This window comes from Mytilus edulis, chromosome 14 (genome assembly GCF_963676685.1).
Source record: "Mytilus edulis chromosome 14, xbMytEdul2.2, whole genome shotgun sequence".
Lineage (NCBI taxonomy): Eukaryota > Metazoa > Mollusca > Bivalvia > Mytilida > Mytilidae > Mytilus > Mytilus edulis.
This window is the reverse complement of record NC_092357.1, coordinates 30,832,253-30,904,341: the sequence shown is the minus strand read 5'-3', so window position 1 is coordinate 30,904,341 and position 72,089 is coordinate 30,832,253. Positions and strand designations below refer to the sequence as shown.

Genomic DNA, 72,089 nt, shown 5'->3' with positions numbered 1-72,089 from the left:
ATGTGGTACGAATCCTTATAGATGCATTTGCTCGATAGGGTACGAAATGGTAATTTTATGTATGAAATGGCGGAGGTACCAAACGGCTATGGGTTGCAGTCTTGTAATTGACTGCTCCATAGGCTTACATGCAAAACAGCTGCACCCTTATGGAAATATAAGCCCTCTGGCACATAGTTGCGGTAGCAGTATGGATATGCTGCGGCTTTGTTGCTGCAAACTGTTGCGGCTTCGATGCAGCGATAGCATATTTCGTATGCAAATTAGTTTTCTGGCACCATAATTGCGGCTATATTCTGGCACCGTTGCGGCAATATTCTGGCATCATGTTGCGGCACTGATGCGGCTATAGCGTATTTCGTATGCAAATTAGTTTTCTGGCATTATGATTGTGGCGCTGTTGCGGCACTAATACGGCTATATTCTTGCATCATTTTAGTGACAAAACATGCGAATAGGCCGTGCTTTGTATAAAATGTATTGTGCCGGCAAAAACAAGTTGTCAATGCATATATATGACATGCATTCATGCATTATAAATTTGTATGCACAGGCACATAAAATAAATGTCAGCGGTAAGGAATTAGTGTCGCAATGATGCCAGAACAATGCCGCTAGCAGCAGCATCCGGCACTACTCCGGCAACAATCCTCTGGCAACCTGATTAGGTTGCAGCTTTAAAGCCGCAATGCTGCGGCAATGCTGCAGCAACATTTTAAATTTCATAAGGGTGATCTTTGAAAATAAAAAAATAAAAAATGCTACATAGAATTTTTTTTTCATGTTCATATTATGTATGTACTAATGTGAAATTGTGATTTAATCGAAAATAAAGAGGGTCATGCCACGAAGAATAAAAAGTTACGTAATCCTGAAGTCAAAACATTTTTTTTCTACTTTCTGTTTGCTGCTTTTACTAGGCCGCACCACTTCCAGTAAACATGATATCCTTCCACTTTCCTGGATTGATATCCTCCAAAAGATGCAAGATTGGTACCTAGAGTATGAAATTACTTTCTACCAGTGGTGCTCCTGTCAGAGGCGGAACTTGCCGATTAAACAATGAATATGTACAAAGAATACTAACGTTATAGTCTCATTCCCTCGACTTATATTTAGACCGAGTAAGTTACTATTTTTCTTATTTTTACAAACCGGAGTGAAAATAAAAGTATTGGTACACTTAAGTTGATATAATGTTTATAACATGAAAACGAAAAAGCTAGAATCCACTTTTACACATTTTCTAAATCCGAGACATTATGTTATTTTATATGTCTCTGGCTAAATTAAAACTGCATGTGATATGTTACGTAAACTGTCTAATGTAAAGTTCTATCTACCAAAGAAAGTTTAAATGAAGTAGATGTTAATATATCATAAACGAATTATAGTTATTCGTTTGAACTTCAACTATGAGAAAAACCTTTGACTCGTCAATACACAGCACAAATATTCAGACACCCCACTACATGCACTAGTCCAAATAATTATGACGCTGCGTACGTCCCAGAAATAAAATGTAACAATTAATCATTTCCAGATATCAAAATCATTTGGACTAACACCCCACTAGTCCAACGCTCCATTAGTTTTAACACCTTACTGGTCTGACAGCTCGGTAGTCCACCCCTATCTGACTGTCCTTTTCCAGACTTTTTTCCTTTGTGATTGAAGATCTTGATTTGATATGTTTATGTAGTTTACAACACGACAAGTTATAGATCAAGTTATAGAAGTTCGTTCAATTACAAAATGAATAAATTGTTTTACCGTTAATGCAATACTTACTTATATTTATGCTTGTTATGAATTAGAAGATGTGGTTGTATGAATGTAAATGAGACAACTTTCCATCATATGATTTGAATCATCTTCTTTCTCTTCTTTAAGTCTTCCAGTTTTCCATCTGAATAAAGATGATTAATAACTGGTACATGTGGTACATGTAGTACTATCTACTAGTATTTAAAACTAGTTAATATTTTAGTTATATATAAAACGGTACAGAGAACAGATGTATAGTGATTAAACTATGAAATAAAATCATCTAATAACATTATGTTCCTTATGAATGAAGAAAACGTGAGGTATACATTAATGTATGGAATTGAGTAATCCAAACAAGCAGATCCATATGATACATGCAGAGAATGTCCAAATGAATACTATGACGCAACGCCAAATATTGCTATAAGTTAAATGGTTCGCTACTGACCCCATACGGATCCATAGAGGGTTAGTAAAATCCATAGGGGGTGAGGCCGGAGGCCGAGTCTCCTATGCATTTTGTTCACCCTCTATGGATCCGTAGGGGTCAGTAGTTAACCGTATAACGAATTTATCGGACGCTGGACTTTTTCTGCGGCGTTTTGTTGAAAAATAAACAACAACATTACTGGATGACGTCGCCATTAACGCGTCATCAACCCCATATGAAACTTACTAACCCCATACGGTCTCATAGGGGGTCACCACGTGACGGCGTTTAACCAATCACAACGTGATAATTCATCTGTGGTCCGATAATACTAGTTAGTGTAACAGAAAAATGACGTTAAAAAGGAAACTCGCACTATTTAATTTATTCTGTTATCATTGTTGGGTATTAAAATGCAAAGTAATACACATAAGTATAAATGCCGTGTGATTCCAATTCAATATGATTTTATAATTTACAAAGAATATTAGATTTTACGGTCAATAATTTTGTGGTGTTGGGGGAATATTTTTGAATATATATTCAACCCACATCCGAATATAATTTTAATCTATCGGTGGTACAAGAGACAACAAATATTGTAATGATACTGAAGTTTTCTTACTTTTACTTTGATAGTCTTGTATGTGTGGATTCTTTTTAATATGCGCATTATTTCGTTTTGATGAATGCAGGACACTTACAGTACTTAGAGTTAGTGACCGTCACCCGCGAATGCAATTCATGTTATATACCTGTCATAAAACGCTTGTGGCGGCGTCAAATAACGTTAACACACAACTTTGCAAGACATTTTCATTAATCCGTATTTTTTATAAATAGCATTCCTTCAATCTAAATACAATTTTGTTGTTTCAATTTCCACTTTTAAAGTACTTTTTATGGTATAGTATTCAGGGTCGAAAATAATCATCACAAAATAAACTCTTTGTTATTTGGCCTTAAAAGTTTTGTGAAGGCATGAAAGTTTACTTCGGACATTTCCGCAAAACATTGCAAACCTATTGGTTTTAACTGGATATGCAGCTCAATGTATTAGATAATTTGACATTTTGGAGTTTGTACTTAGTACAAAACGGTCGTGCTAACAATTTAATAAATTATCTGTCAAAAGTTTAAATTTTCAATTGAAATTAATCGAATTTCCAAACTAAAATTTCCCGGGGACATTTCATTCATCATATTCTTTTCAAAATATCTATGCAGAATTGAGATGGGGGCAGCCATGGAAACCACTATTGAAATATATCATGTCATAGAATGTACATGCAAAATTTCTGCGAGTTGCGTGAACATTTTGCGAATTTTTCGTGTTTTATGTTTCAGCGAGTTTGTTGCACGGGACAACACTTAGTCTAAGCAAACGTTTGTTTTCTGATAATCTGTCTTCTGATGTCTATACACATATAAATTTTATTTTTGTCTCTATCATAATGTGAAAATTTGAGAAACATTCTTTATTTCCATATATTTTTTGACATATTTATTTCTACATTTCGAAGAATTTTTTCCTGGCAAATATGTACTAAGCGCTATATTACGTGGCAGTAGCAATATATAGAGATTAATACATGGCCTTTTCCATATCAGCCTGGGTATCATCGCGAGACCCCCATATCAGCACCTCGACTCCGTCTCGGGCTGATATGGGGGTCTCGGGATGATACCCAGGCTGATATGGAAAAGGCCATATATTAATCGCTTTATCATATACTTCCGACAATAGTTTTGTGTAAGGCAAATAAACATTCAAATGCAATGACTAAAACAGTCAAAAACTTTATAAAGAAGTTAAATTATGAATCAAATAAACTAAACTTGTCCAAAAACAGCATCACTACCTCCATATATATGTATGGTAACATTTCCTATAGAGGAATTTTGAAACATTGAAAATTTGGAAGAGTTTATGATCAGTATTACTCCATGTTTGTTGTACTATAAAATGATTCACAATTGTCAATGGCATTTGTTAGCAAGTACTAAACTGTCCCCACAAACGTTCCCGTAAATTTTGACGTCGTCATAAAAAATATATGACGTCACAATGGAAAAGTAAACAACCGATACCGGAAACACCGGAAGTTACTTGCACGAGAGGCACTATTATGGGTTTTGTGCACGAGATGCACCTGATATGGGTTATCAGCCCGGGTGGGAAATTATGGCTTGTGTACTTCCGCTCATTACACATATGCAAAAGCTATCATATCAATGCAAAAGCTATCATATCAATGCTTGTACAGTAGTTGTCGTTTGTTTATGTAATTAACACTGGACACTTTTAATTTGCAAAACACTCATTTGCAAATCCGCCGCCGCCTCAAACAAGAGCTACAATATTATGTATATAACCAAAATGTGCAGAATTACATGGGATTCAATAATTTCATTGGTTTTCTACAGTTACTTTCATATTTATTTTGCAATTTGAATTATAAAAACATGGGATTTTCAATATCCCATGGGACAGGGCAAAATCCCATGGGATTTACCATTATCCCATGGGATTTTGGTTAAATCCCATGGGATTTTTTTTGTCCCATGGGATTATTGTAGTCCCATGGGATATTTGTTGTCCCATGGGACAAAAAAAATCCCATGGGATTTTTATTATCCCATGGGATTTTTAATATCCCATGGGACAAATTAAAATCCTATGGGATTCTAATTGTAAATATATAGATATAAATAAACAGTAATGTGTATGTTACAATGTATTCTATTTGGTAGTAAATTATTATAAGATGAATCTTTTTAATTGAATATCTTTTTTTCTTGGGAAATGTTAATTTAGCATATTGTTCTTTAACTGTTCAAAACTAAACTTTTAAACAACAAAGCAGATAATGTAAGTATCAATATATGTTTATTCATGAATTATAGAATACTTTCTTGAAACACAATTATTTGCCATTTGAAATCAATAAAAACTCTATTGTTAGGCTTAACATACTAGTAGCTATTTAAGTAAATCTATTTTTTTCACAATATCCCTCAACACAAAACATTAATAGTTTCTTATCATCCAGCATTGTTTGATGGTATAGTCCACTTTTTGGACATTCAGCACAGAACTTTGATATTATTGTGGTTTCAATATTTTTTTGAATTTATAAGAACTTCAAATCATTGACTGAGTGATGAAAATAATAACTGATCCAACTTTTTTCTTTGAATTTATTCTGGTCTTGTTTCTATGTTTTCTCCATTTATTTTAGGTGGTGAATTTCAATCCTTCTGAAAAAGAACCAATAAAATCTAAAGTAATGGATTATACAAAATTGTTTTCATACATGTAGCAATAATATGATTTTCAATAAAAATAGCTATGCGGTATGGATTTTACTGATTGTTAAAGGTTGTCCAGTGTCATCAGTTGCTAACGGCCTACATCCTTTGGTCTCTGATGGAGGGTTGTCAAATTAGCAATATACCACATCTTCCTATTCTAATACCATATAACAATCAATTAATTTATTCTTCTTTATAAAATTTGGGTATTTTCCCAAGTTATATACATAATATATATATATACTGTAAATTCGGAATTAATGCAAGTTTTTTTTTATTGCGAAAAATGCAACGGAGTTGTAAACGCAATAATTTAAACTCGTATTATGAAATATTTTATATGGATTAAACAGGATTTTTCAAAATCGTAAAATTTAAAATCGCATTTAAGTCTAAAATGACAGAATCGCAATAATAAATGCACGCAATAATTTATGAATTTTACAGTATAAAGATCAATGTTAAAAGTTAAAACTTTAGACAACTATAATAACATTCCATTATTCACAAGAATTTGCAATATATTATACAAAATGCAGACAACAGGAACAATATTTCTTTAAGCTTTTGAAGTTCAGACAGATTTCAATTTGTGTTTTATTTCAATGAAAAAATACCATGAACATATTGGAAATTATAACATTGATACAAACAAAATATGTATGTTTTATCCTTTTTTTTTGTGTTGTTGGCTTGCTGTCTCATTTTAATATACATTTTAACATACATCAATAATCTTCTTCTTTATTAAAAGTAAAAATGGGATATTTTTGATTTTGATATCCCAACACATTATAGTTCTATCACATAACTTATTACCAAGTTCAAAAACACCAATGTGTTTGATATTAATTTTAAGACATGTATAAATGTTCCAGACCATATCAGTATTCGGATCTTACTTTTATGGTCCAGAACTTACAGTCCCACCATATGTGTACAGTCAGACCATTTAAGTATACTTGTACTGTCTGGTACCAGCTCAACCAAACCTGTGTTTTTATTTTAACTGCAATTAAACTTTTTGTATTAATCTATTAAAGATTTCAGTTATGTTGATCTGTACTGTACATTTGTTTGTAATAAACTTGACCAACTTCTTAAAATTGGGCAGACTGTATGCGTACAGTCCAAATACTTGTTTGTTCTGGAACATAAACATGATTAACAAGCATTTGGCAGGATGTCATGCTAAAATCCCAATAATATTAGTACTAAATTTTGAGTATATACATGTAAATCCACAAGTTACTTACTGAAATTCATGGTGAACACTCACCAAAAACTTACAATTTAGAGGAAAGACTGGAAAGATGAATGCACTAACACTATCAAAACAGAGCATAAAACTTACCGAAAAACAAGATGTTTTACATTTATCCAGGAGCAGGATAATTGAAAAGTTGTTTTTTTCTTTCTTTGCTGTCCATCATATAACCTTTGAATTCATTCATGCAAAATATGAAAATCTGCAAAGGTAAGACCTAGAACCTCAACTTATCCACATTTTGAATTTTGAACTGCATACTTGTCCTTTTCATCTTGCTGACAACCTAAACATAAAAAAATGATAAAAACATAATTCTAGATTGAATTTGTGTTTTTATTTTTGTTGGTACATGTACAAACAATTTTCCCAACTTTAAAACGAAAACATCATCACCAAAGAGGAGGTCATACTAACCTCCGAAATATTTAAACAAACCGAAATTATTACTTGATTAAGATCTTGTCGTAAATTAATGGCATAGATACTCTTATTTTTGAAAACTTGATGTCTATTGCATACTTATATTCCTTTTTACGAGAGTATGCATATTAAGATGGACTCCATGGACTTTAATGTAAGCATGATTAATTTTACAGTCACTGACAGTTTTTCAGCTCTATGTGTACATTTTGAGAGAATCTTGCAATACTGTATATTCTGATATTCAGAACTTATTGTGAGGTTTTTATTAATACAACTGAAAGCTGTATCTCGTTTTCATTTCTGATACATATTTATGAGCTGAAGACCAGTGCCGAATTTTTCTCACTGCATTGAAGACCCATAGGTGACCTTCGGCCGTTGTCTGCTCTTTGATTGGGTTGTTGTCTCTTTGTCAAATTCCCAGTTTCCACTTCCCATTTTATATCATGTATGCTGATTTTTCTTAAATTACAATATTCAATCATGCAATTTTGTCTATTATTGAAAATACGATAAGCAAAAATAAATGCACAAAAAATTTAACATTGTTATATATATGTAAAAGACTTTTTTTTAAATTCAAAACAGTTGCCTACACTGTTAATTTCCTTGTTTGATTTCATATTTTTAAAGCCTTTATAGCTAGCTAGATGGTATGCCGGGGCGGATCCAGCCATTTTAAAAAGGGGGGTTCCCAACCCAAGACAAAGGGGATGATCCTATATTCATTTGATTTGTTTTATTGTCTCATACAAGAATATATATGGTTTGACGGTGGGGATCAGGAATCCTGAAATTTGTTCACCTAACCACTGGATGACAGGGGATCTCAACCATTTAAAAGTTTCTCAAACATGTGGGGGTGGGGGTGAACCCCATGGACTCTCCCTATATTTCCTTTGATTTGTTTTATTGTTCTATACAAGAATATATAAATATGGTTTAGGGGTGGGGATCTTGACCGTTTACAAGTTTTCAAACTAGAGGGGGTGGGACTTCACTTTTATTTTATTTCATTATTAATTTTATTGTCCCCGACAAGAATATATATGGTTGAGGGGTGGGGATCTGGATCGTTCACAAGATAATAGCACATTCTCAAATTGAACAGAGTGGGGTAACCCCCAAAGACCTCCTTTTAATTTCATTTGATTTGTTTTATCGTCCCATTCAAGAATATATATGGTTTAGGGATGGGGATCTGGACCGTTTACAAGATAATAGCATATTCTCAAATTGAAAGGGGTGGGGATTACCTCCCATGGACTCACCCTCCCTTCTTTCTTCCCCCCGAAATACCTTTTAATAAGCCCCAATGCACAGATAGTTCACAGTATTTTCCCTTGATTTACACTAAAGAATATACACTATACAGGTGTAATTTTTTTTTTAAAAGATAATACAACTGAAGACCACCATGACCACAGTGGTGGATCCAGAATTTTTCATAAGTGGGGCCCACCGACTGCCTAAGAGGGGCCTGCTCCTGCCATGACTCAGTGATTCCATATATAATCAACCAATTCTTTTCCCAAACAGGGGGCCCTGAACTCCTGATTCCCCCTTTTTTTTCCTCATTTCAATCACCCTGATATAAATTTAGTTTTATCACTTACAATAGGAATGGTTTGAATTCCCCAATAATGCTTATATACCATTAATATCAACATATTTCATTTTTGATAAATGAAGGGCAAAAGTTTTCTATGGGTAGAAATGGATAGTGGGAAGCTTTCAGATTCACACCATGCCGGTGGCTGTGTTCAAAGTGCTGGGTTTTTATGACCCTCGTTGTTTGCGGACTAACTATTTAGGCCAGTGGTGGATAATAGTGTGCGTGCATTAATCTTCTATAGCTTCTTAATCAATATATTCAAATACTGACGGCAAGTGTTGTAATGATGTATCAATGTCTTTTTGAAATCACCGTGCTATTTACATGTGGGATCGAGAATGCAGGGGAAGGAAACTTGTCAATTATGTTTATTTCTAAGCCAAAATAAAATGAGCCGCCGTAAAATTAACCTTGGGTAATAACAGTGCATGTAAGGCTCGTCTCGGAGGGGTGTCTTTTTTTCTGTCTTCTTTTTATGCCCCACCTACGATAGCAAAGGGGCATTATGTTTTCTGGTCTGTGCCTCCGTTCGTTCGTCCGTTCGTTCGTCCTGTTTCAGGTTAAAGTTTTTGGTCGAGGTAGTTTTTGATGAAGTTGAAGTCCAATCAACCTGAAACTTAGTATATATGTTCCTTATGGTATGATCTTTCTAATTTTAATGTCAAATTAGAGTTCTTACCACATTTTCACGGTCCACTGAACATAGAAAATGATAGTGCGAGTGGGGCATCCGTGTACTGGGGACACATTCTTGTTTTAGTTATATTTTTAATAACTTACACTTTTTTCCATTATTCTCTTTCTTTCACTATTCTTTATTTCTTTTTTTTCTTTGTCCTTTGTTCTCTATTCTGTTAATTCACACCCATACCCTCTTATGTGTATGTGGACTTACTGTAGTTTATTTTTTAGTTCTGGCAGAGATATTAGATACAATATATATGTCTCTGGTTCTGGTATTATGCGATAAGTCAATTTCTTTTTCATGCAGTGTCATGAAATATAATGGTTTTATGCATATCAGCCAAGATTGTGCGCAACATTTTAATAAACAATTCAACACGTTTCATATATGTGAATTTTATTAAAATCGATGAAGAACATGAATTTGGCAGCTAGTGCCCCTTAAACAGGTAAAGTTCAATTAACAAATTCTGATCTACTGGCATTCAACACCAAATTACTTACTTGCTGTATATTGATAAATGTGATTGTATATTGTCAATACCTCAACATCGAGAATACGTCATGTGAGGTGTTGGTCGCTACGTTTGATACGGGGTCAAAGGTTGCGGCTTCGAGACAGAGAAAAACGTCCAGCTAGGTAAAAAGTGTAGAATTTTGTTTTTGAAAATTTGAGTTGTAAATTTTCCTAAAAAGTACTTAATTCCGTTCATCAAATTGTAAATTTTCCTAAAAAAGTACTTATTTCCGTTCATCTATAATGGGTATAAACTAAACTGAACAAGAAAAGTATTAGTAAACAGACAGAAAGTCCGACGTTGAATTAATTATTTTACAATTGATTGTTTAAATATATGAGAGAATGTTTTAGGCGAATTTTCTTTAATTACAGATAAATGTATTTTAGGTTCAGGAAATGATTTATTCTTCGGGTACGTCTAAACAACCGCTCAGGACCTCCTGAGTGCACTCAGGACATACAAAGTGCACTCAGGACCCATTACCGTAATCATATCTGCACACATGATGGATGTTTATATTCGTTATACGCTTCTTATTTTAGAGTTAAATTTTGGTAATAGTTGAAATCGCAGGGGCGGATCCAGCCATTTTAAAAAGGGGGGTCCTAACCCAGGGCAAAAAAAGGGGGGGTTCAACTACATGTCCCCATTCAAATGCATTGATCGGCCTAAAAAAAGGGGGGTTCCAACCCCCCCCCCCCCCCCCCGGAACCCCCCTCCCCCCTCTGGATCCGCGCCTGAATCGAACTTAGATAGATATGTTAATTCTTATAAAATAATGAGGGCACGTGTCACTGATTACACAACTACTGAGCCATAAATTATCCAATCAACAAAATTGATTGGATTATCTTTATTGTTTTTTAGGAATTGTATTGTTTAGTTCAGTTTTACCTTTAACATGAATTTGCATATAGAAAAAATAAAACATATATCTCATTCGATGTGCTTTTTCAGTTTATTTTTCATGATGACGGGTAAATTAATTTGTTGTGTTTTGCAGTTCACGAATAAAGAAAATTATTTTATAGTTGCGTTTTTTTCTGTAACAAGTTCGATTTTTGTTTTTCAGTGTGATTCTTTTCTCTATCTCTCTCTCTAAATCAAGTTTTTAAACAAACACAATGTTGACTGAATATCAAATTTTATTACATTTGTATATCTTTATTCTCAACAAACCATTATACAAGAGAAGACAATTATGTACAATATTCAGTTTAACCTTAACGGAAATCTGTGCACGAAGACTTAGTCGTGGTTTGAACGGATTTCGTGTCAATAAACTGTCTTCGAAATAGTCTTTCTTTGTTAATGTTTGTGTCATTTTGGTCTTTTGTGGATAGTTGTCTCATTAGCAATCATACCACATCTTCTTTTTTAAAATTTCTCGATAATACAATCTAACTTACATATTTTTTAGAAATAATTATACCCAAAATATCATAATTTTCAAAAAACGGAGACGAAAACGGAGACAAGTTCATTTTCAGAATTTATTTTCGCATTGAAATTCGTTTCAGGCTTGTGAAACTGGACAAAACGACTTTAATTAGAGAAAAAAAACTTAATAGATTTCTTAAAATATTCGTATAACTCAAAAATAAAATTCCTGGACAAGTTCGATAAAAATGAGAAATAACATCTAACTACATGTATATGAGTTTGATTGTTTGAAAAGTACCGCTTTTACCGTTTAGAACGGATTCCATATACAAAACTTTAATTAATATAAATTCTTTTAAAGTATGAACATTTATAATTATTTCCCTTTTCAAACTCGTGCAAAGAATTAATTACTGGTCCAGGACATGATAATAAAATTAAGAATAAAACTTAAAAATTTATGGAACGAAATTTTAATAAAAGACGAAAATCTTAAAACATCGTGATATTCATTCTAGACGTCACAATATTACTTCCCGCATGGTCACACTGTACTAACAACACAATGTATAAAACAACAATAAAGATAATCCAATTAATTTTGTTGATTGGATAATTCATGGCTCAGTAGTTGTGTAATCAGTGACACGTGCCCTTATTATTTTCTAAGAATTACAAATTCTACCAAATTTAACTCTAAAATAAGAAGCGTATAAAGAATATATGCATCCATCCTGTGTGCGATGACTATAAAGGGCCCTGAGTGCACTTCGTATGTCATGAGTGCAATCAGGAGGTCCTTCAAGCGGTGTTTAGACGTACCGTTATTCTTCTGGAAGCTTCAATTTTTTCTTATCAATAACTTTTACACAAGGAGACATTTTTTTTTTGACAGCATGAACCCCAGTTAATGAGCAAACACAAATTAAGAACGAAAATCGTTTACAATTAAATTTTATAGAAGGAAAAAAAGGGGGGGGGGGTAATAAACAAATTTTATTTACGCTCACATACTTTTAAACAGATTTGCATATGTAAGCTCTCTATAGTTAATGTTAAATTATTTCAGGAGTTTTGAAAAAAAGAATATTATATACAGTTTAATTTCGACTAAAATAGTGATTCTTTTTATAGATTTGGTACCCCAGTTTCGACTCAACATTTCATTTTGAATTGTTAGATGGCAAACTCTTTAGGCGAATATTGTATCTGTTCTTTATTTAATTATGGTGATATTGGCGATAATATTCATTATAACAAGGCCTTGTACAAATCCTTGATTATAGAATGTTTGGTAATATAAAAAGACGAAAGTAGACAAACCCTAATTATGCAGGGTTTCACAAGTTGATCTCCAAGCGGCCCACATTTAACATATAATAAGATCTATATTTTTCAACGTTTTCAAAATGAAATAACTTGAATTGAAAATTTCCCAACTGTGAAAATTTGTTATTTCTAAACGTCTTTAATTATTATTTCGGAAAAAAAAATTATTTAGCATATTCATATATTTTCATAATTTTTTCCGAGGAAACCTTTTTTTTTGCAAAGTTTACTTCTATATGTTTTTAACCATCACCAGCGACTTATTCTCTGCCATCACCAATTAGTCCTAATTATTAAAGATCAATTGCCCAAATTCAAATGATGATTGGTATATCGTATTGAATATGACCATCGGTCATCCGTGACGTATCCCAAATAGCGACGCATGCCGATAGATAGATCATAGTTTATTAATTAGCGTCTCGCAATTTAAATTTCATCAAGGGGACTTAATTAAACCAGTTACTATATAAATCTTGAAAAAACGATGTACATGTACTTTTTAATATTTTTAAAACAAATTACGAAAATGTTTAGTGTAAAAATCACCGAATATAAATGTTTCTTTCTGCCTAAAATATATTTGCAGGTTTTGGCATTTGTAAATAACATTAACGTTTTGGAATTCTAATGCAAAAGACAGTCGATTCAAACTGAAATAACTTCTTTAAAGATGGTTTGATTTTTTCAGAGACACATGTATTATATATGTCTCAATACATGTATTATATGTCTCTGATTTTATCAAAACAAAAATTACAAAATTATAAAATATGTTAGTTATCGAATGTATACCCTGAACTCTTACTATTATATATACATGTATATTTTAAATTTTAGTTTCTTGTGTATAATTCGGAGTTTAGTATGACGTCCATTATCACTGTACTATTATGCATATTTTAGGGGCCAGCTGAAGGACACCTACGGGTGCGGGAATTCTCGCTACATTGAAGACCCATTGGTTGCCTTCGGCTGTTGTTTGCTCTATGGTCGGGTGGTTGTCGCTTTGACATATTCACCATTTCCTTTCTCAATTTTATGTCCTAAGTTACTTAATGTCCTGTGTGCAACCAGGAGATCCTGAACGGTTTTTAAACGTACCATTATTTTATATGCATATATTCAAAGCTGTTCTTAATTATATGCATACTAGGTATCAGTGGCGGATCCAGGGGGAGGGTTTCGGGGGTTGGAACCACCCCTCAGACCTGCCAACTATCCCGATTTTCGCGGTATCATCCCGATTTCCATCCCTCAACCCGAATCCCGATATCGGGATCGTAAAACAAGTCAAAAACCCGATTTTCACAAAATATACCCGAAAAAAATTATTGGTTACCGATTTTGAAGTTTTTCTGATCAATTTTTAAAAAATCTATAATTTTACCTGGGGACATATTATGACAAGTTTATATTAACCCTGTGCTAATCAACGGTCACAACAGGTGTCATAATTTGTTGTTGCAAATAATCGGATTACCTGATGGGTCATTACAAATTTCCTCAAAATTAGTTAATATTTGTAAACAGAAATTCAGTCAGACGGCCTTTGATTTTTAACCAATTTATCATATAAGCTCAATTTGCAACGTTTACCGTAGTTCAATGACAAAATCATATTAACTAAAAGATGAGAACAGTGTAATGAACTCTTAAGAAAACATCGTTTATCTTGAAATCCATTTAATTTTTGAAATCAGACATGAGTTTGCCATTTTGTATACACTTCTACTGTATATAAGCCTCCGCCGGTAAGAGCACCTCTGAACACAAAGAAAGATAACTTAAATTTTATCCATTTTCTCATTAATACTGGCAGACTTAATAAAAATCTGAATTTATTTTTCTAACTTTAGGACTTATAGGTTCATGTCTTTTGAGTCGTGGTCTAAAGACAAGCAGGTCTTTGGAGGGGGGAAAGGGGGTCTTCATTTCAAATCCTTCATTTTTTATTGTCATTTTTTTCTTTTCTTAAATTGTTTTGTCAATTTTAAAATAAGTACAAGAATCATGCAAATAAAAGAAATCAAGGTTTATAAGCTTATCATCAGTATACCAAAAGAAAAAAGATGAGATATGAGACTATTTTAAGAGTAAAAAACAGTGCACGCAGAAATGCCGCAAAAACTGTAACCCTTAAAAATATGGTAGCGCACTAAATCCCCCATGGGGATTTTCAAAAGTTGGCAGGTCTGACCCCTTTTTTGAACGATCAATGTATTTGAATGGGGACATATGGTTGGAACCACCCCCTCCCCCTTTTGTCCTGGGTTGAGACCCCCTTCTTTCCAAATGGCTGGCTCCGCCGCAGAGGTATATTTATATATATATGTGTGTACCAGCCCCCTTCTAAATCTTGGGAAACAAATGGTAGATTATATAGGGAATCACGGAAGCATGACTGGACGTGACCCCTCTAATAGTGTGAAATAATGCCAATAGGTCTTTTAAAACACATCTTTATTCATACATGTATATATACGTTTTCTCACGGATTTGTTCATGCAATATTGGAATTATGTTTACTCAATGCGCAATAACTGAAGTTTATATTTGCTACTTTTCTTCTTAATTTCATATAATTTTTTATTTTGATTTTTTTTCTTCGAAAAATTAGTGGTGTTGAAATAGGGAATGGACACAGATACCTTATCACATTTAACCAAAGAAATGTTGTATAATGTCATCAATCTGTATTACACGTAGACAGGATGTTCTCTAGAAAACTATACGTTATACACACCCGCGAGAATACACGCACTGTCGTAATGGAAAATTACTGTATGTTATAGTTACCTGTAATCAGCTTTGCAACACCATGTCATGACAGTTCAAAAAGATTTTCTTCAAATCAAATTGGAATATTCATTTTTTCTGTAAAATTTAAAACTTTAAAAAGTAGACTTTGACAAAATTATGAAATAGAAAGAATTGAACAATTTAAAATCGTATTTTAACAAAGATTTAGATATAATTTTACAACGATCCTTAAAAAATAACCAAACAAACGTTGAATCAAACGATATGAACCTACGCAGTTTTATATTAAAATACTGACACACACCAGTTTGCCATCTCAGTATGCAAGGCAAGGGTGCTTGGTGAGGTGCTGGAACTTGATGTACATGTATCATTAAGTTAATACAGTTCTGTTAGTATTGACTGCCTTTTTACAGAGACTTTCTATTCTTACTGTTATCAGTTAGTATAGACGGTTCCTGGCTTAGAATGATTCTCTGCTCAGCAAATGGTGCGTAATTAGCATTTGAATCAAATTTCTTGTAGAAGTAAAAAACACAAATTAATGTATTTGACAACTTTATTCAGGAGCACAGTCTATATTATCCGGCGTAAATAACTTCGAGATTTATGTGGAAGTTTACTCTGCTGCTCGATCTATGCTAATCGATGTTCCAGTATATTTCATATTTATATTTATTCGTGAGGCCTCGTCATCGTTTATATTCACTAAAAGCACAGTCGCCTAAATATTTTATATGGCGAAAAAATTGCGAAAATTGGGGGAAATAATATATTTTTAGTAGCATTATTATTTTAGAATCTTAAGAGGTTGCTTGCAAATTTAACTCTAAAATGAGAAGTGTATGACGATCTATAACGAATATATACATCAATCATGTGTGCAGATACGACGGCGACTATATAGGGTCTGCCATGAGTGCACTTTGTATGCCCTGCATGTGTGCACCCAGGAGGTCCTCCTGAGCGGTGTTTAGACGTACCGGGAAAATCTTATCTGATTCAGGATCAATTCATCGGTTACACTCCCCTGTCACCAGTGATTCTTTTTTGCTGACATTCTGAAAAAGTATTGTGTAGTCCCTGTGTAAGTGTTGACTCTCAACTTGCACATGTGATTTTTGAACACTCCCTGGACTTCTGCAAAAACAGAAAGTCACAGGACATTCCGACAAAAAGTCACAGGACAAAAAGTCAAACACATGTCAAACTCAGGCATAAAGTAACAAAGTTAATAGGACAAAAAGTCACAAACAATTTGTTGACAATTGATTGAATATAAATGAAAGAAGATTTTGAAATATCTTCTTTTTATTACATATATTCATTTTTAATTTTAGGAAATTGTTCATAATATAAAAAAGAAGATGTGGTATGATTGCCAATGAGACAACTGTCCACAAGAGACCAAAATGACACAGACATTAACAACTAGAGGTCTTTACGGCCTTCAACCATAAGCCAATATAAAGAAGGTATGGTATGATTGCCAATGAGACAACTGTCCACAAGAGACCAAAATGACACAGACATTAACAACCATAGGTCACCAAACAGCCTTCAACAATGAGCAAAGCCCGAGGTAAAGCCCATTCTGCATAGTCAGCTGTAAAAGGCAATCATACTATATCTTTTTTTTTATATTTACATGTTAAAAAATGCGTGCAAATGTAATCAAAAGCTGCACACAAACGTAATGATTTTTGTGCGCAAATGTAATGGTAATGTGCGCAAACCTAATGCACTGATTTATTTGTTTTTAATAAATTTTAATTTAAAGTTGCTATATCATGTTCATGTATAAAACTTCAAGAAAAATACAAAAAGAGTGTTTTCTTGTTCAAAGAAAAATAATCTCAAAACTAAATTGTGACTTTTTGTCCTGTGACAGTGTGTGACTTTTTGACTGTGACTTTCTGTCCTGCATTCAGATTGAATAGGGGTGTTTGGTTGACCCCGCCTCCCTCTATCTGAGACTACTATCTCAGTGATGAGCTTTATGTTTCATGTACAAATGTATTGTGCTTGTCATATATATGTATGTCGGATAAAAGCTCTACAGACCTTTAATATGTTGTATTGTTATATGTATAACCGACAATAAATAAATAGCCCCTAACAAGTAAGAATTAGGTTACTTCTTTTTGTTTTGACATCTTGCATGGGTTTTTATAGCCCCGTATTAAAATTATGCCCCCACTTTAAAAAAGGGGGGGGTATACTGTTTTACCCCTGTCTGTCCATCCATCCTTGCGTCAGTCAGTCCGTCCGATGAATATTTTTCGTCCCATTTTCCTTAGGAACTACAATAGAAGGATTTCTGAAATTTGGTTTCAGGGTTAAATAAGTCAGCTATACTGTGTGATGCATTTTCAGATTCATCACTCGACAACTTCCTGTTTTCCCAACACTTGTATGATTTTACACATGATAGCCAAGTTGAAAGTTGAAAACTAACAACCTAATTTATGTACAAAAAAATTGAAAAACAGATATGTTACACATAAACAAACGACAATCACTGAATTATCGGATCCTGACTTGGAACAGGCACAACCATAACAAATTGGCAGGGTATAAGGAACTTTGAAAATATTTAGTTTTTGTGGTTTGGTCAATTTTCCGGATACTGTAAGCAATAAGGCCCCTTTATTTAGTGAATGAAATAATTGTAAGATGCACTTAGCTGTCTGTCATATTTTATATGAACTTGACCTCATTTTCATGCATGGTTCATTGGTTTGTCAGTTTATCATATGTTTAAAGTTACAGGTAGATTATATTTGGTAGATATGAAACAATTGTAAGGTGTGCATGTCTGAATGGCAGATTCATATATAAACCATGACCGCATTTTATTGTTCTTTGGTCAATGAGAAGTTTTCTTGGTTTTGTCATTTTATCAGGCCACATTTAAAAGAATGTCTGTTTCCCCTCCCCGGGTCTACCCTTTGTAAACAGACCAGGAAGGCAGGTATTTTTTAGCTCACCTGACCTGAAAGGTCAAGTGAGCTTTTCTCATCACTTGGCGTTCGTTGTCTGTCGTCCTGCGTCCGTCGTCTGTAAACTTTTACAAAAATCTTCTCCTCTGAAGCTACTTGGCCAAATTCTACCAAACTTGGCCACAATCATCCTTGGGGTATCTAGTTTAAAAAATTTGTGGCGTGACCTGTCAAACCAACCAAGATGGCCGCCATGGCTAAAAATAGAACATAGGGGTAAAATGCAGTTTTTGGCTTATAACTCAAAAACCAAAGCATTTAGAGCAAATCTGACATGGGGTAAAATTGTTGATCAGGTCAAGATCTATCTGCCCTGAAATTTTCAGACGAATCAGACAACCTGTTGATGGGTTGCTGCCTGTGAAATGGTTATTTTAAGGAAATTTTGCAGTTTTTGGTTATTATCTTGAATACTATTATAGATAGAGATAAACTGTAAAAGCAATAATGTTCAGTAAAGTAAGACCTACAAATAAGTCAACATGATCAAAATTGTCAGTCGACCCCTTAAGGAGTTATTGCCCTTTATAGTCAATTTTTAACAACTTTTCATAATTTTTTGTAACTTTTTTAAAAATCTTCTTCTCTGAAACTACTTTGCCAAATTTAACCAAACTTGGCCACAATTATCATTGTGGTTTGTAGTTTAAAAAATGTGTCCGATGACTCAGCCTACCAAACAAAATGGCCGACATGGCTAAAATTAGAACATAGTGGTAAAATGCAGGTTTTGCTTTATATCTTTGAAACTAAGACATTTAGGGCAAATCTTTCAAGATTTAAATGTCCATCAGAATAAGATATATCCCCTCACAAATTTTCAGTTGAATTGGACAACCTGTTGTTGGATTGCTGCCCTAAAATTGGTGATTTTAAGGTAATTTTGCAGTTTTTGGTTATTATCTTGAATACTATTATAGATACAGATAAACTGTAGACAGCAATAATGTTCAGTAAAGTAAGATCTACAAATAAGTCAGCATGATCAAAATTGTTAGAGGACCCCTTAAGGAGTTATTGCCCTTTATAGTCAATATTGAACAACTTTTCGTCATTTTTGTAACTTGTATAAAAATCATTTCTAAAACTACTTGGCCAAATTTAACCAAACTTGGCCACAATCATAATACTAGGGTATCTATTTAAAAAAAAAGTGTCTAATGACCACGCCTACCAACGAAGATGGCCGACATCAGTAAACACATTAACAGGTGAGCGACACAGGCTCTTGAGAGCCTCTAGTTTTTTTTAACTGGATGTGATTGTCATAGCATGGTCACATGAATGGTTTGACTTGTCCAGTCCAGGCCACTTATCAGTTGTTTGTGCTCAATTTGAGTGTATTTATTTAGATTATCAATCCTTCTGCTTTCAAACACTTTCTAAAAATGGAAACAAATTATTTTCAGGAAAAAAATAATTTCGATTTTTTTGTGGAAAATAATTTTTTGACCCGGGCGCTTATTTTTGACCCGTGTGGGGGGGAGGTGAAACAAACATATTTTTAATTTTGGCCTTAGATTTTTTAAGCATAGGTCTACTTGTTGTATGGAATGACTACAAGGTATCATATAAAAAAAGATGTCTGCCTGCCAAGGTTAATTTTACTGTGACCTCATATTCATAGAATAATGATAATATTCATGATATTGAACAGCAAGAATGATGAGTAAGTTGATGTTATATACAAATAAGACAAAATTTTCAGTTGCCTACTAATATGTAATACATGTAGTAGTTATTTTTGTCATTAAATGATGTTTACCCTTTTATGTGTAGGGCAAGAACATGAAAGATAAAGGGGAAACTATAAACAGAAGAAATTATCAACAAAATAAGATTTACAGAGGTCAACAAAGCCTAAATGGTAAGTCCACTGTTATAAAAAATTTTGTCCTTGAATAATAATTAAATATTTATTAAAATAAGATGTGGTATGATGAAAGAGAAAACTATCCATCAGAGTTCAATTTAGTGGATGTAAGCATTGTAATTACTTATTAGAGGCCATTGATGACCTGTAAGTAATGAGAAAACCCATACCCTATACATGTTATAGTAATCTATAAAAGTCAACACTAACCAAATTTGAAACAGAGCATCAATTCAAACGTCAAATATACCAGACTAATTTATAAAAACAAAAAATTATGAAAAATAAAAATGACGGGTATGAACCAACATCAACCACTGAACTATGTACAAGCTCCTGATATTAGACAGGTATAATATGGCTGGGTTGATATAAAAATAAGAAACACTTAGCAGTCTGATTTCCAATGAGACATTTCTCCAATAGAGATCAAATGACATTTAAGGAGGCTCTAGGGTATAACAATTTCAGAAAAATGTTTTAATATTTTTTTTTCATAACTCAATTTATTTATATCTTTATCATATGGTACACCAAATCATTCAAAACAATCAATTCGGTTTGGCCCCAGATGACTTTTAAAATGCATATATCATTGAAAAAGCTCCAAATTATCTCCCTTTGGTGCAAAAAAGCCATTTTTTGGCATTAAAAATGTAATATCTTATTTAACTCATCGGTGGCCTATATTTTTTATTATAATTTTAAATAAGCTGTACTTTAACTAAACTATTATAAAATTTAAGGGATTTCTGTAATTTAGTACTTGAATATTTAAATGAAAGTTTATCATATTAATCATAAACATGATAAAATAGCCATTTTATTGATCTCTTCACTGATAATTTTTGAGTTTGTGTATTTGTAGGTCAGAAATCTGGATTTTCATGGTCATCATTCACAGATCAATACTGAACGGAAAACTTAAAGCTGATATTTTTCTCCATAGTGCAACTTTTTTATTAATTTGAAATGGAACATGTTTTTTCCTACATTTATTTGAAAGAGGAAATTTCAACATGATGACTATAAACAAAAAGGAGTCATATCATCACGATCATTGATGCACAAGAACTTGATCATATAAATACAACAATGTAATTATCAATTGAAAGATGGAACGAATGAACAAGATATTAGAATGTTGTTGTCCAAATAAACTTGCTTTGTCTTCTCATTTGAATCTCTCCATTCAATAAAGATGTACAGAGGAAGATCTTTGAAGAACAGATTGAAAAAATGTTTTGTCTAAGAATTGCAGGAATATTCTAGTGAATGAAATTATTTATTGACTTCACTCTTATATAGTGGACTGAATAATTGTACATAGCAAGCTGTGAATAAAGAAAGCAAAAACTTTAACAAAAAGTGTTTATATTATAAATTTGCAATTATAAGCATACTATTATGTACACCACAAAGTTATATATAATTCAAATTGTTTGCCTATACAAGTATTGCAATGAACCTATAACAAAGAAAATCTTACCTCATGAAAAGAGTGAACTATTCAGTCAGAATATGAAATATTTTTTCAGTTCTATTTTTCATAATAGAATAAACAAGACAAAGATTTCAAAACAATATTTTTTCATTTATTTAGAAATTTCATCATTTTGTTTCAGTGAAAGGACTTTATTCTTTGACTGTAAAATATTATTATTATACATTCCAAAATAAGAATAATATTTATTGTCATATAAACAAATAAAAAACATGTTTGTGACAAAATTTAAAAAAAATTATGTATATGTATATATAAAAAATATAAAAAAAACTCGTATACATTTAAAACATTTTACTACCAAACAGCATTCATTGTAACATACACATAACTTTATATTTATATATATATATTTATAATTTTAATCCCATAGGATTTTATTTTGTCCCATGGGATATTAAAAATCCCATGGGATAATTATAGTCCCATGGGATTTTTTTTGTCCCATGGGACAACAAATATCCCATGGGACTACAATAATCCCATGGGACCAAAAAAAATCCCATGGGATTTAACCAAAATCCCATGGGATAATGGTAAATCCCATGGGATTTTGCCCTGTCCCATGGGATATTGAAAATCCCATGTTTTTATAATTCAAATTGCAAAATAAATATGAAAGTAACAGTATAAAACCAATGAAATTATTGAATCCCATGTAATTCCGCACATTTTGGTTATATAAATGATATTGTAGCTCTTGTTTGAGGCGGCGGCGGATTTGCAAATGAGTGTTTTGCAAATTAAAAGTGTCCAGTGTTAATATATACGTGTTTCTCGTTTCTCGTTTTGTTTATATAGATTAGACCGTTGGTTTTCCCGTTTGAATGGTTTTACACTAGTAATTTTGGGGCCCTTTATAGCTTGTTGTTCGGTGTGAGCTAAGGCTCCGTGTTGAAGGCCGTACTTTAACCTATAATGGTTTACTTTTTAAATTGATATTTGTATGGAGAGTTGTCTCATTGGCACTCACACCACATCTTCCTATATCTATGTATATGATAAATAACGTTACGTCTTTATGTATCAATGTGTATAATTTTCATAAAAGTATCAAAAGGTTTATAATTGTTTATTGTCTTTATTTTATTATTTTGTTCCTTACAGAGTTGTACAGAGTTGTACTAACTAGATCATACATTTACATTAAAAAGAATGTATGAGGTAGAAGATTTCGTCACAATCAATGGTACACAACAGAGACACATAAAGACTTATCCCCGGCTTAGTATATATCTAGGATTTTGATTGGTTAACGCACGTCGTTACAAAACCCATAGCCCCTGGGTGTTGCTAACCCATATCCCCGGACGTTGCTAACCATTATCCCGGGGAACTTCACGCAAGTTTTCCTTAGTTCCATGATTGCTCCTTGTGAAATATTGAATTCTGTAGATTATCCATGATGTTTGTAATTAAATATTTAATTCATTAACGATTCTGTCCTATTATGCCGATCATTTACACTCATTTCATTAAATGCATAACTTGACTGCCACATTTTCAAGGAATGGGACTACTGACCTAGCTATGCAAATTACCCACGTTGATGTCACACCATCTATGGCGTAACGCTCACAACATTAAGCGCCAAATTTGACTCAATCCAGTTTCTCTGTCTTCGTATTAAAAACGTCTTATATTTGACTACCTGTAGGGTTCTACCAAAGGTAGTACCCTACACCCCGTAAAAAATATGTAAAATTTCAAAATTTCAATAAAACTTTTTTAGATAATGAAAAAAACGTTGTTTTCGCGTTACACTTTGTACCCGAATTTCCATAAAACTCGCCCGATTCGGACTAAGACCGGGGATAAATTCGTTATCTACGTTCATATCCGTAGATATGGATATTTTAACACCCTTCAGTACCCTGTACACCCTTCGACTACGCCTCATGGTGTACTGGGGTACTTCAGGGTGTTAAAATATCCATATCTACGGATATGAACGTAGATAACTTATAACAGACTGGCACATTTCATAAATATGATGTTTGTCCTAGAGAATTTAGTCAAAGTAGTCACTTGAAGAGACACGTGAAACCACATACTGGCACAATTCATAAATGTGACGTTTGTACTAGAGAATTTAGTCAAAGTAGTCACTTGAAGAGACACGTGAAAACACATATTGGCAAAAAACTTCATAAATGTGATGTTTGTGGTAGAGAATTTGACAAAGGTAGTCACTTGAAGAGACATGTGAAAACACATACTGGCACACATCATAAATGTTATGCTTGTGGTAGAAAATTTGGTCAAAGTAGTCACTTGAATAGACATATGAAAATACATACAGGTGCTAAACCTCATATCTGTGATGAATGTGGTAAAGGGTTTAGTCAGCGTGGTAATTTACAAAGACACATGAGAACACATACAGGTGAAAAAACTTATGACTGTGATGTATGTGGTAAAGGATTTAGTCAGCTTAGTAATTTACAAAGACACATAAGAATACACACAGGTGAGAAACCTCAACATGTTCATGATTGCGATGTATGTGGCAAAGAGTTTAGTCAGTTTAATGGTTTACAGAGACACATTACAATACATACAGGTGATAAACTTCATGACTGTGATGTATGTGGTAAAGGGTTTAGTCTGCCAGGTAGTTTACAGATTCACATGCGGTCACATACAGGTGATAAACCGCATTACTGTATTGTATGCGGTAAAAAGTTTGGTCATCTTACTAATTTAAAGAAACACACGAGAACACATACATGACAGGCGTTTAACCACATGAGTGTGATGAATGGGATAAACGGTTAGTCAGCTTGTAAGTTTACAAACTTACATGGGAACACATATAGGCGATAAACCTCATTACTGTGATGTATATATGTGATAAACGGTTAAGTCAGCATGCTAGTTTACAAATTCACATGAGAACACATACAGGCGATAAGCTACATTACTGTGATGTATGTGGTAAACTTTTTTAATCAGCTTGGTAATTTACAAATTCACATGAGAACACATACAGGCGATAAGCTACATTACTGTAATGTATGTCGTAACTTAGGTTTAGTCAGCTTTGTAATTTACAGAGACACATAAGAACACACACACATGTGATAAACCTCATAAATATGATGTATGTGGTAAAGATTTTAGATTGCTTGATCATTTAAGAAGACACATTAGAACACATACCGGTGACAAACCTCATGAAAGTGATGTATGTGGTAAACGGTTTACTCAGCTTCTTAGTTTACAAATTCACATGAGAACACATACATCCGATAAACCTCATTACTGTGATGTATGTGGTAAAGGGTTTAGCCAGCTTGGTAATTTACAAAAAACACATAAGAACACACACAGGTGAAAAGCTGCATGATTTTTGTGTTCGTGGTAATGTCAGTTAAAGAATAAACACAGTAAAAGGTTTTTAAGTCAAATTTGTAATTTACATCTAGACATGTGAAAATTTGTATAAATATTAGTTTCCTTCTATGCCTACTAATTTTTGATTTAACATATCCAGTCCAAGCTGGGTTATGCATTTGATCTACGTATGGGGGAAGACTTTATTATTGGCTGGCTATCTGATTATAATTCAGATCCAAATTAACTCCCGTATATGTACATGTAAGATATGAGATGCACAGTTTACATAGTTATGCATATGATGGTAAACCATAGATATAAAAAGATGTGGTATGAGTACCAATGAGACAACTCTCCACCCAAGACACAATTTAAAGTAAACCATTATAGGTCAAAGTACGGTTTTCAATATGGAGCCTCTCAGTTGGCTCACACCGAACAGCAAGCTATAAAGGGTCCCAAAAATCACTAGACTAAGTGTAAAACCATTCAAACGGAAAACCCAACGGTCTAATCTATATACATGTAAAAAAGAGAAACGAGGAACACTTATGATTCATAAGTTATGAACCACATTTATGTGATGTTAATAGAATGAAATTCAAAACAGTGTATAGCTGTGGCCATTGATTGACACATTAAAATCATCCATTGACTGGGACAATTTAGGTGAACGTTTGTATGTAACGACCAATGCTCACTATGTACTTTTTAAAGACACTTAAACTATGGGGTCACCAAAGGTTCTCAACACCTAAATAAAATAATTCGAAAAATTAATCAGAAATAACACGATATTTTGATTTATATCAATTATTTAACACATGGTATGGGTAAAATCTCTTTGTTCTTACTGTGCTATAATCTGGATAATGCACAGCAAAGGTGTGCATTAACTACCTCAGATATACTGCACAGTTCAAATCTATTTTTACCTTTAGGGGCGGTTCCTAGATTTTAAAAGGGGCGTTATTCTATCAAATTAAAAAAAATACATCACCGAGCGTAGCGAGACTAAAAACAATATTGACGATTTTAAAGCAAAACACGATAATTTGTCCAATCCTAGGGTGAACGACATGTTCGTCCCCACCCCCGAATCCGCCATCTGCCTTGAAATTACGACAAAACTGAACTTTGTACAAACATCGTAGTTTCAGAATAGGAAAAAAGAAAGGTTTCTCATTCCTTTTTTTCATCTTAGCTTGAACATAAAATGTTTCAGTATTATATTTTGCGTACAACATAAATCTTAAATCAGTGTTTTAAAGTCAGAAAAAAAGTTAAAACAATTTTTGGTAACTTCCGCCAAAAAAGAAATGTAACTAAGAATATCCGAATAAAAGAAATCTGATTTGGACTAGTTTTTAATTCAATGGAATTTATAACGACTTCTTGACTATCTATTCCCCATATTTTTGGATCGAATTTAAAGGGGGTCATATTTAAGTTTGTTTTAAAACAGGGAGATTAGCTATAATAGATCAATCAGACTTCATTGAGATGGACGTGTCTGTAGATACAAAGAAATTTGGGGGAGGGGGGAGTAAAAGATTGGAAAGAGAAACGTATTTTCTGTTTATTCAACATTTAAAATTTTAAATATAACATCTAATTCTTCCTCGGTTTATCTTTCTCTATTAAGCATATCATTGGTGGAAAGAAATTCAAAAGCAATTAATCGAAACTCAATAACCCTTTCAGTTATGATTTTTTTTTCATACAACGATTTGAAAGTACTCAATTTGTCAAAGTCTTACATGTAATCGTCCTTTATTTAAAAAAAAATGGGAATAGATTTAATAGAAACATTAAAAAAAATTACCATTAAATTGCAATTTTACAATAAGTCTAAACCTAAAAAAAGGTATCAATTGAAAACTTACCAATGAAAGTCGTATTTCCCCCTTTCTTTACCCTACAATGAACTTTCCTAGGATCCGTGGATTGCGGAATATCGTCCACATCCAAAACGTTCACGTAAATTAATTACGTCATGTGTTAAAACAGTTATTGGCCAATCAAATCGGTATATAGAATTTAATCTGCACGCGCTCAGGATGACCCTTTAACCCGAACTCCTACGTCGTTCGGGTTAATAAGGGTCACCTGAGCTGTGCAGATTAGATTCTATATACCGACTTGCTTGGTCAATAACTATAACATAAATCAAAACACAAAGGTTATTCCTGATTAATTTTTCGAATTATTTTATAATTAAAGGCGTTAAGAAACCTTTGGTGACCCCACAGTTTAAATGTCTATCGTAGGTACGTCGTGAACAGTGGTCGTTACAGACAAACGTTCACGTAAATTGTCCCAGTCAATGGATGATTTTAATGTGTCAATCAATGGCCACAGCTACACTGTTTTGAATTTCATTCTATACTGCAAGTTGTGTTGATGTTTTTAATCCTTATACAGGTACTTTACAACATGTACAAGGTACCTTACATTGTGATGATGTGTTTAATCGTGATACTTGACAAGGTACATGAGGTACATTAAGTTATGTTGATGTGTTTAATCATGATAGTTCAGAAGGAACATTAAATTGTGATGGTATGTTTAATAATGATACTTAACGAGATACATTAAGTCGAGTTGGGTTGATGTGTTTAATCATGATATTTGACAAGATACCTTAAGTTGTGTTGATGTGTTTAATCATGATATTTTACAAGGTAAGGTAAGTTTGGTGGATGTGTTTAATCATGATATTTGACAAGATACCTTTAGTTGTGTTGATGTGTTTAATCATGATACTTTACAAGGTACATTAAGTTTGGTGGATGTGTTTAATCATGATACTTGACAAGTTATCCTAAGTTGTGTTGCATGATGTGTTCAATCATAAAACTTGACAGGGTAACACCATCAGATGTGCATTGATCCGTTCTAGAACTTATTCAATTACCAGGGAAAACAACTCCCAATACAAAAATGTTCACATAGCAAATTCAAATTAATAGCAATCTTTACCATCAATGTTCACACTCACTTTGCAGTGATATTGTTTGCCTTAAATTTGTGGAGAATAAAGGCTTTTTCCCCTGGAGAAGAATCCCAATTTGAAAAAAAATGGCTTAAAGTTATTCCCAAAAAGACAACTTGTTTCCCAAACAGTGAAGTCTCAGTAGTAATTGTGCACGGAAACAAACTGAAAAACACTCATCTAAACATTGGTCATGCCTAAATGACTATATGTGCAGATTTGAGAGACTATTTATGTATAATCACTGACAAAAAAGGGGTTTTATTTTCAAAACAGGGGTGGACTTTTGAAAGGAGGTCTGTAAATTGAAGTTTCGGTCAAATTTGTGGTCTATTTTAAATTTCCCAATTTGATAAAAATGACGCATATTTTCCCAATAAAAAAGAGTAGAGGAAGTTTGGAAAAAAGCCAACAATATCACTGCTTTGATTCAGAATGGTTAAGTGATCGAATTTTAGTGTTTAACGCCACTTTCGTCACTCTTGGCTATATCTTAATGGCCAAGATTTATTGATGGAGGAAGACCGAATGCCCAAAGAGAAACACAAATATTTGGCGGCAAAACTTGCTATCAAAATAGAATTGAATGGATATGGGGTAGTATGTCCATGACACATAATAAGTATGGGCACAATAAAAGACACGAAGCAATGGAACAGTGTTTTTTTGTTATTCTTCATCTTAAAGTCACAGTGAGACCTAAAACAAATTGCAAGTCAATAATACTCCGGCGTTGTTTTTGAGGTTATTTCTAAAAATTTGGAACAACTGACTGCCTATATAAACGAAATGTTTCAAAATCTGCTTTTATAAAAATTGAATAAAAAAGTTATGTTTTTTGTCTAAATCGTAGATACACTTTGCGGATCACTTCACAAAGTTCCATGTCGGATAAAAAAAAACAACACTTAATTTACATAGATTTTTCAAAGACTCGCCACTTTGTTGCATAAGGGAGCTACCATTTGATTTTAAGGGGTGTACTATCATAAAGGGTGTTTCCTTACTTGTTTGTATAGCTGCCGAATGTCCAGTTTACGCCTGTTCAGGACGAGAACAAATTACATTATGAAAACACATACGACAGGAAAGTCCAGTAATTGGGGTCGACCATGATGGAAATTTGGTCTTCAAATGAAACACCAGGGAAAACTTGGACATGCACGGAAATTTAAACTTGAAGGGTCCTTAATTTGCAGAGAGCCTTTGACTCTCTTTACATCCTACTTTGTCAAGGGTTTTACTGACGATCAGAAGAAGACTTAACAAGTAGGATCATATTTATATTCCATTGTCATCCTTGTGGTTCCTCATCATGAATATAGATTGACTGGTACAGATATATGCGACAAAATAGATACAAGAAGATGTGGCATGAGTGCCGATGAGACAACTCTCAATCCAAGTCAAAATGTGTAAAAGTACATACTTCAACACGAAGCCTTGGCTCACACCGGACTGCTAACTATAAAGGGTTCTAAAAATGACTAAAGAAAACCATTCAAACGGGAAAACCATATCATCGGTCTCATCTGTCCAAAATTGAAAAAAAAACCATTGAGAACACTTATGAACCTCATCAACAAACGACAACTTCTGAACATTCCGGATTGCGGACATGTGCAAACGGTGACATCCCATTAGTCCGACAACCATTATTCCGACAGCCCATTACTCCGACAGCCTATTATTCCGACAGCCCATTACTCCGACAGCCCGCTATTCCGACAGCCCATTACTCCGACAGCCTATTACTCCGACAATGCATCTGTCTTGTGTGTATTGGTATTTTTCTTTAAAAAGACCAACTCTGTTCTCTTCAATATTTGGGATTGTCCGTTTTGATTCCTATTATTCTTTCCATGCGGGATAGTTGTCTCATTATATTGGAGTTGATACACATGATAATTGCTACTGTTAAGTCCTTACATTCGACCCTCTTTCGTTTTACGTATTTATTTGTTTACATTTCGTCGTTTGTGTGTCAACTGTCAGTCTGTGATGTTCTAGTTCGCCTGGTGTTTTTTATGAATACGGTATCATGTTCGGGAATGTGAATCCGCGAAATACTGAGACAACTACAAGTCACTTCCAAAAACGATAGATCAGACATAGTCTGAGAGATGACACTCAATAGATTTTTAGGGATACTAATTTTATATCCCAAGCTTATTTTAAAATCTAGGAAAAATATCCCTCCTTTAAAATGGTTGGGGGAGGTGCAGGACTTATGATTTACAACAAAACTTATTACGAAAAACAAGTATGACGGACATGAACATTTCGGCAACTTCTATTTAAATATTCATGAGGAAAAGTGATATCGGTCCAGGGACTGTATATGACAAAGAAACAAACAGTCAACTCAATTTGACTGCTTTTAAAAATAGAACGAGTGCAATATAAAAGCCAATAACAACTAGTAACAAATCTAAGACAATGTGTGAAATTCTTGTCACGCTTGTGTCTTTGTCAAATTATCTAGTTGTAAAAACTTAGTACAGTATGTGTTTTGTGGCATACTTGACACTTATTTTTCATTTAAAGATTGTTTCAAGGAGAAAAATATTTAGATATCATTGATTTTAAGAAAGGTAGCTCACATGTTAATTAAGAATTGGTGCTCACCCATTACATTAGGAATAGAAAATGCCAGATACTAAAAAAAATCGTATTGTACAACTGATAGGTTGAGGATGAGCGTCATTTTTCAATCGAATGCTCCCTTCATAATAATTTGAGTGAGGAACTCTTTCAGCATATTTCTAGCACTTGTCAGAACTTTAAAAAGTTAGATAAACATGATTAATCTTCGATGTTAACACAAGAAAACTTAACTTTTATTGGAAAAATTATGATTTTATTATTAGTTCATTTGAATTATGGAGTACAGGTCTTGATACTGACTGTTGTTTCATATCAATGTGTTAGTTCTTTTTTCCTATTTTGTTTTGGCTCATATTGTGACTGAGGCTTATGGTGAAAAAAATATAACTAGTATAAATTAGTATTGTAATGTCTTAATGTTGACCCAATCATTATACCGCCGCTTCGAAAAAGTGGAGAGTATACTGTGTTACCTCTGTCTGACCGTCCGTCGATCCGTCAGTTCGTCCGTCCGCCCCGTGAATATTTTCGTTGCTTCTTTTTCATGAAAAAACATTACAAGGATTTCTGAAATTTGGTGTCAGGGTTTATTGAAGTCGGGTTTATCGCGTGATGCATTTTCAGATTCTTAACTCAACAACTTTCTGTTTACCGGACACTTTTTACATGAGAGCTAAGTTGAACATTTTCGTCATATTTTTCTCAGAAACTACAATACAATGATGTCTGAAATTTGGTTTCAAGGTTTATATAAGTCAGTTATACTGTGTGATGCTTTTTTAGATTCACATCTCAACAATTTCCTGTTTACCGAAATATTTGGGCGGGAGTATCACCAGTAGCTCGCACCCTTACTGGTTGGTCATGATTTGTATGCTCTTTATAGACTGTGTTATTTGGAAAATGAAAATATTCTTTTCTGTTCTATTCTATATACAGATTTCGAATTGAATATATAGAAAGTATTCGAACTACCTTAGTCTTATGTAATATATACGGAGTTATTTCTTAAAATATGCTATTACATAAACGTAATAATACAGACAGACAAAAAATATTTTACCCTGATACTTGACTTGATAAGTGTCGGACTTATGGGTTGTCGGAGTATTGGGCTGTCGGAGCAATGGGTTGTCGGACTGTTGGGTTGTCGGACTAATGGGTTGTCGGACCAATGGGCTGTCGGACTAATGGGCTGTCGGAATAATGGCGTGTAACCGTGCAAACAAATGCTACGGGTTTAATATAAGGGCTTTTTCAAAGTGTAACATCAAAACATAGGAAGACACATATTCCCCATTTCTCCATTATCAATTAAAATGGCTTATCTCAAAGGGCAAATTTACACAATTGAACATACACTAAAAATAATTTGGAATGTTTTATCATGGAGAGTGTTTCCTTAAGTTGTAAACAATTTGTTGTGATGAAAAACATTACTATGTAACACTATGAATGGCAAGAGCAGTAAAAGGAGCAGTAAAAGGAAAGCAAATGCAAGTAACGGAAATGTGTCTAGTGAAACTGAACTTAAAAAGCCGTCAAAAAACAACAAAAGAAGTCTTAATTCATGAATAAAAAAGCTGTCGGTCTTGTGCCGAACGAGTCGAGTGCACCTTAAACAATGACAAATGTAAACAATTCAAATACAAGTGCAAGTGGTCTATCGCATCAAAATATATTGCAATACAATCCAGACTCCAGTTATTTATCAATTGTGAACCCATCATTACAATATGCACAACAAATGCAATCGTTTCAGCCGTTTCAACAAACACCACATCAACAAATGGTTCAACCCCCCTTTTGTTCTACTCCAAACATGGTGCATCCTCCACCAAATTCTTCTCCTTCCATGATGTCACAGAGACCAGTGTGGGTTGATGAATTATTCACAAATATGCGTCATATCGAAACAAGGTTAGATAAACTTGATCAAATTGGTATATTGGTGAGCTCAATGAATATGAAAGTTATACAAGTAGAGCAAGAAACAAAATCACTTAGTGAAAGACTTGCAGCTGTTGAAATCTCAACACAATATGCTAGTGACCAATATGAAGACCAGAAAACCAAATGTAACGAACTAAAATCAAGTGTCATCAACATAGAAAAAACTATAAATACCCAACATTCAGATGTCTCGAGCGTTGAAAAAAAAAATGACAGCACAGAAAAAAGAAATTGAACAATCATTTTAAAAAATGAAAAACTTGAATGAAAAAATGAGAGAAGATCTCTTAGATACACAAATAAAATCAAATATTGAGAACTTAGTTTTTTATAACATTCCTGAAAAAGATGATGAAGATTGTCTAGAAGAATCATTGATATTCTGTAACAAAAAAACTTAAAAAATGCCAAATATGCGCGAATCCATCCAGATACTGAAAGCCAATAGAATGAGTAACAAAGGTGAGAGGATCCGTCCAATTCTGGTCAAATTTGGTAGTTTTAAACAGCGTGAGGAAGTGAGAAAAAATGGTAAAAACCTAAAAGACACCAATTTTGGAATTTCAGAACAATTGCCAGGTGAAATACAAAAAACGAAGAAAAACTCTACTACCTGAACTTAAAAAACTGCGCGATGAAGGACATAACGCTTATTTTGTGAGAGACAAGATACATGTTGGTGGCAAAGAATACAAAAAATAGCAGCACACTAGAGGGCAATTTAATAACATTAGATGTCTCAGTTGGAACGTTCATGGTTTATATTCATGTTTTGATGATAATGACTTCCTAAATATGATCAATGAATATGATTTAATTTTTTTTATGTGAAACTTGGTTGAGTGATAGCGAAAGGCTTGATATCTCAAATTTCGAAATTTTAACAAGCTTTTCTAGAAAAAAGAATATTGGAGTTAGAAGGGAAGGTGGTATTTCTGTTTACTGTAAACCTTCTATTTATAGCGGTATTATGGTAGAAAAAATATTAACAAATGGTATTGTTTTAGTGAAACTAAAAAAAGATTTTTTCATATGCAAGATGACATGTATATATGTTTTGTTTATATTCCACATGAAAGATCGTCATTTTATTCAATAAATGATTGTGACTTTTTAAATTGTATTGAGAGTATTTTTTTAGAATATTGTAACAAAGGTAGTGTGTTTGTATGTGGCGATTTTAATAGTCGCACTGGTTTATTAAATTAATGATATTTTACCTTCTGATAATCTAGATACTAGGTACATTGATGTTATGTGGCATGATGAAGTTCCCAATATCCCAACTCGTTGTTCATTGGATACTATTGCTAACCTATTTGGTAAATTGCTTGTACAACTGTGCTATAACACCGGTCTAACAATTTGCAATGGAAGACTTGGAAATGATCGAGATGGAAAATTTACATTTTGTTCAACTTATGGTCGCAGTTTAATTGACTATATGTTAGCTTCACCAAATGATTATGATAAAATTTCAAATTTTGGCATTCTTAATATTAATGAATTTTCAGACCACTCACCCCTTGTGTTTGAAGTTGGTATCAAAACTTAAACAGAAGAAAATTTGCCAAAAGTATCCAGCTTTATAAAATGGGAATAAGATAAAGTGGAAGAATATAAAACTAAGTTGAACTTGCACAAGAACGTTATGACGGAGATTGTTGAAAACCTACAACAAGAACAAGTTGGTGATGCAAACTCGGCGGTAAAGTCGATCATTAACGGATATTATTTATCATTGTGCGTTTAAGGTATTCGGTAGTTCAAGATTGACCGATGAAAATGAATTTAATCAGACAGTAAAACATAATGAATGGTTCAACCAGAGATGTAAATTTGAGAAGGCTCAGTTTAATTCAGTTCGTAATACTTTTTTACGTAATGGAAATGAAGCAAACAAACAATTATGTATACAGGCACGAACAAAATATAACAAGACTAAACGTTCTGCAAAATTTCAATATAAAAAATCGAAAGGTATTGAATTGTGCAAACTGGCAAAAACGGAACCAAAAGCATTTTGGTCAAAAATTAGACGAAAAACTAAATCATCGTGTAAAGTTGATGCGGACAGTATGTACAAGCACTTTAAAGCCGTTTTGGTGGTGATCAAAAAGAAATGTCGTTAGATATTAGAAAATTAATTAACGATCCATATGTGAATAATCTTTCTATTGAAGAACTTGACTGCGCTATCACAGATTTCGAAATTAAAGACGCACTTAAAAACCTTCGAATGGGTAAAAGTCCAGGATTCGATAAAATCATAGGAGAAATGTTCATGCCCGATTCCGAACTTTTTGTGCCTATTCTACTGACGCTTTTTAACTTTCTGTTCGATAATGGTTATTACCCTGAAAATTGGAGTGATCGAATTGTTATTTCTGTGCCGAAAAAAGGGGACTTGTCAAACCCAAATAATTATAGACCAATCATACTTGTCAGTATATTTTCAAAACTTTTTACTTATATTTTGAACAAACGTCTTATAACATGGGCTGAAGAGAACGAAAAGCTATTAGCAAACCAATTTGGATTCCGACCGAATAAATCAACAATTGATGCAATTTTCGTGCTTCATGGTATTATTTCTCATATTTTACAAAATAAAGAAAAACTATTCTGTGCATTTGTTGATTTCTGTAAAGCGTTTGACAATGTAGACAGACGAATATTATGGTATAAGCTTTTTAACTCTGGAATAAGTAGCAAAACAATTACTATGATAAAGTCGATATATGCAACTGTGCGCCTCCGTGTGAAAACTGATGGAGAATTTTCGGAAGTGTTTGAAAATATTTCTGCATGGCGTGAAACAAGGTGAGCCTTTATCACCTCTACTTTTTATATTTTTCATTAATGACATTGCTGAGGAGCTTGAAACAAGTAACAACGACGACTTCGTTAGTGTGAATGGTATTTTAATTCATCTGCTACTTTTTGCTGACGATACAGTTTTATTCGGTAAAACACCAGAGGCACTGCAGCTACTTCTTGATAAACTTCTAAAATATTGTTCAAAATGGAACATTGAAGTGAACAAAGATAAAACTGAAATAATTGTATTCCGTAATGGATGGCAACAAGTCAATCACAGTTAGTATTATGACAAGCACGAGCTCAAAGTTGTGAACTCTTTTGTTTACCTAGGGAATTTATTTCACTATAACGGAAAATTTCAGCAAACCCAAAAGAGATTATCCCAGCAAGCTAATAAAGCTCTTGCGTCACTTTTTAATTCATTTAATATGTTGTACATATCAACTCAACAGAAATGTGAAATGTTCGATAGTCTTGTTGGATCGATCTTAAGCTATGGTTCTGAGATATGGGGGTTTCATCATGCCAAGGACATTGAACAGGTTCATAATAAATTTTGTAGATTTGTACTTAAAGTTGGTAAAAATTCACCTATATAGATAAAGGCAGATGTGGTGTGAGTGCCAATGAGACAACTCTCCATCCAAATAACAATTTAAAAAAGTAAACCATTATAGGTTAAAGTACGGCCTTCGAATCAACACAGAGCCTTGGCTCACACCGAACAACAAGCTACAAAGGGCCCCAAAATTACTAGTATAAAACCATTCAAACGGGAAAACCAACGGTCTAATCTATATAAACAAAACGAGAAACGAGAAACACGTATATATTACATAAACAAACGACAACTACTGTACATCAGATTCTTGACTTAGGACAGGTGCAAACATTTGCAGCGGGATTAAACGTTTTAATGGATCCAAACCTTCTCCCTTTTTCCGAAACAATAGCATAACATCACAACATAGAAAAACATACGATAAAATATCAATTGGCAGACTTAACTCAATCAAAAAACGTATGATTACACAATGAACGAATAAATTTGATCTGCGATATCTGAATACAAATGCACAGTTAAATAAATATTAGAGACAAACATTCATTACCAAAAAGCTGACAAACAAATTCAAACACACTGAGAAATATTTAACCAATCAATGTTCACTATAGAAAAAAATCGTTTTTTTATAATCTTGAAGTTTATACAAATGTTGTAAGAATAAGTGAAAAATTGAGGATATTACAAATAATCAAAGCTGGTGTACAGACAAGATCCATATAAATAAAAAATAACAAAAAAAGCATTATAAACAGTATCAACAGGTCGAATTAACAAGAAAATACGATTTGAGAGTACTCGCAGTTACTGACAGCTAGTTAAAAGCCAAAACCAATTAATAGTAAAAAATCATGCATCAGATACTAAAATCGACTAAAACACATCACAGGGATTTAGTATTTTAACGTCATTAATAGTCAAAGAAGACATGACTTGTGCAATGCCAAAAATAAATGTATCGACAGGTAGTAGTATAGTGAAGAGCGACTTCTATAGAAACAAAAGTTAACGTGTCTGTGTCTCTATACATCTCGCCTCAAATGATAATGAAATTTAGTTATGTTTTAATTTGCTAATGACAAAATCAATATTAGTGCCAATGTGAACTATATTCAGAGATCTAATTACAATATTGGTACGATAACCCTTACTTATAAGTTTGTTTAAAGGTTCGATGAGTTTACAAGGATCACATAGTGATTTCCTCGCTTTAAGTACAATATTACCATAAAATTTAGGATGTGAAATACTATTTTTAATAAGCTTTCTACAGGTATAGCCAAATTTACTTATCAAATCTTTGTATCTATGAAAGAATTTAGTAAAAGTTTTAAGTAATTTATGGTATCGAAATCCCTGACACAACAATTTACCAGTGATGCATTGATTACGTTCGTTAAAATCTATGACATCAGAACACACACGGGCAAACCGAACGAGTTGCGATATATAAACACCGTATGATGGAGCCAAAGGCACATCGCCGTCTAAAAAAGGAAAATTAACAATAGGAAATGAAAAATCGTCTCTTTTGTCGTAAATTTTAGTGTGAAGTTTCCCGTTTGAAATTGAAATGTCTAAATCTAGAAAAGGACAACTGCTGCTGTTTTTGTTAGATTTAGTTAAAGTAAGTTCGTTTGGGTAAATTTCTGAAGTATATTTAGAGAACTCTGGATTATTCAACGAAAAAATATCATCCAGATAACGGTAGGTATTTTTGAATGTATCAACCAAATGTAACAATGATGGGTCTTTACTGAGTTTGGTCATAAACTGAGATTCATAGCAATATAGAAATAAATCTGCTATTAAAGGGGCACAGTTGGTGCCCATAGGAATACCTACTACCTGACGATACACTTTATCGCCGAAACGTACATAAATGTTATCAAGCAGAAAGTTTAAAGCTTCAATCATATCCTCACATTTCCAGTAAGTGTATCTAGCATACTTTCCTTTTTCGTTACAGAAAAAGGCTTTAAACGAGTTACAACAAATAAAATTACAATGAGATTTTTCGAAAGACCATTTTATCAAATTCAAAAACTTTTTCTTTATAAGATTGTGTGGAAGTGTAGTGTACAGAGTAGAAAATCATAACTGTCAACAGAATTGTAAGGACCATTGAAAGCATGTATTTTATCTAAAACCTCTAAAGAATTTTTAACACTCCAAAAATATAATTAATACCATTATTTTCATAAGCTTTATTACAAAAGTTAATAACCAGTTCTTTGATAGTAGTAAGGGATGTGGTTAGAAGCACTGATAGATTAGTAGTAGAACACTTACTCGAAGCGGAGATGAAACGGAATTTAAATGGTTTTTTGTGTAATTTCGGTAACCAGTACATGGTAGGGACTTTCAAATGTTCGGAAGATGCTTTAAGCTGGGCAGTGGCAGTGGTATGCTTGTTAACGATTTGACTCTCTGTGGTGCGCACTGACCTGAATGTAGAGGAATTGATAATTTCGTTTTGAAGAACTTTCGTGTAGTATATGCGTCACACCACCACTACATTATTTGCTGCCTTGTCTGCCGGTACGAACACAAACCGCTCTGCGAGTACCTCGAGTTTGTTTTTTATTCTAGAAATGGGTATATCATGGTTCCTATTATTAATTTCAGAATTGTTTTCTAAATGAGATATTCGAATATCAACAGTATTCATAATTTTATTCAAATAACTGTCTAAAGATTTTTTATCGGATTTTTCACGTTTGCACCAATTTTTACAATAGGCAGACAGAGCGTCTTTAATGACCTGACGACACTGTTTCCAATCTATTTTAGATGGAGGACGGTATTTCGGTCCTTTCTTTAGAAAAGTTATGACTTCACGGTCATCGACTATGTTGAGGTCTCCTGTGATAACATGACCATAGGGAACATATTTAAAACTAGATGTTTCGCAATCTCAAGTGGAAGGAACATTATTTTCTATATTGACGTCTGTTGTAATTGACGTATAATTGAAAATCAAATTTCTGCTCGGTTTTTTATAAGAATACGAAATAATGGGTTGTTCTATATTATCAAAATATGGAGGTATTAAGCTATAGACAGAAGAGTCATTGAATATGCTAGACAAATTAATAAAATCAATACCTCTATTTATATATTTTAATTTGAGAAAATGTCGTTTATGATTTTCAGGTTTATCTATAATAGGAAAAAGCCTGTGATGACAAAAAGCTGTAATAATACGGGTGTATTCATAAAATGGGCTAAAAAAGAAATTTTATCACACTCCAGAAAAATAGCATATAATTTACTTATAGGTATCTGACCAAGTTTGCATAATACTTGATGTCTGCCATTATTCTTTATTATAGATAACAGATCAGCAAGTGTATAATTTATACGATGTTTAATACGTTGATTGCGGTTTTTGCGTTTACCATGAGACCTATTATTTCTAAGTCGTTTATCAACAATTTTAATGACATCGATATGAGTTTTAGATATGTTCCCCTGCCCTAATATTTTATCATTTAGACCGAGAGGATAAGCTGTTTGAAGTCTTTTTATCCAAAACAATTCGCGAACTTCGCGTGATTTTTCAAATTGCTTGTGCGATTCTCCTGGTTGTTTTTGAACGGTTTCGAGCGGTTGGAATTTTATATATTTCAGATTATGATTATGCTTATCTAAATGCTGATATAATAAACTTTTGAATTTTTTGGGTCTACGAAAGCGGTACAGATGTTCTTGATTTCTTCTGAAATACTCTCGTCCCGTCTGTCCCACATATTGAATACCACACTTAGGTTGGGTTCAAGTTACCACATATATAAGGTTTTGAGTTTTTCAGGTAATATCACAGGAAAAGGAGAGCGAAAAGGTTCTCCCGTTCACTGTTGACCTTATAGTATTTTGAGAAGTTAATCTAAAACATGTAAGTCATTTTTTGGCATTGCACGGGAAAATTTGTGGATATCCACGTGCATTTTTGTTAAATAATCTGGCTGTAGTGGCATTACCAATACGTTTATTTATGCACGTAGATAACCTAGAAGTTGTGTTGTTGATAATATTTTTTCCATTCCGTAAAATCATGATTATTTAATAGGGGTATAGGATCAATACAAAAGACCGGAGGTTGTAACATTGAATGAGGATCACAGTTACGGAATAGGGAGTAATTAGGAGTGCAGTAAAGAACTCTTACAAAAACTGTAATAAAAGGCCCGACGTATGGACTTAAATATAACAAAACTGACATGTATAACAAACACAGGGCAAAAACAGTGGTTGTAAGAAATCTAATAAAAACCATAGCAGGGGGCAATAATAAAAAATAGCAGGCGTGGATGAGTATCAATACATTCCAACATCGTAAACAATAAAGATATAAACATGTGAAAGCTCTCTCACAGGCAATGTGCTGTTATCGGTGAACTTGGACATTTGCCAATGCATATTATTAGAAAACAAAGAATACTTAAATATTGGTTGAAAATTGTTACCAAGAAACCTCCTATTGTATTTGATGTATATAAAATGTTAGTTAATGATGCTGAGAATGGTAAAACAAACTGGGCGTCAAATGTTCGTACCTTGTTAAATGATCTTGGTTATAATTTTTTATAGTATAACCAAGAAAATGTATTTTTTTATATGATGTTTTGAAACTACACCTCTATGATCAGTTTATACAAAGCTGGCGTTCTAGTATGTTGGATTGTGAAAAATTGGATATTTTGAAAATGTTCAAAATTGACTTTTGTTTGGAAAAATATTTACTTCTTGATGTCAATGTTAAACTCTTAACACAACTGAGATGTGGTTCACTTAAACTCAACATTGAAACTGGTAGATATGATAATGTGCCTCGTAATGAAAGACTATGTCAATGTTGCAATATGAAAGCTATTGAAAATGAATATCATTTTGTAATGATTTGTCCAGCCTATACCCAGTCAGCAGACTAACAGTGGGCCAACGTTGGCAAATGGTCGGCCCGTTGGTCGACCGTTGGTGTTGGCTTCACAACATTGGCCCAACGTTGGCAAATTGTCGGTCCGTTGGTTGCAAGTTTATGTTGCAATTGGCTGCACAACATTGGCCCAACGTTGGCAAATTGTCGGTCCGTTGGTCGCAAGTTTATGTTGGCTGCACAACATTGGCCCAACGTTTGCAAATTGTCGGTACATTGGTCGCACCTTGGTGTCGGCTGCACAACATTGGCCCAACGTTGGTTTGTTGTTGTAAATTCATATTATTATCTCATGTTGGTTATAAATAATCGGGCAAATGTTGGCATTATGTTAGTAGCAACATAGGGCCGATATGAAATTTTGTTAATAGAATTGGTTATATAATATTTTACGCTTTATTTCTTTTGGGAGGCGGATAATTTCGATTGCAGCAGGCTTTATGAAAAGTTAATGTTATACCGAAAGTGTTTATCAACTGAAATTACATTTACAACTCTATGTTGGGCCAATGCTGGCCCAACGTTGCGTGATCATATATTATACTCTATACATAAGTCAGGTAATTATATATATATTAAAATTTATACTGGAATATCATTACTGTAATAAAAAAAAATGTATATCGTAAACATAGATTGCCTGATTAAAAATTAAAATTTATTGCAATCATATTTTTTTTATAATAACTTTATTCATTAAACTTTGTGAAACATAATAATAGCAATTATTTGCAGAGTGATATTTGATACAGCCAGTCTGTTAATCAAGCCCATTCTGATAAGGTTGACCATATGTTCGACAAATTTCAAAGATAGTTGCTATGGTAATTAAGTTTATAGGAAATCTGAACGTAATGGGATGGTCACTTTTGCGATTATTTCCTGTTGTGTATTTGTAAGAAAGCAGTGATACGAAGAAAACAAAAAGAGAAAATCATGTCATCTGAGATTCAAAGAGAAAGATAGTAACATGTAAGTTGTAACTTTAAAAAATCTGATATATATATACGATTCAGAATGACAAATACAATATGATTTTTTAATCTGAGGGATGTTGTTAAAAATCAAAACATATATAAATTTCCATCATTTTATAATGATCTTAAAGTTTATACGTTTCGGGCGAAATATTTTCTAGATTTTAAATCATTTCAATCCTATTAATTATCATAAAATATTTGCCACTGAACATTAGTATCTTCAAACAAATGGTAAATTATATATATAAATCTATAACCACAACATGTATGATCTTTACTGAAGTTAATGGAATAAAATTGTCTTAAGATGTACCTTATTCCGTAATTGTTTTAAAAATGTGGTATAATGATTTCTACTTCAATAAAATATAAATGAATTTGTTAGTTTTATTGTATTTCTAAATCGCATGCAAACAGATACGATATATTTGTGAAACCTGATCATATACACACTTTAAGCTGGGCAGTGGCAGTGGTATGCTTGTTAACGATTTGACTCTCTGTGGTGCGCACTGACCTGAATGTAGAGGAATTGATAATTTCGTTTTGAAGAACTTTCGTGTAGTATATGCGTCACACCACCACTACATTATTTGCTGCCTTGTCTGCCGGTACGAACACAAACCGCTCTGCGAGTACCTCGAGTTTGTTTTTTATTCTAGAAATGGGTATATCATGGTTCCTATTATTAATTTCAGAATTGTTTTCTAAATGAGATATTCGAATATCAACAGTATTCATAATTTTATTCAAATAACTGTCTAAAGATTTTTTATCGGATTTTTCACGTTTGCACCAATTTTTACAATAGGCAGACAGAGCGTCTTTAATGACCTGACGACACTGTTTCCAATCTATTTTAGATGGAGGACGGTATTTCGGTCCTTTCTTTAGAAAAGTTATGACTTCACGGTCATCGACTATGTTGAGGTCTCCTGTGATAACATGACCATAGGGAACATATTTAAAACTAGATGTTTCGCAATCTCAAGTGGAAGGAACATTATTTTCTATATTGACGTCTGTTGTAATTGACGTATAATTGAAAATCAAATTTCTGCTCGGTTTTTTATAAGAATACGAAATAATGGGTTGTTCTATATTATCAAAATATGGAGGTATTAAGCTATAGACAGAAGAGTCATTGAATATGCTAGACAAATTAATAAAATCAATACCTCTATTTATATATTTTAATTTGAGAAAATGTCGTTTATGATTTTCAGGTTTATCTATAATAGGAAAAAGCCTGTGATGACAAAAAGCTGTAATAATACGGGTGTATTCATAAAATGGGCTAAAAAAGAAATTTTATCACACTCCAGAAAAATAGCATATAATTTACTTATAGGTATCTGACCCAGTTTGCATAATACTTGATGTCTGCCATTATTCTTTATTATAGATAACAGATCAGCAAGTGTATAATTTATACGATGTTTAATACGTTGATTGCGGTTTTTGCGTTTACCATGAGACCTATTATTTCTAAGTCGTTTATCAACAATATTAATGACATCGATATGAGTTTTAGATATGTTCCCCTGCCCTAATATTTTATCATTTAGACCGAGAGGATAAGCTGTTTGAAGTCTTTTTATCCAAAACAATTCGCGAACTTCGCGTGATTTTTCAAATTGCTTGTGCGATTCTCCTGGTTGTTTTTGAACGGTTTCGAGCGGTTGGAATTTTATATATTTCAGATTATGATTATGCTTATCTAAATGCTGATATAATAAACTTTTGAATTTTTTGGGTCTACGAAAGCGGTACAGATGTTCTTGATTTCTTCTGAAATACTCTCGTCCCGTCTGTCCCACATATTGAATACCACACTTAGGTTGGGTTCAAGTTACCACATATATAAGGTTTTGAGTTTTTCAGGTAATATCACAGGAAAAGGAGAGCGAAAAGGTTCTCCCGTTCACTGTTGACCTTATAGTATTTTGAGAAGTTAATCTAAAACATGTAAGTCATTTTTTGGCATTGCACGGGAAAATTTGTGGATATCCACGTGCATTTTTGTTAAATAATCTGGCTGTAGTGGCATTACCAATACGTTTATTTATGCACGTAGATAACCTAGAAGTTGTGTTGTTGATAATATTTTTTCCATTCCGTAAAATCATGATTATTTAATAGGGGTATAGGATCAATACAAAAGACCGGAGGTTGTAACATTGAATGAGGATCACAGTTACGGAATAGGGAGTAATTAGGAGTGCAGTAAAGAACTCTTACAAAAACTGTAATAAAAGGCCCGACGTATGGACTTAAATATAACAAAACTGACATGTATAACAAACACAGGGCAAAAACAGTGGTTGTAAGAAATCTAATAAAAACCATAGCAGGGGGCAATAATAAAAAATAGCAGGCGTGGATGAGTATCAATACATTCCAACATCGTAAACAATAAAGATATAAACATGTGAAAGCTCTCTCACAGGCAATGTGCTGTTATCGGTGAACTTGGACATTTGCCAATGCATATTATTAGAAAACAAAGAATACTTAAATATTGGTTGAAAATTGTTACCAAGAAACCTCCTATTGTATTTGATGTATATAAAATGTTAGTTAATGATGCTGAGAATGGTAAAACAAACTGGGCGTCAAATGTTCGTACCTTGTTAAATGATCTTGGTTATAATTTTTTATAGTATAACCAAGAAAATGTATTTTTTTATATGATGTTTTGAAACTACACCTCTATGATCAGTTTATACAAAGCTGGCGTTCTAGTATGTTGGATTGTGAAAAATTGGATATTTTGAAAATGTTCAAAATTGACTTTTGTTTCAACTTTGGAAAAATATTTACTTCTTGATGTCAATGTTAAACTCTTAACACAACTGAGATGTGGTTCACTTAAACTCAACATTGAAACTGGTAGATATGATAATGTGCCTCGTAATGAAAGACTATGTCAATGTTGCAATATGAAAGCTATTGAAAATGAATATCATTTTGTAATGATTTGTCCAGCCTATACCCAGTCAGCAGACTAACAGTGGGCCAACGTTGGCAAATGGTCGGCCCGTTGGTCGACCGTTGGTGTTGGCTTCACAACATTGGCCCAACGTTGGCAAATTGTCGGTCCGTTGGTTGCAAGTTTATGTTGCAATTGGCTGCACAACATTGGCCCAACGTTGGCAAATTGTCGGTCCGTTGGTCGCAAGTTTATGTTGGCTGCACAACATTGGCCCAACGTTTGCAAATTGTCGGTACATTGGTCGCACCTTGGTGTCGGCTGCACAACATTGGCCCAACGTTGGTTTGTTGTTGTAAATTCATATTATTATCTCATGTTGGTTATAAATAATCGGGCAAATGTTGGCATTATGTTAGTAGCAACATAGGGCCGATATGAAATTTTGTTAATAGAATTGGTTATATAATATTTTACGCTTTATTTCTTTTGGGAGGCGGATAATTTCGATTGCAGCAGGCTTTATGAAAAGTTAATGTTATACCGAAAGTGTTTATCAACTGAAATTACATTTACAACTCTATGTTGGGCCAATGCTGGCCCAACGTTGCGTGATCATATATTATACTCTATACATAAGTCAGGTAATTATATATATATTAAAATTTATACTGGAATATCATTACTGTAATAAAAAAAAATGTATATCGTAAACATAGATTGCCTGATTAAAAATTAAAATTTATTGCAATCATATTTTTTTTATAATAACTTTATTCATTAAACTTTGTGAAACATAATAATAGCAATTATTTGCAGAGTGATATTTGATACAGCCAGTCTGTTAATCAAGCCCATTCTGATAAGGTTGACCATATGTTCGACAAATTTCAAAGATAGTTGCTATGGTAATTAAGTTTATAGGAAATCTGAACGTAATGGGATGGTCACTTTTGCGATTATTTCCTGTTGTGTATTTGTAAGAAAGCAGTGATACGAAGAAAACAAAAAGAGAAAATCATGTCATCTGAGATTCAAAGAGAAAGATAGTAACATGTAAGTTGTAACTTTAAAAAATCTGATATATATATACGATTCAGAATGACAAATACAATATGATTTTTTAATCTGAGGGATGTTGTTAAAAATCAAAACATATATAAATTTCTATCATTTTATAATGATCTTAAAGTTTATACGTTTCGGGCGAAATATTTTCTAGATTTTAAATCATTTCAATCCTATTAATTATCATAAAATATTTGCCACTGAACATTAGTATCTTCAAACAAATGGTAAATTATATATATAAATCTATAACCACAACATGTATGATCTTTACTGAAGTTAATGGAATAAAATTGTCTTAAGATGTACCTTATTCCGTAATTGTTTTAAAAATGTGGTATAATGATTTCTACTTCAATAAAATATAAATGAATTTGTTAGTTTTATTGTATTTCTAAATCGCATGCAAACAGATACGATATATTTGTGAAACCTGATCATATACACACTTGAATGTGTAACAGTGTTTTTATATATCAAATTTATAACTGTTCATTAATACACATCTAAATTATTCTTTATATATCATGTATATTACGAATATATAAAGTATGATACCGAATTCTGAAATAATAGTAATAAGGGTTTGTTATACCCACAAATCCGTCTAATACTAATGAATTTCTGACCATTAGACAAATAACCAATATAAAAAAAATTGTTATTTAAGATTTTATTTTGTATTAAATAGTGTTTAAACTAGTTAGAATATACATTAATTTATATTACATATCTAGAAGGGAGATTACGCACGCATGCATTAGACAAATACGCTATTCAAGTTTACTTATAACTTTATTACAGAGTCGGTTAGAAAAAAAAGTAGCTGTAAAGAGTCTTCGGATAAGGAGATAGATGATGCAGCTAAAGATTGGCGGCGCTTAAGCCTTGACAGAGAAGGTGGCAAGAAACAGAGAAGGGAAAAAAAGATATAAATAATAATGACATTGTTGAAGTTCAAATTGAGGAGGACACTACTCGTGGTGACGACCAATGATATCAAATTTAAAATAAATAAAGTTTCATCTTCTGAATTATTTAATTTTCATTCTGGATCTGGAACCAATACAACTAAAACTACATCTCCGAAAAACTATTTGTATGGTCGCCGTACCATAAGCCATACGTCATTTGTTCTGTTAAAGAAATACATGAAATTGATAGGAAAAAAGAAGATGTGGTATGATTGCTAATGAGACAACTCTTTACAAGACACCAAATGACACAGAGTTTATCTGGTCGATCCATCAAACATTGCCAAAGAAATATCTTAGCGTCACACAATAAATAAAATTAAAGAGGCAAAGTTCATGAAAAAAAACAAGGACAGTAACAACAATGGGTAATACAAAAATACAGAATTGGTACCTTAACTTTTGGCAGTTTGGAATACAAAAAAAGATCAAATGCGCTCCGGAGTATTTATCATATACAGTTCCTCATGCAGCATCCATTGTAATTTGTTTGAAACAATAGACCAACGTATTGCCAACATAAAAATGAGAAATACCTACCTTGGACCAACATAGTGCCAACATAAGAAAAGATATTTCTACGTTGGTCCAACGTTGTGCCAACATTGATTTCGTTTTTCATACAATGGGCCAACGTTGGCTCTATGTATTGCATATAACCGTACAACGTTGGGCCAACATGAAGCCATCATGTTGGGCCAACGTCTAGTAGGCCCACTTTGCACTTATACGTTGGGCCAACGTTAAAATACAACGATGGGCCAATGCAATGATATACGTTGTGCCAATGTTGGGCCAACATACGCATGTTGTCTGGGTAGACATCTGCATTTAAGATTTTTGCCTAAATATTATTGTTCTTGGCCTAATTAATATGTCAAAATGTTTATCACTTATTCAAACATGTTCAAGAACTTTGGTATTAAAACTTTGTTGTTTGTTAAATGAAAACTGGAAACTACGGTCACAACTGATAAAGTAGATTATATATAATATTATTTGTTTAATATGTTGGTTTTTTGTTTGTTTGTTTGTTTTTTGTTTTGTTATTATTTTGCTTTCTGTTTTCATTTATATAATGTCGCTTACTATATTATATATGTTGTTGATGCTATAGCATTATATTACATGCTGATTTGCAATAAACTTATTACAATTACAATTAACTGCTACCAAGATTGATTAATCGGTTTGTATAGTTGTCCAGCGGCAAATAGTTTACGCATGTGCAGGAAGAAAAAGAAATACATTGTACCAATACATACAATACTAGGAAATTTCAAAAAAAATTGGCCTATTTTTCTCTTTTTTTTTATAATTTACCCTTATTATTCATGTTATTTCCTAGCTTATTTCAGTTTTTTTCTTATCTATTTTATTCATTGTTTGCCGATGATTCAAGTTATGTTCTGTAAACCCCATTATGGCCCCTCTATATATATAATTACGATCGACCTTTAATATTTATTTCTTTAACCATAATAATTAACTTTCACGTCATTCTAAGATAACTGATTTAATTGTCGAGCCTGAAACTTTTGTTGCAGAAAGCTCGACATAGGGATAGTGATCCGGCGGCGGCGGCGTTAGCTAACTTCTTAAAAGGTTTATATTTTAGAAGGTGAAAGACCTGGATGCTTCATACTTTGTATATAGATGCCTCATGTTACAAAGTTTCCGTCAGTCACATGTCCAATGTCCTTGACCTCATTTTCATGGTTCATTGACCACTTGAAAAAAAAGTTCAGAACTTTTGTAATGTTGAATTCTCTCTTATTATAAGTAATAGGATAACTGTATTTGGTATTTGCGTACCTTGCAAGGTCCTCATACCCGTCAGACAGTTTTCCCTTGACCTCGACCTCATTTCATGGATCAGTGAACAAGGTTATGTTTTGGAGGTCAAGTCCATATCTCAGATACTATAAGCAATAGGGCTAGTATATCCCTCATGTCCCTAGTTCATGGTTAAATTACTCACATTAATTAGCAACATTTCTGCTTATCAGATTTTCTGATTTTATTTATACAGACAGGTGAGACATATGTAGTGAGTCAACAGTTAGCCCAGCAATACTGGTGGACCCCATATTTTATTAATATAAATATAATAGATATACACAATATACATGAAGCATAAGTACCAATGCACTATAAATAAACTTTCATAAGGAATTCTTTAGAAAAACGAATAAATTGTGTTCAGAAATATGGGCTCTGTCATAAACGATCCCGCCGGCCAGGAAAATCTAACAAAAACGAGTTACCTCGGTTCAAACTCCATTTAAACTGCAGTCAAAAGACTACATTTTAAATAAAGTGGAAAATTTTGGAAACCTGTGTCCAAACCCAAATGCTCGGAAGACCGTCTCGAGAGGTACACTTGGACTGTTATGTGTATAACTGAATAAATATACTATATGGAGTAAATAATAAATCAAGTTCCTTTATAAATCCCTACTAGGTAAATACAAATTAGAATAACAATTCAATTGAAAATGAAATTTATTTCACTGTTGAACACAAAAGGAAGGTTGGGATTGATTTTGGTAGTTGAGATGTCAACAGATTAGGAATTAGGGGCCAAAAGGGGCCCAAATAAGCATTTTGCTTGGTTTTTGCACCATAACTTAAGTATAAGTAAATAGAAATCTATGAAATTTAAACACAAGGTTTTTGACCATAAAAAGAAGGATGGGATTGATTTTGGGAGTTTTTGTCCCAATAGTTTAGGAATAAGGGGCCCAAAGGATCCAAAATTAAACTTTGTTTGAATTCATCAAAAATTGAATAATTGGGGTTCTTTGATATGCCGAATCTAGCTGTGTATGTAGATTCCTAATTTTTGGTCCCATTTTCAAATTGGTCTACATTAAGGTCCAAAGGGTCCAAAACTAAACTAGGTTTGATTTTAACAAAAATTGAATTCTTGGGGTTTTTAGATATGCTGAATCTAAACATGTACTTAGATTTTTATACAACTGCAAAAAAAAAATTTGCGTTGTATAATGGTATCATGTCGTCATCTGTGTCGTCTGCGTCGTCGTCGTCCAAAGACACATAAATTTCCAGTCAATAACTTTAGATATAGTGAATGGATCTCTTTAAATTTTTACCAGAAGGTTAAATACCACTAAAGGAAGGTTGGGATTGATTTTGGGGGTTATGGTCTAAATAGCTTAGGAATAAGAGCCAAAAAGGGGGCCAAAAATAGGCAATTTTGTAGTTTTCAAACAATAACTTGTGTTTAAGTGTATGAATCTCTCTGAAAGTATACCACAAGTTTCCATACCATGAAGGGATGGTAAGTAATGACTTTGGGGGGTTATGGCTCAAAATATTTTGGAATTAGGGGCTAAAAAAGGCGAAATTAGGGGGGGAGGGGAAAACTAGGTTTTCAGGACAATAACTTTAGATTTAGTGAATGGATCTCTATAGATTTTTACTAGAAGGTTCAATACCACTAAAGGAAGGTTGGGATTGATTTTGGGGGTTATAGTCCCAATTATTTAGGAATTATGGTCCAAAAAGAGGGCCTAAAATAAGCATTTTTGTAGTTTCAAACAATAACTTTTATTAAGTGGATGAATCGCTCTGAAATTATACCACAAGTTCCCATACCATTAAAGGATGGTTAGTAATGACTTTTTTTTTGGGGGGGGGGGGGGGGGGGTAGTTATGGCTCAAAATGTTTTGGAATTAGGGGCAATAAAAGGGGGAAACTAGGTTTTTTCTGGTCAAAGGACAGTTAAGACAATTTAAAAGCAGTGTGAGGGAGGTAAATCAAAAACAGTTAACATACAATGTCTGGTATGTTCGGATTTACCTCCCTTACACTTACTGTAAATAATGTATAAAGAATTGTCAGGTTTTGGACTTATTGCAAAAAAAAAGGGGGGGTGGTAGAAGTTTTCAATTTGTTATCCCCCAAATTTCTCAAATTCCAAATTTTTGTAAAGTTTGAAGAAGAAATCTTTAATTGCACAATTTTGCATAATAAATTTGTAAGATCTTGACATTTGTTTTGTGTCAGAAACTCATATTATGTCAAGAATTTTATCACAATCCAAATTCAGAGCTGTATCAAGCTTGAATGTTGTGTCCATACTTTCCCCAACTGTTCAGGGTTTGACCTCTGCGGTCGTATAAAGCTGCGCCCTGCGGAGCGACTGGTTTCAGGTTGACATCACCAAGAAGCTTTCTTACTCCTCCTACTGTTATCTCTAAATGGTCTATATCAGGTGATATTCTGCCATTTAGTTTTGGTTGACTTGATGTATTTTCATCAATAAAAACAGATACAAATTGGTGGTTATAAGTGCTTCCCCTTTCCTTTTGTTGTCTTCCATTAGTTTTCCATTTGAAATAAATGGTGCTATTCCCAAGGAGTCTTCTTTCTTTGATTTAACATGTTTAACATATTGTCAAAACTTTTTTTTCAAACCACAGGTGATCAAGTTTTCACTCACTCTCTTCGTCTACTTCCAATAGTTGTGATATAGTTTTGATGTACTTCTTCTAATCTAGTTTTGACTATTTTTCTCTGGAGCTTAAATTCTTCCAAGTGTTTTTATTATTAGTACGTTTTGCCTTGCATTTTCATGGTTAGGCTAGTCATTGAAAAATAAATACAAGTAGTATTTTTATCATGTGGATTATTCACTTATTCCTACTATATATAAATACAAATCCTTGACTTATTGTAAGTAAATATAACTGTATTTGACAGGTATAACTGACAGAGAGACATGAAGACACATGCTAGTTTAAATGTCTTAGATTAACAAAAGAACCTATTTAATACCCCTGCTATTATTATTTAATCCACATAATATCTGCTTACCCTTCCGGAGCACCTGAGATCAACCCTAGCTATTCTTTGGTGGGGTTCGTTTTGTTTATTCTTTAGTTTTCTATGTCGTCAGGTGAACTATTGTGTGTCTGTTTGTCCTTTCATTTTTAGCCATGGCGTTGTCAGTTTATTTTCGATTTATGAGATTGACTGTCTTTCTGGTATCTTTCGTCCCTCTTTTAATGCTTGCTGGGCTATAGGCAGTAGAATTTTATGCATCATGCCATTTTCTGTCTACTCATAAAAAATCTTACCCTATATTACATAATTTTATGAAATGAATAATGCACGCATTTGATTTGTATCGAATCCCCATCTTCACCGTCATTGTGGTTCGCCTGACATAGGAGGAACTTACAGATAATTTAGGTAGGGGATCTGGAAATATAACGTTGGTTTTTCTCCCTCCACCTATATTATCCCTGTAAAGAAAAAGTAAGTAAATGAGAAGACAATGATTTATTTTATAATTTTACAAACTGGAGTGAATAATACATGGGTAGACTTGATGATGTTTATAACGTGAAACACAACAAGATAATCACTCGTACAGACTTATATTTGCTATTTTGAGACGGCAAATGATCGTAAATAACACGTTCAAAGTTATGATGTGTTTACAGTGTTATGACAGAGAGAAACATAAAGTATGTATTTATATTTTACTGGTTATGATTGCAAAATTATAAAACCAACAGTTTATTTACTGTACATAAGAATATAATTACATAAGATGTGTTTCATTATAATACGTTATTCTGATTGGCTAGCTGCACATCACATGTTATTGCTTTAGCATGTTTAGCAATTGCATTACACAATAAAACTTATCATTCATGATGACACGAGGCCCCATAAAAAAAGTGCACAGGTTAATAAAATGATCCTTACTAAAAAATGTAATTATAAGTATTGAATGCTTCTTTTTGTACCTTCATAGGGTTGTAAAAGCGTTGACTGTGTGCACATTTTTAGAATGAAGCTTGCTTATGCGCTTCATACAAAATGTACTTCATTCAACTCTTTTACTACCCAATAAAGTTACAAAAACACATGAAAAATAAGCAATCAATTCTTAAATGTGACATGTGTGCCAATAAGACAACTCTCCTTCAAAGTTAGGGCCTATTTGTAATGCATGGAAACTTAACAATTATCAATTATCATAGTTTAAGGTTGACATAGTCCAAATAATTGTGACGTCTGACTGGCAAGAATATTTTAATTTTTTTTTCTGGAACAGCCTCTTAATTATAATTTGAACTATTCGTCCTATAAAGACGTCATAATTATTTGGACTAAAGTATAGCCTTCAATCGGGCGTATTACATTTCCGCAATTTAAGCAAAAATCTATTTTTATGTTTCCGCATTTTTGTGCATTACTTTTCCGGAAAAAAAAAAGAATATTTCATTTCGACATTTTTACCCGTATTTCACCTGTAAAAAATGGTTATAATGATGTATTTATAAGACTTTTTATTATAGTGATTTTGTGGCCTTTTTAAGCTGACTAAGTGGTATGTTTTTTTTTTTTTTTTATTGTTGAAGGCCGACCGGTGACCTTTAGCCAATGTTAGCTGTTAATTTCATAGTGCTCTAATTTCCGCAGAAGCCGTATGTGAGGCACTACATCAAATGCTTTACTGAAATTTAATATAAGCATACCCACTTGCTCCTTTTGATCTAGATGTTTTGCGATATCTTTAATTGTTGTTACTTATTGAGATTCACATGATCTTTTCTGTCTGACATTGTCTGAAGCTATGTTGGTAATCGACTTATATTTCATATTTTTCAAGATGTTGCATAATGTGTTTGAAAGTATTATGTTCCATGAGTTTGCATGTTACTGACGTCAATGAAACCGGTCTATAATTTACTGTCAAGCTTTTGTCTCCCTTTTAAAAAGTTCTGTGATGTAGCTGTAATCCAATCGCTTTGGACAGCCCCTTCGTCATATACATGTTTTCTTAAATAATGTTGTTATATAAAAAAGAAGATGTGGTATGATCATGATGATTGCCAATAAGACAACTATCCACAAAAGACCAAAATGACACAGACATAAACAACTATAGGTCACCGTACGGCCTTCAACAATGAGCAAAGCCCATACCGCATAGTCAGCTATAATAGGCCCTGATAACATGGATAAGACAATGTAAAACAATTCAAACGAGAAAACTAACGGCCTTATTTATGTAATATAATAATAATAATAATAATAATAATAAATTCTTTATTTAAAGAGGGTAAACTCAGTTAGTTACAATAAACTAATCTTCCCTGAGGCCCTCACATACAAATTACAATACAAGCAAAACAGATAATTACACATAGTTAATTTACACATAGTTAATTTACACTCATGTAGTTCAATGTATTGTTATTAACCAAGGCCGTAACTACCCTTGAGGCAAGTGAGGCAATTGCCTCACTAAAATTTCGACACTGATTTTTTTTTTACATATATATAAATATAATAGTCCTTTGTTGTTCTGTCTCAACCTTAATTTCTATAACTTATCATCATTCCTTTTTAAACTATTCTTCCTGGATATAACTCAGCATCTCAACGGGTGTTGTTTCTCGATTACATTAACCTAGTAACGATAATCATCATGGATCTCTAGTTAAAAACAGGCTCTTGCAGAAAAGGCAAAAGCGACACTGAAGGTAAAAAAGGAATAATTCTAGTAAACTAGTTTTTTTTTGTGAACAGAGTCTGGGTATTGCATATAACTTCATTAGAACAATCCAAAAAACGATAAGTAGACTGACAAATCAAGTACTGGTCTTCGGAAGAGGCAGTCCTGTCCATGCGTATTCATTTCTCCGTTTCACCAACTTTTGACAAACTAATTACTGGGCATCGCAAGGGGGCAGTCCTGTCTGCGTATTCATTTCACGAACTTTAATCTTTCTCTTTACAGATAAATAAAATATAAATAATATGAAACATGCATGGATTAGTTTTTATCCATGTTTCTTTAACCTTAAAAATTGAAAGAACATCCCATATCCCAATTTAATATTATTGAGGAATGGTAGAACCTTTAACACAGGATTTTGTCTTCTTCTTCTGATATACAGTTACAGCTATTGAAGATAACGAACTGTTGCATGCACGGAGTATATGATTAAAAATATGAACAAAAATTTATCTTTAAATTTGTAGAATACTTGGTTATATTTACATGAAAGAAAACAAAAAAAAAGTATGTACAACTTGTGGTAACATAATCCATTACTTATTCGGGACTACAGAATTTCGTTTCTTTATGTTTCGGAATCCGGGGTTTCAGAATCGGACACCCCCAACCCCTAACCCCTAAATTTATAGATTCTGGAACTAAAATACCACCAACTATTTCCAGAAATAATTTGAAATTACGGACCTACATGTAAACGTCAAAAACTCCATTCCAATTCCCCTGTACCCAAGCGAGTTTAATATTTTGTAACTGCGACTGTATGATGGTGCTTACAGGAAAGCTTAATTCCCTTTTGCAAACAAAACTGTTACTACCGATGCTGCTACCGAATTGCTGATGGAGTAGGAATTGGAAGAATACATTGATTATTGTGTTGATGATAATGTGGTACCTTTAGAAAAACAGACTGCCCTGAAATGACTGAAAACTTGGAAAAGAGCATGCATGAGTGGCGAGAGATTGTGCGGTCTTGCCATGCTCCATGTTCACCGGGATAAGGATATCAGCAGACCAAATTATGATTCTGAACCGATTTGACTGAACCGGTCATAGAAAAATTTGGCAAACTCTACTAAAACGATGTTTGTTCTATTTGGTGTTAGTAAAAGTCTTGAAATATGAAAAATTTATGTAAAAAGTGTCCAAATTCAAAATCTTATCAAACTCTCTAAAAATGCCTAGAATGCAGGATTTTGCACCATTCATTTCATACCCTCAAAAAAAATTTTCGCCTCGCTTCGCTCCGCTCAATTATCTTGCCTCACTAAAATAAGATGCCTAGTTACGGCCTTGTTAACATAAGATATAATGCTGTTTAAGATGTATACATGTAGTCAAAAAATCAAATGAAAATAAAAAATAAAAAATATACAAATACATTGTAATGATTGTAGCAAACATTTCTTATCAGGGTTGTGTTAGGTACTTCTTGATACTTTGCTTAAAAGTAAAAGTGTTTTGAGCTTTACACATTGTGTGTAGTAGTCCATTCCATAATACTGATCCAGAATAAGCAAAGGATTTCTTAAATAGTTCAGCTTTTGGCTTAGGAACTATCAGATTACCTTGAGTGACGCCTCTTAAGGAGTAAGGATTATTATCTGATTTCAGTTTAAACTTTTGAACTAGGTATATTGGTGCTTCCATATGCATACATTTATCATTTGTTTATATAGAAGTAAATATTTGTGGTATTTTATTCTATTGTCAACTGTCATCCACCCAAGTTTTTTAAATAAGGGGGCTGAGGGGGATAAAGGATCTGCATCTAGAATTAATCTTGCTGCCCTTTTTTGGAGTTTTAAAATTCTTGTTATCCCTTCATTTTTACATTCACCCCAAATAATACAGCAGTAGTCAATTAAGGGAAGAATATACCCATTGTAATATGTTTTCCTTGCATTTATATCTAAAAATTGGAACACCTGTGGTTTGAAAAAAAGTTTTGACAATATGTTAAATCAAAGAAAGAAGACTCCTGGGGAATAGCACCATTTATTTCAAATGGAAAACTAATGGAAGACAACAAAAGGATAGGGGAAGCACTTATAACCACCAATTTGTATCTGTTTTTACTGATGAAAATACATCAAGTCAACCAAAACTAAATGGCAGAATATCACCTGATATAGACCATTTAGAGATAACAGTAGGAGGAGTAAGAAAGCTTCTTGGTGATGTCAACCTGAAAAAACAAAAATGTAAAGAAATAAACGAAAAACAAATATATGTAACACACAAACAAACGACAACCAATCACTGAATTACAGGCTCCTGACTTATGTATGGCGAGATACTTGTACTAGTACATTCCATTGGGTCTCTGTTAGGGATGTTATCTGGTTCATTCCATTGGGTCTCTGTTAGGGATGTTATCTGGTTCATTCCATTGGGCCTCTGTTAGGGATGTTATCTGGTTCATTCCATTGGGCCTCTGTTAGGGATGTTATCTGGTTCATTCCATTGGGCCTCTGTTAGGGATGTTATCTGGTTCATTTGTTTTTTCAGGTTGACATCACCAAGAAGCTTTCTTACTCCTCCTACTGTTATCTCTAAATGGTCTATATCAGGTGATATTCTGCCATTTAGTTTTGGTTGACTTGATGTATTTTCATCAGTAAAAACAGATACAAATTGGTGGTTAAGTGCTTCTCCTTTCCTTTTGTTGTCTTCCATTAGTTTTCCATTTGAAATAAATGGTGCTATTCCCCAGGAGTCTTCTTTCTTTGATTTAACATATTGTCAAAACTTTTTTTCAAACCACAGGTGTTCCAATTTTCACTCACCCTCTTCGTCTACTTACAAAAGCTTTCGCGCTTCATACAAAATGTACTTCGGTCAACTCTTTTACACCCCAATAAAGTTACAGAAGAGGCATAGATTAAAAATAAAAATGCGGAAACGTAAATAAACTTTAACAAAATCAATGTAAAAACAATGCGGAAAAGAGTACTGCAAAAATGCGGAAATGTGGAAATTTTTATGCAGAATCGTAGTGCCAAATTACGGAAACATAAAACTCTGCTTCAATCATGTCCACACTGAGCCCTGTAAATAATGTTGACATTTACATGTATCAGCATTCTTGTCCTTATGAATAAAGAAGATGTGAGGTATATATAAATGGGACAGTAAGCATATATATGCTTCTTTTACATGTTGTTTATAGTATAGATTCAAAATTAGAATTAGTCAAACCAAGAAGATGTGAGGTATACACCAATGGGGCAGTACATCATATGGTTAATGTAGGCTTCTTTTACATGTTGTATATAGTAGAATTACATATTAAAACATACAGATGCATTATTTAATAGAGAGAATGTCAAATAGATGTGCTACATGTGCTATATGTATATGATAAAAGTGTAAATTGCAGAAAGGACTTATATATGTCTTTATGATGTTTATATTTGTTTGTTCCTTGCAGAGTTGTACAAGTCAAAGAACTTACATAACGGAGATAAACATTGACAATAAGATGTTAGAGGGAGGAGAGGATTTAATCACAACCAATTGTACTCTACAGAGACACATACACTCACAGGCTGGTAAAACACTTCATAAATGTGATGTTTGTGCTAAAGAATTTTCTCGAGATAGTCACTTAAAGAGACACTTGAGAACACATACTGGCGAAAAACCTCACAAGTGTGATGTTTGTTTCAGAAAATTTAGTCAAAGAAGTTACTTAAAAGGACACATGAGAACACATACTGGTGAAAAACCTCATAAATGTGAAGTTTGTTTTAGAACATTTACACAAAGTAGTCACTTAAACAGACACTTGAGAACACATACTGGTGAAAAACCTCACAAATGTCACACATGTGATGTTTGTTTTAGAAAGTTTACTCAAGGTTATGACTTAAAGAAACATATGAGAACGCATACTGGTGAAACACCATATAAATGTGATGTCTGTGTTAGTGAATTTTCTCGAAGTGGTGACTTAAAGAAACATTTAAGAACTCATACTGGTGAAACACCTCATAAATGTGATGTTTGTGGTAGAGAATTTGCTCGTAGTAGTAACTTAACGGCACACATGACTACACATACTGGAGATAAACCCTATGACTGTGGAGAATGTGGTAAAGGGTTTAGTCACCTTGGTAATTTACAGATGCACATGAGAACACATACAGCTGATAAACCTTATGTCTGTGATGTATGTGGTAAAGGGTTTAGACTGCTTGGTATTTTACAGGCTCACATGAGAACACATGCAGTGGATAAACCTTATGACTGTGGAGAATGCGGTAAAGGGTTTAGTTGCCTTCGTTATTTACAAATTCACATGAGAACACATACAGGTGAGAAACCTTATGACTGTGATGTATGTGGTAAAAAGTTTAGTCAACCTAGTAATTTAAAGACTCATAGGAGAACACACACAAGAGTTAAACCTCATGACTGTAATGTATGTGGTAAAAGGTTTAGTGAGCAAGGTGACTTACAGACTCACATGAGAATACATACAGGTGATATAAAAACCTGATGACTGTTGTAAATGTGGTAAAGGGTTTAGTCAAATTGCTAGTATAAAAAGAGACATGAAAAGACATTCACGTGTTTAACCTTATGACTGTATTGTAAGTGGTAAAGTGTTTCATCATCTTTGTGATTGAAAAAGACATGTAAGAATACATACAGTGATAAACCTGATGCCTGTGATGTATGTGGTCAAAAGTTTAGTTAGCATGGTGGTTTACAGATTCACATGAGAACACATACAGGTGACAAACCCCACAACTGTGATGTATGTGGTAAAGCCTTTATTGAAAGTAGTAACTTTTAAAGAAACGCATTAAAATACATATGAGGGATAAGACTCCTAAATCGAATTTTTGTTCTAAAGATTAATGTTGAACACTTCCCTTAAAGATTCTGTATACATGTAAGAATGTTCACGAAGAAGTGGCTTCAGCCTTACACATGTTACAGAGGACACATACTTATGACGAACAGATAATGAGCATATGATGTGAGATGCTTTAGAAGAAGCGTCTTTAAGAGACCCATAAGAACACGAATTGGAAATAACTGCACAATCTTCTAAAGAGACACACGAGAACAGAAACTGAAAATACCTATGTTGATTTCTGTGTCATTTGGTCTCTTTTGGAGAGTTGTCTTATTGGCAAAAATATTCTTTTTGTTTTATATAAATCCTTATAAAAGACACATGAGATTACCTAGGCTAGTTGAAATAACTATAAAACCTTAAAACGAGACACATGAGAACACCTTTATATTTAAATTACAATGAAACCCTATAAAGAGACACATGAGAACACATTTTTTAAATTACAACGAAACCCTTTAAAGAGACACATGAAAACACCTGATTTAAATTACCTTATTTAAATTTCAATGAAACCCTTTAAGGGGCACATGAGAACACCTTATTTAAATTACAATAAAACCCTTTAAAGAGACACATGAGAACACCTTATTTAAATTACAATGAAACCCTTTAAAGGGACACATGAGAACACCTTATTTAAATTACAATGGAACCCTTTAAAGGGACACATGAGAACACCGTATTTAAATTACAATGAAACCCTTTAAAGAGACGCACGAGGACACCTTATTTAAATTACAATGAAACCCTGTAAAGAGACACACGAGGACACCTACTGATAATAACTATAAATCCCTGTGAAGAGACACTTTAGAACATAAACTGAAAATAGCTATAAAACCTTTAAAAGTGGCACATGAGAACACATACTGGAAATAAATAGCTATAGTGTTTATTCTCATCATGCTCGTATGTCTCTTGAAAGGTTTTAAAGTTATTTCAAGTTTTTGTTCTCATGTGTCATTTTATAAGGTTTTATAGTTATTTCTACATGTTCCAGTAGGAGTTATCATGTGTCTCTTTATAAGGTTTTATATTTATTTCCAGTATGGGTTCTTATGCGTTCATATGTTCCCAATGTTGTTAACTCATTAACACTTTTCATTTTATATAATAATCATATAATCAGCATTTCAAACCTGTTTTGATTTAAATAATACTAAACTACAGCATTATAGGAACATTTGTTATAATCATCAACATATAAGATAAGTTCCTAATATCAGTGGAACAAATATAATACAGATGGAAAAAGTATTCCATGACACAGTTTCTGCAGAACAAATATTATTATAATAGTGTTTCCCTCAGGAACAAATCTTATTAGGAACAAATATACAAAATATATATCTTACATGCTTTATAACAATGTATAAGGTTTATAGTTATTTTCCAGTTTCTGTTCACATATGTCTCTAGGTTTTGGAAATAGCTATAAAACCATTTTTAAGTGACTCATAAGAACACAAACTGGAAATAGATATAAAATCATTTTAAAGAGACATGTGAGAACACATCCTGGAAATAGTTATAAAATCTTTTTAAAGGAACACATGAGAACACATACTCGAAATAGTTGTAAAAACTTATAAAATGAGAAAGAGACACACGAGAACACGAGAAATAGCTATAAAATCATTTTAAAGAGACATGTGAGAACACATCCTGGAAATAGTTATAAAATATTAAGAGACACATGAGAACACATACTCGAAATAACTATAAAACCTTTTTAAAGGGACACATGAGAACACATACTGGAAATAACTATAAAACCTTTTTAAAGGGACACATAAGAACACAAACTGGAAATAGCTTTATGTATGAAAACTAATAAAGAGACACACGAGAACACCTACTGGAAATAACTATAAAACCTTTTTAAAGGGACACATGAGAACACAAACTGGAAATAGCTTTATGTATGAAAACTAATAAAGAGACACACGAGAACACGTACTGGAAATAACTATAAAACCTTTTTAAAGGGACACATGAGAACACAAACTGGAAATAGCTTTATGTATGAAAACTAATAAAGAGACACACGAGAACACGTACTGGAAATAACTATAAAACCTTTTTAAAGGGACACATGAGAACACAACCTGGAAATAGCTTTATGTATGAAAACTAATAAAGAGACACACGAGAACACGTACTGGAAATAACTATAAAACCTTTTTAAAGGGACACATGAGAACACAAACTGGAAATAGCTTTATGTATGAAAACTAATAAAGAGACACACGAGAACACGTACTGGAAATAACTATAAAACCTTTTTAAAGGGACACATGAGAATTAACACAAACTGGAAATAGCTTTATGTATGAAAACTAATAAAGAGACACACGAGAACACGTACTGGAAATAACTTTAAAACCTTTTTAAAGGGACACATGTGAACACAAACTGGAAATAGCTTTATGTATGAAAACTAATAAAGAGACACACGAGAACACGTACTGGAAATAACTATAAAACCTTTTTAAAGGGACACATGAGAACACAAACTGGAAATAGCTTTATGTATGAAAACTAATAAAGAGACACACGAGAACACGTACTGGAAATAACTATAAAACCTTTTTAAAGGGACACATGAGAACACAAACTGGAAATAGCTTTATGTATGAAAACTAATAAAGAGACACACGAGAACACGTACTGGAAATAACTATAAAACCTTTTTAAAGGGACACATGAGAACACAAACTGGAAATAGCTTTATGTATGAAAACTAATAAAGAGACACACGAGAACACGTACTGGAAATAACTATAAAACCTTTTTAAAGGGACACATGAGAACACAAACTGGAAATAGCTTTATGTATGAAAACTAATAAAGAGACACACGAGAACACGTACTGGAAATAACTATAAAACCTTTTTAAAGGGACACATGAGAACACAAACTGGAAATAGCTTTATGTATGAAAACTAATAAAGAGACACACGAGAACACGTACTGGAAATAACTATAAATCCTTTTTAAAGGGACACATGAAAACACAAACTGGAAATAGCTTTATGTATGAAAACTAATAAAGAGACACACGAGAACACCTACTGGAAATGACTATAAAACCTTTTTAAAGGGACACATGAGAACACAAACTGGAAATAGCTTTATGTATGAAAACTAATAAAGAGACACACGAGAACACGTACTGGAAATAACTATAAAACCTTTTTAAAGGGACACATGAGAACACAAACTGGAAATAGCTTTATGTATGAAAACTAATAAAGAGACACACGAGAACACGTACTGGAAATAACTTTAAAACCTTTTTAAAGGGACACATGAGAACACAAACTGGAAATAGCTTTATGTATGAAAACTAATAAAGAGACACACGAGAACACGTACTGGAAATAACTATAAAACCTTTTTAAAGGGACACATGAGAACACAAATTAACTGGAAATAGCTTTATGTATGAAAACTAATAAAGAGACACACGAGAACACGTACTGGAAATAACTATAAAACCTTTTTAAAGGGACACATGAGAACACAAACTGGAAATAGCTTTATGTATGAAAACTAATAAAGAGACACACGAGAACACGTACTGGAAATAACTATAAAACCTTTTTAAAGGGACACATGAGAACACAAACTGGAAATAGCTTTATGTATGAAAACTAATAAAGAGACACACGAGAACACGTACTGGAAATAACTATAAAACCTTTTTAAAGGGACACATGAGAACACAAACTGGAAATAGCTTTATGTATGAAAACTAATAAAGAGACACACGAGAACACCTACTGGAAATAACTATAAAACCTTTTAAGATGTTTTGTATGAAATAGAAATGTAAAAGATGTAATAAAATGTAATAAAATGATGACCTACATTCTAAGCCATTTTCTTTATTCTTTTATTTCATATTCTAATAGATAAGTATATGTAAGGACCCCCTTAAGTGCAAAAGATAAAATTTAGAATATTTGTGCGCACAACTTTTAATCTTTTACGCACAACTTTTAAACTTGTGCGCACAACTTAAAATCTTGAGCACGCAACTTTTAAACTTGTGCGCACAACTTTTAATCTTGTTCGCGCAACTTTTAATTTTGTGCGCCAAAGGGCCAAGTGAGCTTTTCTCATCACTTGGCGTCCGTCGTCGTCCGTCGTCGTTAACTTTTACAAAAATCTTCTCCTCTGAAACTACTAAGCCAAATTGAACCAAACTTGGCCACAATCATCTTTGGGGTATCTAGTTTAAAAAATGTGTGGCGTGACCCGGTCAACCAACCAAGATGGCCGCCACGGCTAAAAATAGAACATAGGGGTAAAATGCAGTTTTTGGCTTATAACTCAAAAACCAAAGCATTTAGAGGAAATCTGACATGGGATAAAAATGTTTATCAGGTCAAAATCTATCTGCCCTGAAATTTTCAGATGAATCGGTCAACCCGTTGTTGGGTTGCTGCCCCTGAATTGGTAATTTTGAGGAAATTTTGCTGTTTTTGGTTATTATCTTGAATATTATTATAGATAGAGATAAACTGTTTACAGCAATAATGTTCGGCAAAGTTAGATTAACAAATAAGTCAACATGACCGAAATGGTCAGTTGACCCCTTTAGGAGTTATTGCCCTTTATAGTCAATTTTTAACCATTTTTCATAAATCTAAGTAATCTTTTACAAAAATCTTCTCCTCTGAAACTACTGGGCCAAATTAATCCAAACTTAGCCACAATCATCTTTGGGGTATCTAGTTTAAAAAAATGTGTGGCGTGACCCGGTCAACGAACCAAGATGGCCGCCACGGCTAAAAATAGAACATAGGGGTAAAATGCAGTTTTTGGCTTATTACTCAAAAACCAAAGCATTTAGAGGAAATCTGATGTGGGGTAAAAATGTTTATCAGGTCAAGATCTATCTGCCCTGAAATTTTCAGATGAATCAGTTAACCTGTTGTTGGGTTGCTGCCCCTGAATTGGTAATTTTGAGGAAATTTTGCCGTTTTTGGTTATTATCTTGAATATTATTATAGATAGAGATAAACTGTAAACAGCAATAATGTTCAGCAAAGTTAGATTTACAAATAAGTCAACATGATCGAAATAGTCAGTTGACCCCTTAAGGAGTTATTGCCCTTTATCGTCAATTTTTAACCGGATTTTTGTGACAAAAATGTCGGTTATTGATTTGGGGATGTACGGCGGGCGGGCGGTCGGTCGGGCGGGCGGGCGGCCGGCAATCAAATGTTGTCCGTGCATTAACTCATGAACCGTTCAACCAAAGCTTTCAAAATTTTAATATGTTGTTACTGACAACTAAATGAAGGTCAAGTTCAATAATGGCGATTTTGACTTTTACCGTTCAGGAGTTATGGTTCTTGAAAGATTGAAAAATGGAGTTTCCAGTCGTTTTCGTGCATTTACGCATGAACTGTTCTACCTAAGCTTCCCAAATTTTAATATGTTGTTACTGATGACAAAATGGAGGTCAAGTTCAATAATGGCGATTTTGACTTTTACCGTTCAGGAGTTATGGTTCTTGAAAGATTGAAAAATGGAGTTTCCAGTCGTGTCCGTGCATTTACGCATGAACTGTTCTACCTAAGCTTCCCAAATTTTTATATGTTGTTACTGATGACAAAATTGAGGTCAAGTTCAATAATGACGCTTTTGACTTTAACCGTTCAGGAGTTATGGTTCTTGAAAGATTGAAAAATGGTGTTTCCAGTCGTGTCCATGCATTTACGCATGAACTGTTTTACCAAAGCTTCCCAAATTTTAATATGTTGTTACTGATGACAAAATAGAAGTCAAGTTCAATAATGACGATTTTGACTTTTTCCGTTCAGGAGTTATGATTCTTGAAAGATTGAAAAATGGTGTTTCCAGTCGTGTCCGTGCATTTTCTCATGAACCATTCAACCAAAGCTTTTGAAATTTTTATATGTTGTTACTGATGGCAAATTAGAGGTCAAGTTCAATAATGATGATTTTGACTTTTACCGTTCAGGAGTTGTGGTTCTTGAAAGATTGTGAAATGACGTTTCCATTCACGTTGTTGCATTTACTCATGAACCATTCAATCTAAGCTTTTCAAATTTTAAGATGTTGATACTGATGACAAAATGGAGGTCAAATTTGATATTGACGATTTTCACTTTCACCATTCATCAGTAATGGTTCTTGTGATATTGCCAGGACACAAATAAATATTAATAAATCCGGTTTGCTGTCGTTGTGACAGCCTCTTGTTAACCATTTTTCATAAATCTAAGTAATCTTTTACAAAAATCTTCTCCTCTGAAACTAATGGGCCAAATTAATCCAAAGTTGGCCACAATCATCTTTGGGGTATCTAGTTTAAAAAATGTGTGGCGTGCCCCGGTCAACCGACCAAGATGGCCGCCATGGCTAAAAATAGAACATAAGGGTAAAATGCAGTTTTTGGCTTATAACTCAAAAACCAAAACATGTAGAGGAAATCTGACATGGGGTAAAAATGTTTATCAGGTCAAGATCTATCTGCCCTGAAATTTTCAGATGAATCGGTCAACCCGTTGTTGGGTTGCTGCCCCTGAATTGGTAATTTTGAGGAAATTTTGCTGTTTTTGGTTATTATCTTGAATATTATTATAGATAAAGAAAAACTGTAAACAGCAATAATGTTCATCAAAGTAAGATTTACAAATAAGTCAAATGACCGAAATGGTCAGGTGACCCCTTTATAGTAAATTTTTAACCTTTTTTCGTAAATCTTAGTTATCTTTTACAAAAATCTTCTCCTCTGAAACTACTGGGCCAAATTAATTCAAACTTGGCCACAATCATCTTTGAGGTACCTTGTTTGAAAAATGTGTCCGATGACCTGGCCATCCAACCAAGATGGCCACCACGGCTAAAAATAGAACAGGGGTAAAATGTAGTTTTTTGCTTATAACTCTGAAACCAAATCATTTAGAGGAAATCTGACAAGGAGTTAAATTGTTAATCAAGTCAATATATATCTGCCCTGAAATATTCAAATGAATTAGACAACCGGTTGTTGGGTTGCTGCCCTCCAATTGGTAATTTGTAAAGAAATTTTGCTGTTTTTGGTTATTATCTTGAATACTATTATAGATACCGATAAACTGTAAACAGCGATAATGTTCATCAAAGTAAGATCTACAAATAAGTCAACATGACCTAAATGGTCAATTGACCCCTTAAGGAGTTATTGCCCTTTATAGTCAATTTTTAACAATTTTCATTAATTTGGTAAATTTATGTAAATTTTTACCAAATATTTTTCTCTGTTACTACAGGGCCGTCACTAGCCCCTTGTAATACTGAGGCAAAATATATTCGCAGAAGCTCTGAGAAAAATAACGCAAAATCGTGCATTCTGAGCGTTACCCGGACTCTTTCTTACATAGAAACGCAAATCATTTTTAGCTTTTTTTCGACAATATTCTGGTCTCAAAGCAAAAACATAGATTCATTGTTATTTAAGACTTTAAAGTTTTAGGGAAATTCAAAACATTAAAAGACCGATATGTAGGATAAAGCAAAAATCGTAATTCTCATAATCATTAATACCGGATCTGTCTGTCTGTTATTGTCTTGTATTGTGCTGACTTTTTATGACTACAAGTACACACCCGTGATATCGCGGGTCCGTGACTGAATTAAAGTATATAACTATGCCTAAGCCTTATTTTAGTAATTGGTATTGTCATCTGATAAGTCATGTCGATTAAAAGATACACAGTTTTCTTTGCTTTAAAATCTTTCTGTTTGAACCCGTCGACCTGGAACTTATCAATTATTGGAAATATTAATTATTTGGAAAACAAAAGGTCCTGGCTATCCAGGAATGGAGTATTTTTTAATCAACAGCATTGTCCTATATTAGTTATCTTAGAAAGTCTTGCTGATTGCTAAATAAAACTACAATAGGGAACAATTTTACAATGATTGAATTTAGTTATCAGTCCTTTGATTATGACCCGTGTATATAGCAAAATCCTAAATACACCGTTTGATGGTGCGCCTGTCAAATGCGGAACGTACAGATAAGGTAATAGCTGAATATACTATTTGTATCGGTATCGGATTCGACCCGGAACTTGTTAATTATTGGCAATATTAATTATGCTGAAAACAAAAGGGTCTGGAGTGGTGTAATTTTTAATCTACACCATTGTCCTATATTAGTTATATATAGAGTTGAATTCTTTGATTTGTCGTTTTTACCCGATGACGGCTGACAAATTGGACCTCGTAATTTTAGTATTATAGATATTTAAATATAGTGACAGTCATTAGTGCAGTAATATACGTTAAATACTAGTACTTCTCTAGTCGACACTATAGGGACCATATCATGACCTTGTTTTACGGTTTTTATGATTCTTTCATTATTGAAGACCCTCCAGCAACTATCGAGATGAAGAACAAGAATAAAAACTTTAACCATTGATCATTTGTATTTTTTCTATACATTGACATTGTGTGCGATTAGCTCCCGTGCACGTGTAATTCATATTCCTTTATTTTCTGTTAAAGTCTGAACACGACTTAATGCAAATTTAACCCTTGAATGTAAAAGGTCATATGGCAATACATTGATGTTTTTTTTCAACAAATGATTTGATACCGGGAAATTGGTGGTCTTACTTTAATTTAAACCATGTCAGCTATCAAGTTTTATCCACAGGCGCTTGGGTATATGATACAGTTACTTTTTTTTATTTTTTTGTTGATTAAGATATTCAATTTTCTATATTTATAATACATATCTATCACTTCTGTGCATATCTCGCCTACAGAAAATACCTAATTTTGCAATCCATACTAAATCCATTGGATGTTGGATATGTACGGATTGATAGTTTAGTCTTAGTTGCATGATTTTTTTATTAGTTTTTAGTGGCTTTGAACTAGCTGTCAGATAACTGCGAGTACTCTCAGATCTGTTCATTGTGTCTTTTTGTGTCGGGATGTATAAGTACCGGGCCACGTCCACTTGTATTTTTGTCCATCTGATGAGTTAAGCCTTTTTCAACTGATTTTTATGGTTCGTTCTTATGTTGTACTGTTATACCACTGTCCCAGGTTAGGGGGATGGTTGGGATCCCGCTAACATGTTTAACCCCGCCACATTATGTATCTATGTGCCTGTCCCAAGTCAGGAGCCTGTAATTCAGTGGTTGTCGTTTGTGTATGTGTTACATATTTGTTTTTCATTCATTTTTTACATAAATAAGGCCGTTAGTTTTCTCGTTTGAATTGTTTTACATTGTCTTATCGGGGCCTTTTATAGCTGACTATGCGATATGGGCTTTGCTCATTGTTGAAGGCCGTACGGTGACCTATAGTTGTTAATGTCTGTGTCATTTTGGTCTTTTGTGGATAGTTGTCTCATTGGCAATCATACCACATCCTCTTTTTTATATAAGAATAATTGGGTATGGTTTTATATACAAGAAAGGCAGTTTCGTATTCTTTGATATCAAGTTCAATTCTCAATGCAGAAACGACCACTTTTTTCTGTGTCCAGTAGCATCGTATATTCTTATAATATTCTCACATAATGCCTGGACATCGATGGACAGGCAACATTAAACAGTGTGACACGTTTACAAATGAAAATCAACACTCAGACTAGTCATTATGTAGGACAATAAATGAACAAAAGACAAACCCGGGACACAGAAGTATAAACAATAGACCACCAACTCTGAGAACCAAAAGTAAAATAGAAACATGGATTACGAAACATATGCAGGGGCGACATCAGAGAGTGAAGTGAACTTGCTTCTTGCAAGACACTTTCAGTGAAAACAATTTGATATAAAGACAATCATATGAAAACAATTTTTTTCTTTTTTTCTTTTTTTTTTTATTTAAAACATGAGGCATTTGCCTCATTTGCCTCAATGTAGTTACGGCCCTGGTGATATATCTGTCATTTTCCGGATTTCTGATCGAAAGTGAACCGTTTCAGTATTTGGGTTGGTTTTTTTCGTGTGGCCGTCCGTCTGTTAATATTCAGTATTCGTGCGAGAACACAGTCATGTGAAACTTTGCTTTCGACAATTTTGAATAAAACTGAACTATTGACATTTATTTAGGGGCTCAATTAAGCAGAGGAAGTTTTCTTTGTATTGTGAATCTTTTATGATATCGGAAATTCGTTACCGGTTGAATCAGCTGTTTTCACATTTTTAACGTCTCCCAATCGTACGAAAACATTATGGTCAATGCCTAAGTAGTTAAACACTCCCATTCGTTGTAGCAGGGTCTTTCTATACTAAGTATATACTAGTATAGAAAGTCCCTGGTTATAGTTATATACATTTCTGTTCAGCTTTCAACAACATTGAAATTCAAGATCTTCGATAAAAAAAAATATATCTTGCGTTCTATGATCTTGCTTTATATGTTTTTTAACTTACCAGTTTGATTTCTAACAAAAATATCTTTAAATACAGATAATAATTGTTTGCATAAAAATTGCTTCCAGGAACCAGCAATACTGATGTTTCTTACAGTAAGGAAATCGAAGGAAAACGGGTGATTTTTAGCCATATAGTGGAAAAATTACGCGGTCACAATGTATTTAATGTTAATAATTATAGGTCAAAGTACGGCCTTCAAGACGGAGCCTTGGCTCACCCCAAACAGTAATCTCAGCTTGTTTTTGCATAAAAATTGCTTCCAGGTTCAAGCAATACTAATGTTTTTTTAAGTAAGGAAATCGAAGGAAAACGGGTCATGTTTAGCCTTTTTACTGAGAGAGAAAAAAAACCCTCTATTAGGGGCCTCAATCGGCGGCCCCCTAACCCCTGCCTCCCCTGAATTCAAACCCTAGTTACGGCCCTGGCCATCTTCCCATTACCTGAATGTTATCACCTGAAATGCCCATCATAGCTGCTGAACTCGCTGTCCCAATCCTAAAACTATGTCCTTTATACACGGCGGTGTCACATCCAGCTCATTGTAACGAAAGTTGTAACTGGCGTGTAAAATACTGCCTAGGAATAGGTTTACCTGTTTTACTGTTATACCACTGTCCCAGGTTAGGGGGAGGGTTGGGATCCCGCTAACATGTTTAACCCCGCCACATTATTTATGTAATAGCCTGTCCCAAGTCAGGAGCCTGTAATTCAGTGGTTGTCGTTTGTTTATGTGTTACATATTTGTTTTTCGTTCATTTTTTTTTACATAAATAAGGCCGTTAGTTTTCTCGTTTGAATTGTTTTACATTGTCTTATCGGGGCCTATTATAGCTGACTATGCGGTATGGGCTTTGCTCATTGTTGAAGGCCGTACGGTGACCTATAGTTGTTAATGTCTGTGTCATTTTGGTCTTTTGTGGATAGTTATCTCATTGCATGGCAATCATACCACATCTTCTTTTTTATATTACCATCCATAAAACAAAATAAAGGATAATTTTGAATCCCCCTCATCTTGCAATATATTCCCATACCGCATGCACTGGACATAATCTACATTTTTAACATAACAGTTAATTTGAAATTTATGACAAGTTTTTTCAGTGTGGTGTTTGATATGACTCATATCCATCAAAACCGCAAAAGGATGCTCTCCAGTTAGTAGAAAGTTTACAGACGTGAAACTAATAATATTTTTGGGACTCGACGAAGTGCTGGTTATTTCCCCAACTCACAAAAAAGCATGGAAAGCCATTAAATACATTGCTTTCAACAAAATTTGCAAAAACTTAGAAAAACCTAAATGCGTTAGTGTTTCTGCCAGCTTTTTTTAATATGGCTGGTGTTACAGGTAAACGAGTATCCGCCCTCGCCTTTTTCTTTCGAAACCCTTCCAAACAATTTTTAATAACAAAGTTTTTTGATAAATCAGGAAACCCAGCCATTTTCTGTACGTAATTCAACATAGAAACATATGATGAAACAGTATTGAAGGAAGTTATCGATTTCTTCCTGTTTCTAAGCCTTGTACAAATAACATTGATATTTCGAGACAATGTATGGTTATTCTATATATATATATATATGAACTAGTATATATTTGTTTAGGGGCCAGCTGAAGGACGCCTCCGGGTGCGGGAATTTCTCGCTACATTGAAGACCTGTTGGTGACTTTCTGCTGTTGTTTTCTTCTATGGTCGGGTTGTTGTCTCTTTGGCATATTCCCCATTTCCATTCTCAATTTTACTTTGTATATTATCATGATTATGCATTATGTGTTTTGATAAAATAAAATATTTATAAAAAAGAACCCTTTTGATTTTGGGGTTATTAGGTCCAAATGTCACTGTTTTTCAGTAAAATTTTCTTTTTCGGATGTTAATTTTAGTATCATTTGCCAAATTGAAAGGAAACCTATACAGTAGGAAAGGATAGCAAAAGGCAGGAACCCTATTGATATGGTCAGTAGGTCAAAGATAATGTTCACCACCATCAGAAAATTACAAAAGCACCATAACATAATACATAAGCATCATCTTATAATACAAAAGCACCATCACATAATAAACTAAAAGCTCCTCAGGGTGAAGCTAAATACAACCACAGAGGGCCAGTATGGACACAACATTTAAGTCTGATACATCTCTGAATTTGGATTGTGATT

General features: G+C 33.4%; 2 protein-coding genes and 2 long non-coding RNA genes across 5 annotated transcripts; 3 read left to right on the top strand and 1 right to left on the bottom strand.

The window, feature by feature from the left end:
• Nucleotides 1–5,071: 5,071 nt before the first annotated feature.
• Nucleotides 5,072–9,626, bottom strand: LOC139503930 (uncharacterized). The gene is made up of 3 exons (XR_011659225.1): nt 9,094–9,626; nt 6,870–7,068; nt 5,072–5,461 (listed from the first exon to the last, which is right to left on the bottom strand). It is a non-coding gene; the product is annotated as an uncharacterized lncRNA (long non-coding RNA).
• Nucleotides 9,627–15,324: 5,698 nt separating this feature from the next.
• On the top strand, nt 15,325–21,962 carry LOC139503931 (uncharacterized). Its single transcript, XR_011659226.1, has 3 exons — nt 15,325–16,590; nt 20,285–20,372; nt 21,247–21,962. It is a non-coding gene; the product is annotated as an uncharacterized lncRNA (long non-coding RNA).
• A 2,206-nt stretch (nt 21,963–24,168) lies between these two features.
• Nucleotides 24,169–27,707, top strand: LOC139504113 (zinc finger protein 239-like). Its single transcript, XM_071294173.1, has 3 exons — nt 24,169–24,529; nt 24,939–25,181; nt 27,646–27,707. Exons 1-3 carry the CDS (start codon nt 24,169–24,171, stop codon nt 27,705–27,707), a joined length of 666 nt encoding a protein of 221 aa, XP_071150274.1.
• An 18,290-nt stretch (nt 27,708–45,997) lies between these two features.
• Nucleotides 45,998–59,472, top strand: LOC139503929 (zinc finger protein 45-like). Of its 2 annotated transcripts, none has more exons than XM_071293951.1 (2): nt 45,998–46,071; nt 58,056–59,472. In XM_071293951.1, the coding sequence occupies exon 2, from the start codon at nt 58,107–58,109 to the stop codon at nt 59,124–59,126; it is 1,020 nt and encodes a 339-aa protein (XP_071150052.1). In that variant the 5' UTR covers nt 45,998–46,071; nt 58,056–58,106; the 3' UTR covers nt 59,127–59,472. The 2 variants fall into 2 exon arrangements, with proteins under 2 accessions (XP_071150052.1, XP_071150051.1); XM_071293950.1 differs by lacking the exon at nt 45,998–46,071 and adding an exon at nt 52,267–52,344.
• Nucleotides 59,473–72,089: the final 12,617 nt, after the last annotated feature.

What these genes read in the sequence shown, in the direction of transcription:
- LOC139504113 (XM_071294173.1), top strand. Translation starts at nt 24,169, where the DNA reads ATGAAAATACATACAGGTGCTAAACCTCATATCTGTGATGAATGTGGT. An exon ending in TCACATGCGGTCACATACAG is followed by an intron (nt 24,530 to 24,938) that starts GTGATAAACCGC and finishes TGTAATTTACAG; the next exon opens with AGACACATAAGAACACACAC. An exon ending in TAAAGGGTTTAGCCAGCTTG is followed by an intron (nt 25,182 to 27,645) that starts GTAATTTACAAA and finishes ATCCTTATACAG; the next exon opens with GTACTTTACAACATGTACAA.
- LOC139503929 (XM_071293951.1), top strand. Translation starts at nt 58,107, where the DNA reads ATGTTAGAGGGAGGAGAGGATTTAATCACAACCAATTGTACTCTACAG.